Genomic DNA, 72,089 nt, shown 5'->3' with positions numbered 1-72,089 from the left:
GGAGGAATAGGAATAGGAATAGGAATAGGACGATGGGTGCAGTAGGAATAGGGGTATTAAAGAAGGGAAGTGGCACAGTGTCACTGGACAGAAACATGGATCTACAGAGTGGTGTCACTTGGGTACGTACTATTCTTCTTGGATCTTGTGCCCTATTCCTCTTCACTTCACTTCTCCCTTCTTTTCATGCTACTTTTGGTCCCTCCTTACCCACGTGGATTTTTTACTCACCAATTTCTCCTCCTAAATATTCCTCCCTCACCCTCTAATTATTCTTATGCTAACTCTATTTCACACCCACTTTCTAAACATTATCTTCAAAAAGAAGAAATAGATTTAATGCATGACATTTTTTTTAACAGTATAATTTGATTACTTATTGCAACACCAACAAATCATATGTATTACGTAATTGCTTTGATAAGTTGTAATTGTATCCGTATGGTATTGAGGCTTAGCGATGTTGGTCTACGTCGATACACAATGATTATTGTGTCCTTAGCTTTCCTATTCTTCAAGTTTCTCTTCCTCTTCGCGTGCTTCGGTCGGTCGGCGGGTACCTGCAATTACGCTCCGACGTTCAAGTCAGCGATGGTGCTCAATGAGAATTCTCTAATATCATGAAAAAACGTACCTTTTTCCCCTTTCAGACGTTCCTTTAGTAGGTTGACTTGGGCCTTAGTTGTGTGGACCAAGTAACCGATCGCTAGAGACATGCTTAGTGGTCTCTAGGTGGTGCCTGATGACTCCCTTATATTAAGGGAGTGCTCTATGAAATGTCTTTGACTCATTCAATGGAAGTTACAACGGTTTATTTTTCACGTGTAACTATGTTTATTTATTTATTTAAGTTATTTAATGCGCACATCACGGTCGACCGTAACCATTATTCAATGCAATGTGCAATTAAACAGATAATTTTAACTAAAAAGAAAAATTTAAATAAACAATGTCGTTGTACACTTTACATGCACGTTTAAGATACAAATTATATATTATATTTAACATGGAAAAATAATATTGTTTCTCTAACAAAACCTTAAACTACAGTGTGTTTATCTAAGATTCTAACAAATTGTTTAAGTAAATATTATATATAACACATGGTGTAAAACCCTATAGTGTATACAATGTATTCAATCAATCTAGTGTAAATATGGAATCTTATGATTTAGTGTGAAACATGAACTTCCTCTCTCAATATATTGTCCATTTTAACTTATATTTAGTGTTTATAGATTTATTCTAACCTGGATTCAAAAAAAGCTGTTATAAAAGGGAAGTTAAGATTATAAATAGTTTATAATAATGTTTTTTCCTTACTTTACAAAGATTTGAGAAGTTCTTTTAAGATGAAACCGTCTCGTTGAAACAAAACGAATGCATTATTAAGCTTACTAAAGCAACGAATTTAACGTTGGAACAGAGGATTCATAGTTTTGATAATATTTATTTATCATTAAATGTAGTTAATGGAGTTTTACGTTAAGATAAATTTTATTACCAGTATTGAACTTGTAGATAACTTGTCAAACCTCAAAATTGTAGTCTACGTCATCCCATTAACTAATAAGTTAATGCTCATATTATTCCTTAATTTTAATTTTAATAAATTCAAAAGCTAATTAAAAATATATCATTTAATATTTGTTTCTAAATGAAATCTGTTCACATGCATGTCGTTATGTTTTTTTTTTTCTTTTTTCAGTAGATTCGATGCCAGAAAAATAACAATTAAAAATTAATCTTTTTTCAGACCTAAATCATAGGAATGTGTTCATATTTTTCAAAAATGTATTTCTACGTATACACACCATTAAGAATCAAACAACATTAATCAACATGGTTAGCAATTCAAATGTGGGTCAAATGAGTTTTTCTATGTTGGTATTAAAAATGCCGGCTTCTTTCTAACTTTTTTGTTTCCACAAATTTATATTATAAACAGTTGAAAATAAAATTTATTGTATTTAAGTTTTAGATAAAAACATTTCAAATATGAAATTAGAAGTAAAATGATACTTTTCTTTTCTTAAATTTCGGTAAAAACTGAAAAAAAATAGAAATAACTTTTTTCAAGCCAATGGGCCAATTTGTTCTGTTCCGTTACCAATAAGAATAAAAGCCTAACTCTTGTAATGAGTTTGTATGGTTCCTCTTCCTCTACCTCCATATCATTTTTGTATTACCTTATAGAATAGTTTCTGAATTATGTAATCTGAACACGTATTTTAAAAAAGATTTTCAGATTATATAATCTGGAAGCTAAAACGACTTTCAGTAATATGAAACTAATCATGTATCTGAAAAAGACTTTCGGATTATGTAATCTAGAAGTTAATTACAAATTTTAAAAAAAACTTTCGAATTACATAATCCATAATATTACAGAAGAGTATTTTTGAAAATACAAAAATTTATAGAGCTAAGAGAAGAACATATAGAGTTCCAGGAATATACAGTCTTGTGCGGAAGTGGCTGCCCAGCTTATTGCTCTCTCCAGCCCCGTATTATTCTAAAAACTCAGGGTTTACTCTTCATGCACCCCGTAATTTCTAAATGAAGTACCATAACATTAAAATGACCACTTTACCCTTTATAAAAATGACTTCCAAATGGAATGTTATGAAATCCTCGTGAACAAGTTTTCTAGAATTTTTGGAAAATGATTTCTGGAACAGAATTTTCAAAATAGGATATTCATAACCAGATTTTCCGAACAAACTTTTCAAAATGTACGAAATACCTTTTAAATTAAACTTTCTTTTAAAACAAAATTATTGGATCAAACTTTGGTAAAAAACTAACTTTCTACAATATGTTTTTTGGAATGAGTTTTTGAGAATAAAATTTCTAGAATATAAATAATAACTTTTGAAGGAATTTTCTGGAATGAGTTTTTTTTTGGAAACGAGCTGTGTATTCTTTTTCATGATCTGAAATAGTGCACAGGTACAACTGTAATGACAGTGATGAGAAGAATAGCGACAGTAGTGACATGGTGGATATTTTTATTTTTTTTGTTGTATAAGGCGTAGTTAGTAATAATGGGTGCGTACAGCAAGTAACCTTTCTTCAATGAAATTATTTTTTCTTCAATTGTAAACTCTTAGTGGAGGCATTTAACCACAGACTGTTTCTTCCTGCACCTCCATACCTTCTTCTCTCACTTCCATAAATTTTCGAATTTCCAAAAATATCCCTCTATAATATTCTGGATTATGTAATCCGAAAGTTATTTTTCAAATTTATAATTAACTTTTGGATTATATAATCTAGAAGCCTTTTTTTCAGATGCATAATTACTTTTTGGATTACATAATCTAGAAGTCTTGTTTAGCTTATGGATTATGTAATCCAGAAGTCTTTTTTCAAATGAGTTTTCGGATTACATAATCCGAAAACTAATCTATGAAGGTGACACAAAAGGATAAAAATGTATTTTCATATTGTGTATGGAGGTGGCAGAAGAAGATATGGAAGTACAAGAAGAAAAAGTCTTAACCACATCACCCATAGTAGCATTTTACAACTTGGCTATTTCTTCATCCATTCTATCAAACTTCTTTCTACACCCCATAAATTTTTAGAAAGACTGTTTTACTCATTTTTAAATGATTTTTGGATTATTTTTTCCGAAAATTTTCCAAAATGAGAATAAATTAGATAGAATATTTGATCATTTCACTTATTTGATGGACACAGAACACTCTTATAACTTATACTTGGGGCATATATTTTATATAAATTACTTCGACAATATCTTCCTACACCACATCAATTTTAACATCCACCGTATCATGTTTTTAAATGCATTCGTGACAAAAAGTTCCAGAACACAAAAGTAAAAATTTATTTCGGATAAAAATTCTGAAATTTAAAAATATATTTTTAAAATATAAATCTGAATATTTCCGATAAAAAGTTCTGTAAGTAATTTTTATTTACATTCTTCTTTTCTTCAAGGTTATTTTCGTCATTTTGTAGGGGTATTTTTGTCATTTCAATAGAAAATTGGGTGTATGTTGAAATTGATATGGTACAAAAAGAAATTGTCAATTACTTTTCGTTTTTCTTTCTGGGTTGAACGAAAGGACAAAGCCCAAAACTAAATAACACTGTAAACCTCTTCAGAGGTAAATACAAGATGCATCAGTCGTTAAAGCATTATATAACAACAACAAAAAGCCTAGTCAAAACTAAAAGATCCATTTTGTTTTGGAATTTTAAGTTTACATTTTTTTTTTAATTTTTTTTTATTTTCTATATTTATCTTATCATTATTTTTTAAAAATTACTCCATTTTTTTATTTTTTTTTCTCCAAAGTAAATCTTCTATCTATATATATTTATCTTTCGATAATTTTAAAATTTACGATATCAAATATTTGAATATTTTATATGCCAGCATTATTCCATAAAATTTACAACTCCATTTATGATAGAGTAAATCTTGTTTTGCCAAGTTTTTCCTCAAGGCCTTAGACGAGAAAAAAAAAATATTTTCTCTTAAACTGATTTATAAAATTCCTTTTATATAACTTTTCTGAATTTATATCTTTAACTTATTCAAAAAATGATATTTCTTTTCTTTTGTTTTTCATTTCTAAAAAGTACTATGATTTTTTTTTGTCTAAATAAATTATAAAACGCTTTAAAAAAAAAGACTTTACAAAGAAAGCAAAATCTTGTAGTTATGTAAAGTTTACTTCATTCTCTACAATTTTTTAACCATATATATTTATACCAAATATTCATCATATAAAGTCACGCTAACACTATTTGAAACTTTGAATGTATATAAAGTAAGTATATTTTCTTTTAACATAATTTATTGCATACCTAAAATGATATAGACGGGAATAAAACCCTGAATTTACCTTACCCTCTGTGTATACATAAACTATTCTCTACAATATAATTTTATAGCTAATATTTTTATTTTTCACTTGTCATATACCAAAAAAAATCTATAGTATTAAAAATGTATTAGTTATTTTTACCTGATATAGCATATGTTAAATCAATATTTCCCCCAACTGGATACCATTTTAGATGCTATTATGTAAGATAAAAGCTATTTAACTTTAACTTTTTACGTAAAATTTAACATAATTAAGATATATAAGTGGGTTTTGACAGTCTCAAACTGCTTGTTTCAGAAAAAAAGATGTAGAATTAGTATATACTGTTTTTATATTACACATGTCTCTTGCACACTCAAAAACTACAGTTAAACACAATATATATATATATATATATATATATATATATATATATATATATATATATATATATATATATATATATAATTATCGTAGGAGAGGGAGGAAACAGTCTTATGAGCAAGAGTAAATTAAACAAACAGTTTGTTTTGTCCTTTCTTCTTCTATGTATATCACTTAACAAAGCATACTCTAAATAAATTTTGGTGATGAACTTCGTAAATTTTCTTCACAGTTAGTAAATTTATAGATAAACAGTTTTTCTTTTCCCACTACATTCTAAAAAACCTATAGTTTAATGCACCTTTTTTTCTCTCTTCCCTTTGTATAAAATAAAATGTAGTGGTTAGGGGAAATCAATGTCGATAAAAACATTTATCTTCTACTGTAAAAGAAAAAGAGTGAAATATAGAAATGCAAGAAGCAAAATAATTTGTACAGCTAATAGGAAAGTTCTACATTCTACGAGATCGAGAGAAATTACAAGAGAGAATAAAAGAAAATGGCCAAATCCTAACACAAACAAACTTACTTAACTCAGCATCCCAATGAAGAGAAAAACAAAAAAGAACATACCTTGACAGCAAGGAAAGAAAAAGCAAAAACAAACAAAGAAGAAAGGAGAAAAAAAGAGAAGCTCCATTCCTCTACAAATGTTCAATACTCACCAACCCCATAAGGAACATAATTTGAGCCTCCTTCATTTATAAGTTCCTGGATTACACCAAAAAACAAAGAGACAATTATCAGACATGCAACTGGCTAGTGATCACATCAAAGAAAAACCAAAATAAACACAACAAACAAAGAAAGTCCCGCAGGTGAAGATTGATTTTATATATCATATGACAGTACTGAGCTCGTTAAAAGCTAAATCTCTACCGAGAAAAACCAAAGTAAATAAATAAATAAACACATAAAATTGAAAAAAGAGAGATAAATTTATGACCAGAGAAATTGGAGACGATTCATTGGCCAATGCAGACCTTGGTTCTGAAGAAGCTTCAGTACTCTTGTGAGGCTTCTTGGAGCCAATGTGAGTCTTTCTGAGACCCAACAGGCCCTTCCACCTTGTCGAGGAGGCCTTGGGTGGCTTGAGAGAAAAACCCTGATCACATTCATCGTCATTTGTGAGGAGCTCTTCCTTGAGAGTGGTGGTGGTAGCCCTTTGCTGCATCATCTGGTTGTTGCAATTGTCCTTGTAAGACAACAACCTGCCCTTGAAGAAAAGCTCATCAGCACTCATCATGGAGTAATTTGTGACTGAAAATTCGAAGTCTGAGGATACTGCAGGCGCGTCTGATCTTGAGGCTCTTTGTTCTTGTTGCTTCATGGCCTGCTGCACATCCACAAAATCATTTGAGAAAGAGATTCTAGGGCTCATTGGAGCAATCTGATGATTATGATGATGATGATGATTATCATCACGCTTGTGCTCCGAGTTGTTGTACATGTCTAAGCATGCCATCAGATTTCACAACACCACATATAAAATAAAAAGAAAACAAAATGGATGCATGCGAGAAGTAGAAACAATAAACTCCACTTGGGACCCCCTCTTTCACACTGTTGCAACCCCACTTACAGCAGATGTTTGTATTTATATGTGTCACAGAAGGGATCTTCCTTTGGATTTTTCTTCCCATCTTTGCTAATAAATACTATTATTTACATGCATGGCATGCCTTGACATGATGCTTTGTCATGACATGTCAATTTGGCTTTCAATGACGGTCAATCTTCAAGATTTGTACTGTCTCCAGTTTACACTGCTCTTCTTGGACACATGTGAATTGTGAATGCGTGGAACTGCCAACAAATTAAGTATTTTAACTGTTCATTTATTTTCCTTCTCGCCCTTTACCCCATGACCATTGGCCTGTTGTAACTGATGCAAAAGCTCTCCTTTTTAGGCCAATCCCTTGTGTTTCATGTTGCAATATATAAACAAAGTTTTGGGAAGATTCGAAGAACTTGCACTTTTAACCATGTCATCTCATCATCCAATGCATAGCAATAACAAAACATATATTATTATGCATTATCTTTTCTTTTTCTTTTTCTTTTGTAACAACACGAATAACAACCAATGCATAACCAAAGGTTTGGCATGTTTGTTGTTCTCTTCACGAGGTGATGTCATGGAGAAGGAGAGTTGATATATAGCAGTTAGCAAGCATTATAATTTGAGGTACAGAAAGCAACAGCAATGACATTTAAATTAAAGGAATGGGGTATTGAGATAAAGGAGAGTTAAATGGTTGGAATATTTTTGAATCGATGAAAGTTTGAAGGCTCCCACCACCACCACCACCAAAGTGGCACAGTGGCAGAGTTACAGCTTACAGTTACAGAGAGGACCGGCATGCACATGCACATATGCTGTATGCATGCACATTTCATCTCTCATAATTGACCCAACTTTGACTCTAAAATCAAACAAAGCCAGGGAATGAGCTGGCGACACTAACGGATCAAAGTCACCACGTGACTCTGGATTGTCTTTCAATTAGATAATCATATTCAACTTTATTAGGACACACATTTATTAATTCAAATTCAAACTACTAAATCCTCAATATAGCCAACACATATATGGGTGAGGAGGAAGATATATACAACATTTTAGTGGCATCACTTACTAGATCCAAATCTTGAAATAAATTATAAAAATATTTGTTTACTTTTGTTGTGAGTTGAACTGATTCAATTTATTTAATTCGTTCGGGTTTAAAAGGATAGCCAAGCTGTGCCAAGTCATGTTTTTTTCTTCTTTTTTGGTTTTAAGTTGTTTTCATTTTTTGCAGATGTTTGGTTTGGAAACATGTTCAAGACTCAAGTTTTAACTAAATTTTTATTTCAACCACTACAAATGATAGCTTCTGCACAGACATATATCGAGTATCACTAAAGTGTAATGAATCAGACACTACAATATATATCAGATTCAACCTTTTTTAACAGCATTAATCCTTAATGAGTCAACCGTAATAAGTGAAGTTTGAATCACTTTAAAACCTCTATTCAGAGCCAAAGCCCACAAGGGGATGTTTTTATTAAGTTCAAGGTCATATTCAAGTCTTGTATCTATCACTATCTTTCTCTAGCTAGTACACGAGTTGCTTGCATTTGGCTATGTTGAGGCATGTAAATTTCCTTCCCTTCTTCCAAGTTGGACAACTATGGTGTTCACCAATCAGCAATCACCAATTCATATAACTGTTTGAATATTTATCGTGTAAATATTCCTGGTATGCACCAAATGGCTTTGCATCCTAATTGCAACTTCTGTTATGCCAATCATAGGGTGGAAACAAACACAGCTAAAGTCCATGAATCAACAAATGTAATCAATCATACAAATTGTTACTAATAACAACATATCATTATTTGATTTGCAAATGGCAGAGAGAGAGAGAGAAAGAAAAGGGTGAGAGGGGCATAATCTTGAACTCTTGGACTATTGTTCAGAAGTGGAATTACTAGTCTTCAGGACCAAGAAAGCCTGGTAACATGCAGGGAAAGGACACAGACCACTAAAAGTTTATTAACAAAATAAAAAAATTGAAAAACTAAGCTGCAGCAAAGGACAAGGTTGTCACTCACGTGGTTCAGCTCTTTTCAAGTGATTCTGCTAATGGGGTTATGACATGTGGCTGATTCCCACAAATGAAAGCCTTCGAACATGGACCAGTCAAACACATTCGGCAAATTCTTGGAGCTTAAAAGCCTCTTCAATTTGGCCTCATCCCAGTTTTGGTCTTCCATTTCCTTCTAAAACTACTTCCATCTTTTTTCCTCTGATACTAAACCTAACTTAATTCACATTAAAAACTTCTTCTATATTTAATGCCTATGCTCCTTTCCCAATGCCAGATCTCAACAACGAGCTAATTACTAGCCATAGATGATTCTTTTGTGTATAATTTCTTCATAAAAACTTTTATTAAAATAATTGAATAAACTTTTTATATAATTTATACATAAACTAGCTTTATATTGTTTGGGTACAAGGTGAATTCAACCATAGAAAGTGGGAACAAAATGCATGAACATATATTCAACATACTATTTTGATTGAATAACAGGAAGATTATTTCATGTAATAAGTAAAAAAACCTTGTTGGTTGGTAATATAAAAAGCTGGGAAATGGAACCTCATTGTAAAATTGATGCAAAATTGGAGTGAAGATTGTAATATAGTAGTACTACTGTTTGATCATTGAAAATGGTTACTGTTGAGCATGGTTGGAGGTAATAGTAATAAAACAAATGTGTGAAGAGTAATGATTCTTCTGAGAGTTGTTCTGGAGACAGATATGGACCTACATTTGAAAAACAACTTCCAAAAGTGCTTATGCTGTTAAGAGGCTTTCTTTCAGCCAGTGCTTGCACTGTGATATAAGTTAAAACAGGCCAAGTCACGCTTGCTAAAGCTATTCATTAATTATCCTCACATTTTGGGGCTACCATATTAATTTATATTTTTTGCTAAGTTGGCAATAATATGTCCAATATATATAAAATTAACATTTTTCAAATTTGGAAAATTTTGTTGGAGATCCCACGTCGACTAGAGATTAGAGCCTTTCATTGTATATAAATGGGTGCAAACCTCAATCCTATGAACCGGTTTTATGGGGTTGAGTTAGGCTTAAAGTCCACTTCGTAATAAATTTCACATAGATATTGTTAACTTGCCTCTATTTTTATTTTATTTCTTAGTGTTAGATAATGTGTGACTGTCTATTTTTTTTAGTTTTCAATTTGATAATATCATCATTGATTTGTACATCACGTTTTTCTACATTGATATATGTTTAAAAAATAAAATGAGAATCTAGCAAACTCGCCAATTATGAGTTTGGCACTTTAAAAAAAATACGTTATTTTATTATTCTATTCACTCCATATATTAGAAATATTTTTATAGGATAGGCCAGAAAATAAAATGAAAAAATTTATACGATGTATCAAGCCATTAATTATAGTATATCATACCCTTTCTTATTATATTTTTAGAAATTAAAATGTGAGAATAGACAATGACTTTTAAATTTATCATGGATAACTTAATCCTCCAACTCTCTTCATTTTACTATATTTTATAATATGTCTAAGGTTATAAATATATACTCTTTATCTCTAATAATACTTAATTACTCACTTAGAAGTATTGATTGAGGATTGCCTCGAAGAATATTTATTGCATGTGTTGTTTTGTTAAAAGGATAATCAATCGTGGACAATTTTCTCACTAATTTAAAATAGAAACTAATTTATATACTAATAATTTCTTAGTCTTTAAAATAGTATTTAATTTAATATAATGATTAATTATTTTATTTTTTTAAAATTAATTTTTATTTATTAATTTTTTTATAGTTTATAAGGTAAATTGATTAAAACTATCTTCAGTCCCATTGAATTGTACAAAAGATCTTCCTACCCATCTATCAATAATTTTCCACACTTTGATGAACTCCATACAACATAAGAAAATATGGGTAGCATTCTCCAAATCCGCTCCACATAAGATACAAAACCCATTCCCAACCTGTATATCCTTGTGTAAAATATTTTCACATGTAGATATTTCCTCCAAAATAAGTCGTTATGTGAAACATTAGCCTGTGGGTAAAACTTTTTCTTTTCCAGAAAACCACAAAATTGAAACAAATATTAAGATTATTTTGTGGGCAGAGTTTGAATAAGTAGATTTTACAGTATAAGTTTTTTATGATACATTCTTCCATACCCAATGATCTTCCATATGGATGTTATAATAAAGACCTTATTTTAGTCTCTCGGAAATTCATCTAACATATCACTCTCCCATTGGTCCATAGTACCCTCTTTCAAATCAGAAATAGAGAATACTCTTAGGTATTTAGCTATGAGGGAATTTTCACCAAGGCAACTATCCCTCCAGAATTGAATATTATTCCCCTTTCCAATACTCCACCCCTATTATTATGAAACCACTTATCATTGCCACTCCCACAAGCCTTTCTAATATCCCTCCACCACCAAGAATCTAAGCTTGACTCATTTGGTCTCTCTATCCATATTTTGATACTAAAATATCTTTCCATAGTCCTTGTTTCCCTCCAAGCCTCTACCTAATAATGTCCTATTATACTCCTAAGATCTTTAATACCTAGTCCTCTTATTGTTTTAGGTAAGCAAAGACTCTCCCACTTTATCCAAGCAATTTTTCTTGAGTCATGCCTTCACCTTATAAGAATTTCCTTCGTATCATCCTAATTTCTTTTTCAACACCCATAGTCAAATAGAAAATGGATAAGTAATATAATGGGATAGTAGACATAATCAGTTTTATGAGAGTAATGTTTACAACAAAAAAAAACATATGCTTTCCTTTTTGCATTTCATGCATATTTGGGTTTGATTATGTCTGACCTTAACTTCATCATACAGCTCCTTTTCCTCTACCTCCCTAACCATCCCACAAGGCCTTCAATTACTATAATGAAAAGTAAGAGGACAATAGAATCACCCTGTCAAGACACTTCTTCCTAATTTTTATAATTATTTCCTTCCAAAAGCGTTTTCTCCTATGATTATCCCACATTGTCACACCCAAATATTTGAAAGGTACATTCATAATATTACAGTTCAAAATTTTAGAGAACCCATTAATCATTTTATCCTCCATTCCTATCCTTGTTATGCTACTTTTGAAAAAATTACCTAAAGTTCATAAGCTACCTCAAAATCCCTCAATGCACTTTTGTTTGCCAATATGTTTTATATTTCCTCCTTGCACATGAAAATGTTAACATGCTTATTTGGGTTTGATTATGTCCCACCTTAACTCCATCATACATTCCTTTCTCCTTGCCTCCCTAACCATCCCCACAAGCCCTTTAGTTACTATAATGAAAAGAAAAGGGGCAAGAGGGTCACTCAGTCTAAGATCCTTTGTAAGGTAAAATTGATCGGTAAGTGATCATTAACTAAAATAGATATAGAAGAGGATACTAGGCACCTATCAATCCATATTTTGCCCCAAAACCTATATTCTGTAGCATATCAAAACGAACTTCTCTCTTAACCGAGTCATAGACTTTTGAATGTATTTTGAGCAAGTAATAATTATTTTTCATGACATGATTCATTTCATTATTATCTTTTTTGTAGAATGTAGAAAGAAAGAAATTCACATTTTACTTATTCATAATGTAGATTCCTTAAAAAAATGAATAGGCTGAAACGCAAAACGTTACATGATTTGGTTTACATGAAGTATAACCAACAACTTGCTTAAAGATATAATGTTATGGATGAAATAAACCTTATTGTACCGAATGACATTGATGAGTACAATGAGTGGTTAGTAGGACAAATAGATAATTATCATGATAATGAAAAGTGAGAAATAAGTTGGTTTTTAATGATGATCTCACTCTTTTATTTATATATATATATATATATATATATATATTATATTTCTTTTTACCACGATATTTTTATGATTTCATTTATAACTTCATAAAAGATTTTAGGATCCCAATATCTTTCGTTATGATATTATCTTGATTTGTAGTACAATGTTGGATGCTTAGTTGGTAGGGTGCTAAAAAACTTGTTTGTGTTTTGTATAAGGATTGTGACACGTGTGAAGTGTCTCATTTTATTTTATTTATTCTTTGCTGATAAAAAAAATGATATGATATGAATATAGTTAATTTCGTTGATAAAGAAGTTGTCCCTGATTTCTTCAATTGATGCAAACACCCAATGTATGGCCCACCCAGCAATGGTAAGAGAAAAAAACACTTCAAATGAAGGATCATCAAAATGCAGAATCTGTGTGCAGTTGTTTCCTTTGAATTTCCGATACATTGATAGAATAAAACGCCGCAACAGGCGATTTTCTCTCAGTTCAAAACTCACACGGGTTGCTGTAAGCAGATAACTTTGTTTAATTGAGTTAATGTTCTTTCAAGCTCAGTATTGTTTATAAATTTGGGCCTTGGAAGTGGTTGCTTTTCAGAAATTTCTTGGTGGCATCACCGAGAGTTGTAGTACGTACGCAATTCCAACACCATTTTGTTTTGGTTGATTAATGCCTCAAAAACTGTAAACAAAACAAAACTCCATGAGAAGGCAAAGGCAAATGTGCAGCATCTCAGGAATATCTAGGTCACACGAACGTCTATCCAATTAAATTAATTACCTATGAATACGAGTTATGCTCTCCCCATAAAATGCCTGCAACCCCAGTAATAAATCAATAAAGATGCCACTGCCATTAATGTGTTGATACGAACTCAATTTTCTATACTGCTGCTTGATTAAGGTAGGAGAATATATAATCACATACTGCATCAAATGTCCTAAAGTTTTTTTATAACCATTGGTACCAGTTATTTGTTAACTTTTAGAACCTTTAGAAAATTTGTCCTACGTAGTCACGTCAAATCTTAATTTCGGGCTTCTGAAAAAACTCCACTATAAATATGTGATGAAGAACCTTAAAATTATTTCTCCTAGCAGAAAGAACAGGAGACTCGTTAGATTAATTAAGAACTGTTTGTAGATTAAACGATTCAGTGCTTTAGGATTTTTTTTCTTCTAATTGCAACGGAAGTTAAAGAGCTGCTTCAATTTGTCTGTCATGTGCCCTTGATAATTATCTGTGTCATAACTTATATCTCAAGGTCTCTTCTCTGATTTCATTTTTCTTCACATCATCATTGCAGTTTTTCCAAGCATCATGTATAAGAGATTATCTAGACTGAGAAAACAACTCGGCAAGGAATGAAAGACAAAGTAACATTAAAATTTACCTTATATATATATATATATATATATAGATATAGATATATCAGAACTATTACACCTGTTACTAACTAAGCATGATAGTAGGTTAATCACATACATTGGACCAACAAACTACGTACTATAACCATTCTAGCACTCAAGAAAAGAAAAAGAAACTAAATATTTAGAGACACGAACGACATAAACAGTGAACAAGATAATCGATGGTCCTTGGTTGTCCCAAAGTCTAAAGACTTAGCCCAGTTTCTTCCCACTCATCATCATCCTCGTAAACTCGTTCAAGTCAATAAAACCATCTCCATTACCATCGACCCCTTTGACCATTTTTTTGCATGCACTAAGGCTGCAACTCTCTCCTAGCCTCTTGAGAACTTGGGACAACTCCTGAGCACTAATCTTCCCATCACCGTTCAAATCAAACACTTGAAAAGCATTCCTGATATCCGCTTCTTTAATCCTACCCTCTCCGTTGAGCATCTCCACGAACTCTCTGAAGTCAATGAAGCCATCTCCATCAGAGTCCATCACCCTAAAAGCCTTGACTGCTTCAGCTTCCCCAATGCCCCTATCTAAAGCCCTTGCAGCAGCCTTGTACTCTTCAAGTGAGATCTTGCCATCTTTGTTGGTGTCAAATTTCTGGAACACCCATTTCATTTCCTCTTCTTTTGGTTGGAAACTTTGTCCTTCATTATTCGATGTTTGTCTTGATATGAAGCTGTTCTTCTGGGCTAAATGCTTGCGTGAAGAGGAGGGCTTCCATGAGAAGCTATAGTTGAACTTGAGGAAACTCAAATTCGACATGTATATGGTTTGTTTTAGGGTACAAAAGGTACACAAATATTAGGCTTAAGTATGATTATGAATGCTACCACATCATGGTTTGTTTATATAGATATATAACGTTCCGCCTTTGGATTCCCTCGAAGCTCAAGATATTTTTTCTGAGAAAAAGTAGTGGAATCTGAATAAAGACTCATTCCAATGCACAGAGTTTAAACTCTAGTTGATATATATGCTTTATGCTACATTCTTTACGATTGTGAGTTTCCCCTCACACACTAGCTTGGTGAAGTTAGAATATTTTTTTGTGGACGGTATTGGTCAATTCACGTAATTGTTAGGTTGAAATGCAATCTATGTTGGACGATTCCTTTCTATCTTTTTCGTAAAACCGTGTATTCACCACATGCCCCCTCACAGAACTCAACGAATCCTATTCTTTGGACAGTTATTAATACGTGATGATGTATATATGCATGTACACGAACCTTTCTTTCTTTTGGACTTGATGATATGAGAGATAATCATTCCTGTTCTGTATATTTTAATGCATATTCAGTGTTTTATTTCACTTTACTGTTTTTTATTTCATTCATATCAAGTAACACTAGATGATGACACTCGTCTGAAGTTCGCTAATATATTCTCCTTACCACTTTTGCAGTTGAAAACTTTCTTCAGTATATAAACTCACCTAATTTTCATTGAGCCAGCAAGTTGTATAGATATGCAAGCATCAAAGAAAAAGCATGACAAAGACAACAAGTGGCCGAGAGTTTTAAACTGATCCCTCACAATTCTTAATAACAATGTCTACTTCCCATTATTCATGAATACAGGAGCGTTTACAGTAATTTATTGTAACTTATTTCAACTTAATATGACATAGAACTTGCCATAAACCTTGCAAGGATCTTATGATATTTCTATAAGTTGTTGTCAGTTATTTCAATAATATTTCTACGATCATTTATGAAAATAGTTTAGGAACTTATGACTTAAACATTTTACGTAAGTGTTTTGGAAAGAGATTACTTAAAGAGAGAGAATCTAATGCCACTCAAAATAAGTTGTTGTTGCTATTGTCTCTTCAAATATATAACCAACTTATACGTGTGATTATATGATAAATATTACTATTTAGCAAGCACTTAATTAAGTCATTTAATCAAACATGTCTTACGACAAGTACCAACACGTGCTGCTTGGGCTGAAGCAAGCCCATCAAGTGGCCATATTTCAAAAAAGGCAATTGTTTCCTGCACCCAACACTTTTGCACCCAACACAATTTCAAAAATTCCGAAAATACCTTTTATTCCAGAAATGAAAATCCAGAATTGAAAATAATGCATTCCATAAAAGTAGATATGGAAGGGATTATTGTGTTCTGGATATAAAAGTCCGGAACCAAAAAATCAAAATCTCATTATGAATAAAAAAATTCAGAATTGAAAATAATACATTTTGAAAAAATTTATCTGGAAGAGATTATTGTATTCCGGAAAAGGGGTCCAGAATGTAATTTTATATGTACCCTATTTTTTAAGAGTATTTTTGTCTTTTCCCGTGCAATTACAGTTATATGGTGCAGGAAGCAATTACCTTAAAAAAAAAAGTCAATTACTATCTGCATCCAATGATTTTGCACCTGCATCTAATCAATTTTGAAAATTTCAAAATTGTCCTTCATTCTAGGATTGAAAATTCGAAACTAAAAATACATTTCAAAAAAATAATTCTGTTATTTCAGAAAAGGAATTGCAGAAAAAAAAATATGAAAAAGTATTCTAGAAAACTAAATCTGGAAAAATGTATTGCAGAAATTCAAATCTATAAAATCTTCAAAAGTATTTTAGAAATACAAATCTAAAAATGTATTTTAGAAATCCAAATTAAGAATACATTTTATCCTGTAACTTCACTCCTATTTAAAAACTAAAAAGAATATTTTTATCAGTATTGGATGCAGGTACAAAAACATGCGAAGGAGGTTCAAACAAAAACATTAGGTGTATGAAGCAATTTCCTTCGATAAAAAAAAAAAAACTCATCAAACAGCAATAGGTAATCATACATAAAGGGAGACAAAGTTTAGGCATTTTCTTCCTGCATCATATATTTTTTTATATGCACCCAACCAAAAATTTTAAATTCAACTTTGTCCCTGTAATATATTTACTTACGGATATCAATATCCGGACTAGATCAATTTTTATCTGCACCCATCATTTATTTTTAAATCTCAAATTGTTCTTGTCGTCTTTTCCAAATTTTCACACCTGGAATGAAAAAAAAAGCTTTTAGATTTTAGCATCCGAAAAACAATATTGTTCTGCGGATTGTCATATTAGAATGTGTTGCGGATATAAATATCCAAAAAAAAAAAGCGTAAAACTGATATTTTCTTTGCAGTATTGGATGTAGGTCATAATTGGTCTGTGGAGGGAGAATTAGCGAAGAAAAAGAGAGAAAGGGATGCTCATAGGCTCTTGCTACCTACACCCAGTGTTTTTGAACTTGCATCCAATGTCTTATGTAAAATGACAAAAATTTCCTCTTTAGTTTTAAATAGGAGTGAGGGTCTGTCAAAATGTATTCTGGATTATATTTCGAAATGCATTTTCTGATTTTGGTTTCTAAAACACTTTTCCAGATTAAGCTTAGTGGAATAGTTTTCCAAAATAGATTTTTAGAATTTTATTTTCCGAAATCTTTTCTCAGAGTATGTTTCTAGATTATTTTTTTAGAATTTAATTTTTGGAATGTATTATTTATATTCTGGGTTTGCTTCTCTACATTGATATTTTGATTTTTTTTTATAGAATTTCATTTCCAAAATGTAAAAAATTTATTAAGATTTACTTTTTCTGAAATGTATTTTTTATTAGTTCCAGATTTTCAAATCCAGAACAAAAACAGTTCTAAAATTTCAGAAATTCTTTAAGTGTAGGCTCAATAAGGGCAATTTCTTCTTGCACCCCTACATTTTTCTTCCTGCACCCAGACAATGTTATGCAAAGATCAAACTATCCCTATTATTTTTTAAAAACCCTAAAATACACTTGAACTGTATTTATTTTTTTGCACTGGATTATGCAAAATTTTCTTCCAGAACACCCCCTCATCCGGAAAATAAAATGATTCAGTTCCAGATTGATTAATCCGTAGCACACTCCAGATTTCAATTTTTGGTAACCACGGTGTCCTTTTTCAAATAAAAGGTCAAAGCCAGTTTTGGGATTTAGAAAATTGTGAGGGTGCAGGAAGAAAAACGTAGAGCTGCAGGAAGAAGAAGCCCAAAATCTTTGGGTCCATAAAGCGATTCTCATGTTCATTTGATCCTAGGAAGCATAATCCATAAAGCCCAAGCCTACTAAAATCCAATATCCCTATATTTTTTAGAACCTATTTTAAATCTTCCATACACATAAATCATTATTTTAATTAGGCGTAAATGTAATTTAAATTTAATTACCACTAATAAAATAATATCACTTATATTAACATCCAAATTATCGGTCCTTATATTAAATCTAATAGAACAAAACTTAGCATCTTTTTTCCTTACATAATTCACTTACTCTTTTTTTTACCATGAGACGAGAGAAAATTTGCACGTTATATTGGAATTTTTAAATTTGAACTTGTTTCTATAATATTCTTTTTAATGAGAGTTGTTTATATATGAGTTTATTATTAATAAAACTACCATTTTAATAGACTTGAATTTTAAAGAATTTAATCTTATGATCCTATAAAACTTTGCTTTTATGAGTAAAAATATTGTATAAGTAACTTTTATTTAAAAATACGATGATAAAATGAAAATAAATAAAAGATAGAGTTAGAAATGAAGATGGGTAGAGAATTCTTTACGTCCCAGAACCAAATTGATTCGATTAATTCATTATTTCAATTTTGTTCCTTCTGTGTGTGCTATTGGCAAAAATTCAAATTTCTTAGTCGGAATCTCATATTGGAGCTTTATAGATGGAAAATAAATATTAATAAAAGAAATAATGTCACTAAAGATAATGATTAAGTTAAACTTTCAGTTGAAAATATTTTTTTATCAATAAAAAGTCTATGGACACACACCAAACTAACACTTTTATGTTAATAAGAGCATCAAGCTTTATGTTTGCAATTGTTGATACACAATTAGGTTAAAAACAAGAAAATAAAAAACTAAATTCATTAATTCTTAAAAAAAAATTATTATTTTCATTTATTGTTCTTACATATAATTAAAATATGTTATTCTTCTATATTCTCAAACTATAAACCTTAATCACGTTACCCAAAATAGAACTTTTTAAAATCGTATGCTGATACACAATTAGGTTAAAAACAAGAAAATAGAAACACAAAAGTTCATCTTAAACTTTCTTGTTCTATTTTCATTTATTGTTCTTACATATAATTGAAAAGATTTTGTTTTATACTCTCAAACCTTAACTCTAAACTCGTTATCCAAAGCAGAACTTTTAAAGTCGTTAGCTGTCGCAGAGAAAAGAAAGGTGCAAACAAAGTATGTCAGGAAAAATATGTGTGCATGGTGTAGAGTTTGACCTTAATTCTTGGTGGAGTCAACAAAGTTGAAAACAGATCACACAAGATGCATCATTCTCGGGACAATAAGGGACCTGTAATCTAAAAGTTTTGCATTTATTCATGATTTAAAGCAAAAGAAAAGTGACCCCTTTTTAAGGCAAAAGTGAAACCGGCAAACACTTTGAACAAAAGTGAAACCGGAAAATACTTTGAACAGAGATGTTTTGACCGTTCCCCATGCAATCTCCAATTTACGATATTATTACACTTTACCACGTTACAGTATTAGGACCCTAAACACTCTTCTATGTTAAACTAAAGAAAAACAAATTCCAATTCTAAAGAAGGAGAATGAGTACAATAGTATGAATTTGGACCAATTCTGGAATATTATGTTATTACCTTCTGCATAGGTGGTTGGATCAATTAAAATTAATTTGCATTGCAGAGGTATTAAGCTAGAAAATATTTTGTGTGTGTTGTGACATAAAGATATGGAAATTGTCAATCATTTACCCTAAACTCTATTTACGAGTTTGAGATTATCTATGTTTGGAAATAGGATGTGAAGTTGTATGTGGATAAGGATAATTAGTGAGATTTGGAGACACAAAAACAACATAAATTTTAAGGATACTTTTCTTGATCTGGTTGAAATTTTCAACGTGGCACAACTAAAAGTTTGGTCATGGATAACATGTAAAACTAATATGATCAGTTTTCTTATGCTCAATGGTGCATTGACCCATTAACTTGTTTAAAATTATAGGCACAGGGTCCCAAATTTATAAAAGCTATTTATCTTTATACATTACAACTTTCACTTGATCTTTGTGCCTTTACTAGACAAGTTGTTGTTTGATTGCATGAGAGATGTATGAATAGTAGGACAATACATATTGTATGTAGCCAGGAAGAGGACAACACTTAAATGTGGCAGCTGCTATGGTGGAGCTCATGTTATGTAGCGGACAAAAAATCTAAAGTTTATCTGAGTTGAGCTGAAAACAAGAATGCATTCATACATATAAGATAAAAACAATAAGCCATAAGTTATTCACTCTTAATGAAATTACATTTATATTGTACACTTTTTTGTGAATAATTAGTGTTAATTATTGTGCAACATGTGTTTAACTTGTTTGGACCGGTTAACCAATTATTAGGAATAAAACATGTTTTGTAACTAGGTTCCACTTTTTTAGGCGTATCTTGTGTAGGATGTTTTACTTGTTGATGTTTTTTGGTATCAAATGAAGTTTTGTATAAGGGTAGTGACGTCCTTAAAATATCTTCATTCTTTTATTTTATTTTTTATCAATAAAAAATAGTTGACAATCCAAATTAAACTATTAATTATTAATATACTAATATGAACTTAAAGCCATATGTCTAACTAATGTAATATTTATTTTTATTTATTTATTTTAAAACTATTTAAATTATATTTTTTACATTAACTTCCATGTTCTTACATATTTTGTATACAACAAATCAAATTAAACATTCAAAATACAAGTTAGAATGGTATAAGTGGGTCAAACATAGTTGAATTAAAAAAGAATAATATTACAAAATAAACAGATTAAATATCTTTATTTTCAAACAAAAAGTTAAAATCATGAGTAAATAAAGTAAATTATCTTTTTCATCTTTTGATTAATTTTTATTATATGTTTCAATGGAGAATTTTTAGAGGATAATTCATTTTGATAGAGAATTTAAAAATATTTTTTGGTAAAATATGTTATATGAATAAGAAATTTTTTAAAGAATTTAAATTATAAAAATTTACCAAGTATTTTGATCCCTTAAAATCATAAAATTTCAATTTTTTCATAAATTATGAAATTGAACATTTTCATTATTTTTTTTTACACTTATTTCTATCTTCTTTTTTTCATTTTCTCTCATCGGTTGAGTTTTGATAAAGATATGCCTCGTTAGTTAAGTTATACAAAATATGTTGTCATTTCTCTTTAATTTTTTTTTTTATGTAAGACTATTATTTTTCGAAAGATGATTCTTGTTTTTTTTTTTTTGTTAAAGTTAAGAATATTTTTATTGATGTTAAAAAAACTTTTTTTAAGACTAACATCAACTTAAAATTGTAAGAACATTCATTTTTTAAATTTTAAAATAGATGTGCAAAATAATTAACAAGTGATAGTAAATTTAATTTTTAATCTAATAAAAGAAATATTTATGGAGTTTATGACGATGTAGATAACAATATAATAGTGAATTTTGGTTATTTGGGTTAAGTTTATATACAACATTAAAACAAAAGTGATAGGATAAGCTTAAAAGGATAAGGGTTCCATTAGGAGATTCTTTATCCTTCTTACTTTCAAAAATCAAAAACATATTTTTCGATATTCTCTCTTCTTCCTTTCTTCTTCAAAAAATCTAAGTTTTCATTTTTAACTATCTTGTGTCACCAATAGTTTAAGCGAGTGAGAAGTCTTCTTTTTGCCTAGAGTAAGTTTCTTCCTTCTTCTTCTTTTCATTTCATTCTAATTTTGCTTTGAGGTTTTTCATGTAATTGATTTAGGGTTTTATTGGGATTGAGAGAAATTGATGTTTTGATTTGTAGTTCTTTTGAGATGCTTGACTTGATTTTTTAGTTGATCGAGAAATTCTCATGATATTTTGATGCTCTATTTTCTTTTATTTGTTGATTGAGTAACTATCATGACATTTTTATGCTCTATTTTCTTCTATTTGTTGATTGAGAAACTCTCATGACATTTTGATGTTCTATTTTCTTTATTTTTAGTTTTTTTTTTAAATACAAGGAATATTAAGGAAATAGAAACTAGTTATTTTAAAGTTGAAGTTTGTTTTATAAAAATTCGTCAAGAACTAAATTAGTGGGTAAGGAATTACTTTTCATAACTAAATGACTACTTGACATCTAAATTAAGAATAATTTGTTGATATCCTAAGTGTTAAACTCAATATAATCTTTCAAAAAGTATCTAATGTTTAAATATTTAATTTATAATTTATCTTTTATAGACAACAAATATGTTTTTTTATTATTATTATTTATACTTTTTAGTATTTTTGACATGTAATAAATTATATATATATATATAATGGTTATTTAAAATAATCAAATCATCCTTCTAATTTATATAATACTATAATAGTATTAAGATGAAGTTGATATGCAAAAGGTGAAACAAGACTAGGAAAACAGTTTTAATATTTAACTGTTCGAGATGTATACATGTATTTTGTGTTTAAATAATTTTGAAAACTTATAATTCAATATATATATATATATATATATATTATGGTTATTTAAAATAATCAAATCATTCTTCTAATTTATATACTACTACAATAGTATTAAGATGAAGTTGATATGCAAAAGGTGAAACTAGGAAAACATTTTTAATTTTTAACTGTTCGAGATGTATACATGTATTTTGTATTTAAATAATTTTGAAAACTGATAATTCAAAATATATATATATATAATATTTAGTTGTATAATTAAAATTTATCTTTTCATTTTTAATTTTATTAATATTTTTTTATTTTAACATGTGATTATTTAGTTCTTTAATTTTTTAACTAACCCAATATTTAAATTAAGATTTTAATATTTGAGATAGTGATTTTCACTCACTTTTAGAAACTATTTTATATTTTTTTAGTAGTCTATTTTATTTTATTTTATATATATATATATATATCATTCAAGTTATTATAAAATATTAAATATTTCTTCATAAATATTTTTTAAATATATACACTATTACACATTTTTATTTTTTTTAGACAACATTACACTATGCCACACAAATTTAAATCTTGTCTAAATATAGAAAAGACATTCATTAAGAACTACTAGAAACCACATCTATAAAATAATTATTAATTTATATCATATTTTTTTAAATATTATCTTTAGAATATGTGAACTAAACAAGAAAATTATTATTATTTATACTTTTAGTATTTTTGACATGTAATAAATTATATATATATATATATATATATATATTATGGTTATTTAAAATAATCAAATCATCCTTCTAATTTATATAATAATACTATAATAGTATTAAGATGAAGTTGATATGCAAAAGGTGAAACAAGACTAGGAAAACAGTTTTAATATTTAACTGTTCGAGATGTATACATATATTTTTGTATTTAAATAATTTTGAAAACTTATAATTCGAAATATATATATATATATATATATATTATGGTTATTTAAAATAATCAAATCATTCTTCTAATTTATATACTACTACAATAGTATTAAGATGAAGTTGATATGCAAAATGTGAAACAAGACTAGGAAAACAATTTTAATTTTTAACTGTTCGAGATGTATACATGTATTTTGTATTTAAATAATTTTGAAAACTTATAATTAAATATATATATATATATATAATATTTAGTTGTATAATTAAAATTTATCTTTTAATTTTTAATTTTATTAATATTTTTTTTTTATTTTAACATGTGATTATTTAGTTCTTTAATCTTTTAACTAACCCAATATTCAAATTAAGATTTTAATATTTCAAATAGTGATTTTCACTCACTTTTAGAAACTATTTTATATTTTTTTAGTACTCTATTTTATTTTATATATATATATATATCATTCAAGTTATTATAAAATATTAAATATTTCTTCATAAATATTTTTTAAATATATACGCTATTACACAATTCTTTTTTTTATTTTTTTTTATTTTAGACAACATTACACTATGCCACACGAATTTAAGTCTTGTCTAAATATAGAAAAGACATTCATTAAGAACTACTAGAAACCACATCTATAAAATGATTACTAATTTATATCATATTTTTAAAAATATTATCTTTAGAATATGTGAACTAGACAATAAAATTATTATTATTTATACTTTTAGTATTTTTGACATGTAATAAATTATATATATATATATATATTATGGTTATTTAAAATAATCAAATCATCCTTCTAATTTATATACTACTATAATAGTATTAAGATGAAGTTGATATGCAAAAGGTGAAACAAGACTAGGAAAGCATTTTTAATATTTAACTGTTCGAGATGTATACATATATTTTTGTATTTAAATAATTTTGAAAACTTATAATTCGAAATATATATATATATATATATATTATGGTTATTTTAAATAATTAATTCATCCTTCTAATTAATATGCAAAAGGTGAAAAAAGACTAGGAAAGCATTTTTAATTTTTAACTGTTCGAGATGTATATATGTATTTTGTATTTAAATAATTTTAAAAACTTATAATTCAAAATATATATATATATATATATATATATATTATGGTTATTTAAAATAATCAAATTATTTTTCTAATTTATATACTACTATAATAGTATTAAGATGAAGTTCATATGCAAAAGGTGAAACAAGACTAGGAAAACATTTTTAATTTTTAAATGCTCGATATGTATACATGTATTTTGTATTTAAATAATTTTGAAAACTTATATTCAAAATATATATATATAATATTTAGTTGTATAATTAAAATTTAATTTTTAATTTTTAATTTTATTAATATCTTTTTTATTTTAACATGTGATTATTAAGTTCTTTAATTTTTTAACTAACCCAATATTCAAATTAAGATTTTAATATTTGAGACAGTGATCTTCACTCACTTTTACAAACTATTTTATATTTTTGAGTGCTCTATTTTATATATATATATATATATATATATCATTCAAGTTATTATAAAATATTAAATATTTTTTCATAAATATTTTTTAAATATATACACTATTACACAATTTTTATTTTTTATTTTTATTTTTTATTTTTATTTTAGACAACATTACACTATGTCACACAAATTTAAGCCTTGTCTAAATATAGAAAAAAACATTCATTAAGAACTATTAGAAATCACGTTTATAAAATGATTACTAATTTATATCATATTTTTTAAAATATTATTTTTAGAATATGTGGACTAAACAATAAAATTATAATCTAATAAAAGTGGTAATGGGCACATAATAGAGATCTAAAAGTGAAAAAGACCATAATTATAAATCACATTTTTTGAATCTTGGATATTTTAGTTAGAGTGTTGTTGCAATCACTTTAAACAAATAATAAATCATATTAAAAAATTATGATTTAAAATAATAAAAATGTGATATTTAATTGTGTATTTTAAATCCTATTTAATTAAAATCGTAATTGACAAAGATTATTCAAAACAAAGTTATTTTAGTCCATATTTTTTAAACAGTGAATATTATAAATTTAAAAAAAATTATGCTTTGCAAATTCAAATTCAAATCAAATCTTGATTATAAAATTGAAATCCAAAACATTATTATTATTGTTAATATTATTATTATTAAAAGAATTCATATTATTATTAATACTATAAATATTCTTATTATTATTAATATATTTAATAAAAAAAATAACATTAATAATAATATTAATGTTATTTAAATTTTTATTTATTTATTTTTGTTTATAAAATTAATAATAGTATTGTACTACAAGATAATCATTAAATAGAAATTAATTTCAGATATCAAAATAATTGGTTACTATTTGATTAAATTAAAGATTATTTTATAAACTAAAAAAACTATTGATATCTAAACTAGTTTCTATTATTAATAAAAATTTATAAAATGGTTTCTAAATTGGTATCTAACTATTAGCTACTTACAACTTTATATTTTAAATCTTTATTAGTCTTTTAGAGACCAATTTAAAATCTAAAATATTAGTCATTAAAACTTAAATAGCTAATTTAAATATAAATTTAGAAATAATTTTATAAATTTTTATTAATAATATAAACCACTTTAGATATGAATAATTTTTTTTTGTAAAAACCAATTGAAGGAAATAACATAAGAAAAAAGGTTGTATAAACGAATTGAATGTAATTGCTTAAAATTGCAAAACTTCTGAACTGATTAATACATTTTGATTTACTTATATAATATATACTGAAGCTATAAAATAAGAATACTAACAATCTTGTAAACTAACCACTAATGCAATAATAATGATAAACAATTTAAGTGTAATAAAATCTGAATTAATAACCAACATTTAAGGCTAATAAAATCTCAATTAATAATCCACATTTTTAAGTTTCTAAATTAGTATCTAATTTAGTTAATACAGTGACTAATTATTTTTTTTTACAGTAGTGGAAAGTTTATATAAATATTTTACTTATTTTATATTTTAAAATAGTCAAAATCGTATTTTGTGAAACTGTTTTTTTTTTATGTTTAGAGAATAATTATATATATGTTACCTAGTTTAAAATTGTTAAAAGTAAGTAAACCATTGGTGTAAATATATATTTAAAAATATGTGTGAAGAGATATATTTCTGTGATATAATATTTGATAGCAATGTGAATGATATATATTATTCGTATGATATAATTTTTTTAGGTGATGTTACAATCTTTCTCTAAATTAAAATATATTTATTTTATTCTTGAAGTAATGTTATGTTAAATTATTTGTTTGTTTCAAAGTGATTAAAAATTATATTAATGTTATTTTTTAAATAGACATCTTTTTAATTTTGTAAAATAAAATAAAATAAAACACTAAAAAACTACAAAAATACATTATCTCAACTATTAAAATCTTAATATGAATATCGGATTAGTTAGAAAATTAAATAATAAAATAATCACATCTTAAAATAAATAAATAAATATATTTTAATTATACAATTAGATTTTATGTTATTTTAGTATATATATATATATATATATATATATATATATATATATATATATATATATATATACTCTCAACCTACATTAATGTCTACTTTTACAAAGGTAAGAATAATTTTAGTGGAGAAACAATACAAATTAGAGTTACAATAGTCTTGATGTCACAAACTTTATCAAGTTGGAGATATTTTGAATCTCTCAACTTTGTCATAATAGTTGCAACCATGAAATTCCAATACTCAAAATTAACACAATCTTTAAATAGATCAAGAGAATCTCTCAGTCCACACTCAAATCAACAACTACAAAGGTACAATTGTTTAAGAGAAGAAAAGTTAAAAGTTGTGGTATGAGTAGATATGTAACTACGTTTGAGAATAGTGAGAGAACGACACACATAAAATAAATTTTCAAAAGATTACTCATGACACACTAAGCAAGATAACTTTAGGAAATTTTTCAAAAGTTAAATGATTCATCATTTGAAATTTTTTTATTTTTTTAGGATTTCATAGATAACTTTATGTCTGGTACAAATTTGTTCACCAATGTTTTCAAACTTAGTTTAGAGTGTTATAATGACCTTAATGATGGATAATTGGTAGACTTCATCATTTATCTTGTTATTGATACACAATTCATATTCAAAATCATTCAGGTTCTTATAATCCTTGTGAGTGTGTCGTGACAAATTTTTCTAAACTTTATGTGAGTCATTATCTCATTGTTTTCAACTCCTCAACTTACCATGTCTTGGATATATCAGATTTCAAAGTGAATGAGATAATTAATGATGACCGTGTAATCAAGCTTGTGACACCAAAATTTGAATACTATAACTCTGATTTGTATTATTTTTCCACTGTGATTAATCTTACCATTATGAAAGAAATAGAAATTGATGTCATTGAGAATTTTATATATATATATATATATGAATGAATTGAGAATTTTATATATATATATATGAATGAATTGAAAGTGTTACATTAATCAATTAGTTAAGTAACAAGTAACTTAATTTAATTGTATGATCAAAATATTTTTTATTTTATTTTATTAATACCTTTTTTATTTTAACATGTGATTATTTAGTTGCTTGATCTTCTAACTAATCAACATTCAAATTAAGATTTAATAGTTGAGATAGTGATATTGACTTACTTTAACACACTCTATTTTGTATTTTTTTTTTTTAGTGTTCTATTTTATTTATTTAGTCACTTTGAAAAACAAATAATTTAATGTAACATTAATTTTTTTTTTGTAAATAATTGAATGTAACATTAATTTTTTTTAAATAATTGAATATATTTTAAATTAATATTTAAATTTAGAGAAAAATTATAACTTCATCTAAAAGATTATATATATATATATATATCATTTTCGTTATTATCAAATATTATATCACATAAATATATTTCTTCATAGATATTTTTAAATGTATATACACTATTATACATTTTTTTTATTTTTGACAATATTAAACTAGATCACATGTATATAATTATTGTCTAAATATAAAAAAATATAATAATTTTATAAATGTGATTTTGACTATTTTAAAATAAAGTATGAGTAAAGATATTATATAAACTTTCTTTAATAATAAATTATTTATATGAACTTTTTATTTTAATAATAAAATATTTATATAAAATTTTAATTTTAATAATAAAATATTTATATAAACTTTTAATTTTAATATTAAAATATTTAGGTTTTATTTAATTCTACTACATTTATTTTAACATTTTTTTCCTTACAAATATTACTAATTTTAAAAAACTAAAAGATTAAATATATTTGTTTTTAAATGAAAAAAAGACTAAAATCAATGAACAAAAATATATATTTTAAAGTAATTATTTTAATATTATACATATTTAAATCAACCTTTATCATTAAAATTAATTTGATCACATATATTAATTAAATTAACATTTCAAAATTAATTTTATAAAAATCAAAATCTAATACAATTTTGTACAAACAACATAAGTCTAATTACTCATGTATCATATACATGTAAGATTGGGTAATTAGATCTCTACTTTTAATAAAATTAGTTTTAAACTGGTAAATGTGACTAATATATATGTGTGCCAATTTACTTTAATTGTAAAACTTGTATTATAACATGCATTAGTAAAAAAATTATGTTAACATTAATTTTTTATATATATTTTTAATCTGAAATTTTACTTTTCTCACAATAGAATTGCACGGACACCAAATGTTTCATTTATAAAAAGAATTATCATAACATTTTTTTCAAGAAAAACTTGTATCAAAAGAAATATTGTATATTTTTTCAATCCATGATTTTGAATTTTAATGTTTTTAATTTATAGAAATATAAAATAATAAAACTGAAAAATATATAATTAATTGAAGAATACTTTTTATTATTTATTCTTTCAATTTATTCATATATTTCAATCAATAATTAGTAACAAAAATAGGAATATATATGAATTTTGTTAATTTGTTTTTGTATGTAACTGATAAATAGGTCAAGCCTGATTCAACCCATATTTTAAAATAGATGAAAAACTTGTATGATCTAATTTTGTATCACACTAATATATTATTGAGTTATTTTGATCCTATTTTTTGAAAAATAAAATTAAGAAGATAATTCTAAATTTAAAAAAGTAAATAAAATATTTTAAAAAAATTAAGTTGCATCAAATTAATTTTAATTTTTAAATATAGTTATTTAAACATAAATTTTAACATGTATATACATTTTAATAAAATAATATTTATTTTTTAGTTTTATTAAAATTGTAATTATTATTTTTTCTAAATTTTTTTGAGTCATGAATTATGTCAAATCTAGTTTGCTTCAAATTATTAGATTACACATAAGAGATACTGTTGAAAGTATGAAGGAAGAAGAAAATGAAGTATGAACAGAGATAAAAGATTGAATGAATTAATTGAATTTGAACTTTGTATCTTAACATAAAGAAAAAAATATTTTTTAAGAGAAAGAGGAGTTTAAAAGGAAAAAAAAAAATTGAAAACTTCTTACCTAAAGATGTATTGTTGTTTAGATAAAAATCAGATTAACTTTATAATCTACTTTCATTTTCATTAAAAAGGTGACTTAGACTTTTATATTAAGGATAAGTTAAGTTAAATGGTGTGAACACACTAAAAAAAATAATGATGAGTACTCAATAGTAAGAGATAAAGATCTATTATTGATAATAATTTTAGATTGTATGAGACCAAGGATAATCACATAAAGAAGATGCAGAAGATGTTATTAATTTAAATTAATTCAATCTTTTAAAAAGTGTGAGTATCTTGTTTAAAAGAATTTAGCACACAGTTAATCTCACAATATGTAAGGAAATCAATATTAAATTAAAGTTTATATAAGAATATTGACCTAAAGAATTTTTTTTAAAATTAATTTCATTAATAATTACATCTTTATTTTTTAAAAAGTTTACTTGTTAAATATTTTTATAACTTCTTATTCACATAATAACAATATAAAAAAATTGTGGGGAAAAAATAAAAAAATTTATAATAAAAAATATAAATATATAAAAATTTAGAAGAAATAAAATTGAGATAAAATTAAAAATAATATTTGTTAGCAAAGTGTGAGGAGAAAAAGTGACATGTAATCCTATAAAAATAGGTATTTTGAGAAGGATGAGAGTGAAGAAAATTCGGAGAAATGACGAGAGAAAAGTAACAACTAATGATAGATTCAGAGTTACCTGATGAAATCTTACTCAGCATACTTAAAATCTTTATTTTTTAAAAAGTTTACGTGATAAATATTTTTATAACTTCTTATTCACATAATAACAATGTAAGAAAATTGTGGGAAAAAAATATTTAATAAAAATATCTAAAAAAAGTTAGAATAATTAAAATTGAGATAAAATTAAAAATAATATTTGTTAGCAAAGTGTGAGGAGAAAAAGTGACATGTAATCCTATAAAAATAAGTATTTTGAGAAGGAAGAGAGTGAAGAAAAGTCGAAGAAATAAAGAGAAAAAACGTCTAAGGAGAGAAACTGGTTTGAACTCGACGGCAAAAAAGAATAGTAGTGGGTAACAACTAAGAATAGATTAAGTCAGTTACATGATGAAATCTTAGCCAGCTTGAAATCTTTATTTTTTAAAAATTTTACTTGTTAAATATTTTTATAACTTCTTATTCACATAATAACAATGTAAGAATATTGTGGACAAAAAATATATATAATAAAAAAATTTAAATAATTTTTTTTTAGAAGAAACAAAGTTAAGATAAAATTAAAAATAATATTGTTAGCAAAGTGTGAGAAGAAAAAGTGACATTAATCCTTTATAAATAGGTATTTTGAGAAGGAAGAGAGTGAAGAAAATTCGAAGAAATGAAGAGAGAAAACGTCTCACTCCAATGAGGGAAACTGCTGTGAACTCGACTACAAAAAAGAATAGTAGTGGAGTGAATATATTGAGTGAGTTACTTGATGAAATCTTACTCATCATATTTGAAATCTTTATTTTTTAAAAATTTTACTTGTTAAATATTTATATAACTTCTTATTCACATAATAACAATGTAAGAAAATTGTGGGGAAAAAATAAAAAAATAAAAAATTGAAGAAACAAATTGAGATAAAATTAAAAATAATATTGGTTAGCAAAGTGTGAGGAGAAAAAGGGACATGTAATTATATAAAAACAGGTATTTTGAGAAAGAGGAGAGTTAAGAAAAATCGAAGAAATGAAGCGAGAAAACGTAGTGGAGTAACAACTGAAGATATATTGAATCAGTGATGCTTACTCAGCATACTTAAAATCTTTATTTTTTTAAAAGTTTACTTGTTAAATATTTTTATAAGTTCTTATTCACATAATAACAATGTAAGAAAATTGTGTGAAAAAAAAAATATATAATAAAAAAATCTAAATAAAAGATATTAGAAAAACAAAATTAAAAATAATATTTGTTAGTAAGGTGTGAGGAGAAAAAAGTGACTTGTAATCCTATAAAAATATGTATTTTGAGAAGAAAGAGAGTGAAGAAAATTCACATAAATGAATAGAGAAAACTTTTCACTCCTAAGGAGAGAAACTGTGAACACGGCGGCAAAAAAGAATAGTAGTGGAGTAACAACTTAGGATAGAGCTCGTATTTTTTCACTAAAGTTAGCTTTTATAAGAGTTACTCGTTCGGTTGGGTCGTTTGTTGTTCTAAGCTTCTGTTGTTCTTTTTGCATCTTGTTGTGGTTGCAAAAAGATTTTATTGAGTTTGGTTTTGAGTATGTTTGGGTTTGTACAGGTTAGATTTGATTTTGTACGGGTTAGTTCTGATTTTGTACGGATTAGTTTTTGAAATTGTACAAGTTGTACGGGTTTTTCAGTGGTAGATCTGTTTCTCTCTATTTGTTGGTTTGGGAGACCAGAGAAATTGTCTCATTTTCTTAGGTATGTATAAGGTTGAACCACCCCTTAAGTGGTTCTTGTTATTTAATAAGTGACCTGTAATCCTTTAAAAATAGGTATTTTGAGAAGGAAGAAAGTGAAGAAAATTCGAAGAAATGAAGAGAGAAAACGTCTCAGTCCGAAACTGCTGTGAACTCGACAAAAAAAAATAGTAGTAGAGTAACAACTGAGGATAGATTGAGTGAATTACCTGATGAAATCTTAATCAGCATATTTGAAATCTTTATTTTTTTAAAATTTTACTTATTATATATTTATATAACTTCTTATTCACATAATAACAATGTAAGAAAATTGTAGGAAAAAAATAATAATTAAAAAAAATTTGAAGAGACAAAATTGAGATAAAATTAAAAATAATATTTGTTAGCAAAGTGTGAGGAGAAAAAATGACCTGTAATCCTATAAAGATATGTATTTTGAGAAGAAACACAGTGAAGAAAATTTGCAAAAATGAGGAGAGAAAACGTCTCACTCCCAAGGAGAGAAACTGCTGTGAACACGGCGGCAAAAAAGAATAGTAGTGGAGTAACAACTGATGATAGATTGAGTCATTTACCTCATGAAATCTTACTCAGCATACTTGAAATCTTTATTTTTTTTAAAATTTACTTGTTAAATATTTTTATAACTTCTTATTCACATAATAACAATGTAAGATAATTGTGTGAAAAAATAAAATAAAAAATTCAAAATAAAATAAATTAGAAAAACAAAATTAAAAATAATATATGTTAGCCAAGTGTGAGGAGAAAAAGTGACCTGTTATCCTTTAAAAATAGGTATTTTGAGAAGGAAGAGAGTCAAGAAAATTCGCAGAAATGAAATGAGAAAACGTCTCACTCCCAAGGAGAGAAACTGCGGTGAACTCGGCAACAAAAAAAGAATAGTAATGGAGTAACAACTGAGATTGAGTCATTTACCTGATGAAATCTTACTCAGCATACTTGAAATATTTATTTTTTAAAAAGTTTACTTGATAAATATTTTTATAACATCTTATTAACCCAATAACAATGTAAGAAAATTGTGGGGGGAAAATAAGAAAATATATAATAAAAGAATCTTAAAAAAATTAGAAAAAACCAAAATTGAGATAAAATTAAAAATAATATTTGTTAGCAGTGTGAAGAGAAAAAGTGACGGGTAATCCTATAAAAATAGGTATTTTGAGAAAGAGGAGAGTGAAGAAAATTCGAAGAAATGAAGAAAGAAAATGAAATCTTCCTCAACATGCTTGATATCTTTGTTTTTTAAAAGGTTTATCCTTAAATATTTTTATAACTTCTTATACACATAATTAAAAATGTGATAAAATTGTGAGGAAAAATAAAAATATATATAATAAAAAATCTAAATAAAAAAATATTAGAAGAAACAAAATTAAAAATAATATTTGTTAGCAAAGTGTGAGGAGAAAAAGTGACATGTAATCCTCTAAAAAAAATAGGTATTTTGAGAAGGAAGAGGGTGAGGAAAATTCGAACAAATGAAGAGAGAAAACGTCTCACACCCAAGAACAGAAACTGCTGTGAACTTAACGGCAAAAAAGAAAATAGTAGTGGAGTAACAACTGAGAATAGATTGAGTCATTTAACTAATGAAATCTTACTCAGCATACTTGAAATCTTTATTTTTTAAAAAGTTTACTTGTTAAATATTTATATAACTTCTTATTCACACAATACCAATGTAAGAAAATTGTGATGAAAAAATAAAAAAATATATAATAAAAAAAATTGAAGAAACAAAATTGAGATAAAATTAAAAATAATATTTGTTAACAAAGTGTGAGAAGAAAAAGTGACCTGTAATCCTATAAAAACAGGTATTTTGAGAAGGAGGAGAGTGAAGAAAATTCGAAGAAATGAAGCGAGAAAACGTCTCACTCTCGAGCAGAGAAACTGTTGTGAACTCGACCACAAAAAAGAATAGTAGTGAAGTAACAAACTGAGGATAAATTGTGTGAGTTACCTGATGAAATCTTACTCATCATATTTGAAATCTTTATTTTTTAAAAATTTTACTTGTTAAATATTTATATAACTTCTTATTCACATAATAACAATATAAGAAAATTGTGGAAAAAAAATAAAAAAATAAAAAAATTGAAGAAACAAATTGAGATAAAATTAAAAATAATATTGGTTAGTAAAGTGTGAGGAGAAAAAGGGACATGTAATTATATAAAAACAGGTATTTTGAGAAGGAGGAGAGTTAAGAAAAATCGAAGAAATGAAGCGAGAAAACGTCTCACTCCAAAGGAGAGAAACGGCTGTGAACTCGGCAGCAAAAAAGAATATTAGTGGCGTAACAACTGAGGATAAATTGAGTGAGTTACTGACGAAATCTTACTTAGCATATTTGAAATCTTTATTTTTTAAATATTTTACTTCTTAAATATTTATATAACTTCTTATTCACACACTAACAATGTAAGAAAATTGTGGGAAAAAAATATAAAAATATATAATAATTTTTTTTTGAAGAAACAAAATTGATATAAAATTAAAAATAATATTTGTTAGTAAGGTGTGAGAAGAAAAAGTGACATGTTATCCTATAAAAACATGTATTTTGAGAAGGAGGAGAGTGAAGAAAATTAGAAGAAAATGAAACGAGAAAACGTCTCACTCCCAATGAGAAAAACTGCTGTGAACTCGGCCACAAAAAAGAATAGTAGTGGCGTAACAACTGAGGATAAATTGAGTGAGTTACCTGATGAAATCTTACTTAGCATATTTGAAATCTTTATTTTTTAAATATTTTACTTCTTAAATATTTATATAACTTCTTATTCACACACTAACAATGTAAGAAAATTGTGGGAAAAAAATATAAAAATATATAATAATTTTTTTTTGAAGAAACAAAATTGATATAAAATTAAAAATAATATTTGTTAGCAAGGTGTGAGAAGAAAAAGTGACATGTTATCCTATAAAAACATGTATTTTGAGAAGGAGGAGAGTGAAGAAAATTCAAAGAAAATGAAACGAGTAAACGTCTCACTCCCAATGAGAGAAACTGCTGTGAACTCGGCCACAAAAAAGAATAGTAGTGGAGTAACAACTGAGGATAAATTGAGTGAGTTACTGATGAAATCTTACTTAGCATATTTGAAATCTTTATTTTTTAAATATTTTACTTGTTAAATATTTATATAACTTCTTATTCACATAATAACAATGTAAGAAAAATTGTGGGGAAATAATAAATAAATATATAAAATATAAATAAAAAATTGAAGAAACAAAATTGAGATAAAATTAAAAATAATATTTGTTTGCAAAGTGTGAGGAAAAAAAGTGACATATAAACCTATAAAAACGGATATTTTGATAAGGACAAGAGTGAAGAAAATTCGAAGAAATGAAGCGAGAAAACGTCTCACTCCCAAGGAGAGAAACTGCTGTGAACTCGGCAGCAAAAACAAAAGTAATGGAGTAAGAAAATAGATTGAATCACTTACCTGATAAAATCTTACTCAGCATACTTGAAATCTTTATATTTTACAAATTTTACTTGTTAAATATTTTTATAACTTCTTATCCACATAATTACATGGTAAGAAAATTGTATGAAAAAATAAAAATATATAAAAATTGAAGAAACAAAATTGAGATAAAATTAAAAATAATATTTGTTAGCAAAGTGTGAGGAGAAAAATAAAGAAAATTCGAAGAAATGAAGCGAGAAACGTCTCACTCCCAAACTTGCAGTGAACTCGGCAGCAAAAACAAAAAAAAAATAGTGGAGTAACAACTGAGGATAGATTGAATCAGTTAACTGATAAAATCTTACTCAGCATACTTGAAATCTTTATTTTTTAAAAAGTTTACTTGTTAAATATTTTTATAACTTATTATTCACATAATTACATTGTAAGAAAATTGTATGAAAAAATTAAAATTTATACAATCAAAAAAATCTAAATAAAAAAATTTTAGAAGAAACAAAATTGAGGTAAAATTAAAAATAATATTTGTTAGCAAAGTATGAGGAGAAAAAGTTACCTGTAATCCTATAAAAATAGGTATTTTGAGAAGGAGGGAGTGAAGAAAATTCGAAGAAATAAAGAGAGAAAACGTCTAACACCCAAGGAGAGTAACTGTTGTGAACTCGGCGGCAAAAAAGAATAGTAGTGGAATAACAACTGAGGGTAGATTAAGTCAGTTACCTGATGAAATCTTACTAAGCATACTTGAAATCTTTATTCTTTAAAAAGTTTACTTGTTAAATATTTGTATAACTTCTTGTTCACATAATAACAATGTAAGAAATTTGTATGAAAAAATAAAAATATATATAATAAAAAAATCTAAATAAAAGAAATTAGAAAAACAAAATTAGAAATAATATTTGTTAACAAAGTGTGAGGAGAAAAAGTGTGTAATCCTATAAAAATGGGTATTTTTGAGAAGGAAGAGAGTAAAGAAAATTCGCATAAATGAAGAGAGAAAATGTCTCAATCCCAAATAGAGAAACTATTGTTTACCGGCAAAAAAGAATAGTAAAGTAACAAGGATATATTGAGTCATTTACCTGATGAAATCTTACTCAACATATTTGAAATCTTTATTTTTTGAAAAGTTTACTTGTTAAATATTTTTATAACTTCTTATTCACATAATAACAATATAAGTAAATTGTGGGGAAAAAGTAAAAAATATATAATAAAAAAATCTAAATAAAAAAAATTAGAAGAAACAAAATTGAGATAAAATTAAAAATAATATTTGTTAGCAAAGTGTGAGGAGAAAAAGTGACATGTAATCCTATAAAAATAGGTATTTTGAGAAGGAGAGTGAAGAAAATTCTAAGAAATGAAGAGAGAAAACGTCTCACTCCCAAGGAGAGAAACTGCTGTGAACTCGACGGCAAAAAAGAATAGTAGATGAGTAACAACTGAGGATAGATTGAGTCAGTTACCTTGAAATCTTACTCAGGATAATTTCTATTCTAGATGTAAGGTATGTGGTTCATATCAGCTTCTTGAGCAAACGAATGAGGCATATTTGGGTATCCTTACCGTGCTCAGTCAATTTTGCCTATGAATATTGGTATTCATAAGTGTTATGTTTGTCTAAGGATATTGTCATCCAGAATTGTACTTTTTTACTACGAATATCTTTATCCGGAAGGCACCATCATACTTTCAGATATACATATCCAGAAGTCAATGATCCTCAGTTTTTATTTTTTTGGTATTGTGATAATTTTGATACTTTTAATGGATTAAAATCCTTTGAACTAAATCAATTTAAAGAATATAAAAAATATAAGTAAAGAGCTTGTGGTGTAATGGATTGTTGTGGTGGTGTAGTGGGTTGCTCTGATGTGACAATGGATTGTTGTGGTAATAAACTATGAGTTTTGGATATCCATATTTAGAAGTGATTTCTGAATTTGAATTTTCATATCTACAAATTAATTATGAGTTTTAGATTTTTATATCTGAAATGAATTGATTAAATTTACGGATATCCAAAACACAAAGATTTCTCATTAAAGATACAAAAGGACTTTTCACATATGCATGTAAAAAATGGAATGGTGCATGGGAAATCAGGCAAAAGTTTATGCTGCCGCCAGAGTTGGCCTGCTATTACCTACCCCCATGGACACCACACCATTGATCGAGTGGTGCTTATTTATTGAAATCTTGCATGATAGGAACATATTGGTAGTTTCAGTTATTAAAGTAATAATTTGTGGTGAAACAATTACAAACAAGTACAAATACAGTTTAGATGAAGGAAAAATAAAAGAAAATATTTATTTTTTCCAAATAAATGTTTAAAACTTTATTTGGACAAAAAAAAAGAAAAAAAAAGCTTATTTAATTAAATTTTGTTTTACGTTTTGTTGAAAAGGAAATAAACAAGTAAAAAAGTCTCAACATTCATTGCTTCTAAAAGAACTATATCCCAAATCTCTTGAAATGGATTTAACAAATCATCAAAATCTCATTTTTCTAAAATATAAAATCATCGAAACAACCATATCAATTATTTGTATTAACACATTTAATAAAGTATTTATAAATGAGAATAAATTCTAAAGAAATTGCTATCGTATATTTTAAGAAGATAAATCACTTAAAAATTAAAATATAACAATTGTAAATATTTAAAATATAGGTACCAAATTTTAAATTATGGACAGATAATTACTAATGTCATTTTACAATTCCCAGTTAAATCAATAACTAGTTTTATCAAACATTTTCAGTTCGTAAGTACAGTCTAATTGATTGTCTTTTAACATTGTTTTATAAACTGTTTTCTAAAACAATTTCACACTACTCAGCACAATCTTTCATCCAATATCTATTAAATTTCGAAAGTTGTTTCCAAAAGAAATGTTTTAGAAAAGGAAAAACAGAAACAGTCCAGAGATATGTTCTCACCCTCTTCTATTTCCATCAAATATTCTGTTCCCTTTCCTCCAAAATCTAATAAAGTCCGAAAATTGCTTCCAAGAGAAATGTGTTAAAAATTTAAAAACAGGAGCAGTCAAGAGATGTCTTCTCAACCTCTTTTATCTTCTTCAAATATTCTGTTCAACATGGAAGCCTAATTGAAAATGGCACAATCCCTACCCTGCAAGAGCAAAGAAAATTAGCTCACAACAGGGTGATCTCAACGAAAACTGCATACAGTATTAGTACACTGGTTAAATCTGCGTAAGTGCTTCCGTTGCTTCAGTGTTTTCCCAAGCAATGGTCAGGACAAATACAAGGCCCTAGATTTCAGGCACTTTTATGCTATTAAAGGCCTGTTATTTTCTGCAAAACTAACCACGTAAGAAGTGGTACTGTCAGATTTCAGGACACTTCAACTAGTAAATTTTGCCTTGACATAGTCTACATGTCAATGTCTGTGTTCCACTGTCTACATTGCGATACATGCCACAAATACTGCATGTCGAGCATTATCAATGCTTAGTTTATACAATTATAAGTTTCCTTGTACATGTCGAGCATTTTACCACGTGTTTGGCATTCCACCTCATTCTTAAATTTCTCCCGAAGATATAACTACAAAAGTTATTTCCATTGATCTTTCCCAGAGAGGGAGAGAAAATTGACCCTCAACTGCTTCCTCCCCTCAAATACCTTTAACAATGTTGAACTATACATTACAATTATACCTCCAAGAAAAGAGAAGACTAAGAAGTTTGTCATTTCTACCAAATTTCTGTGTTCTAATTTTAAACAACCAATAAAAGATGTCATCTAGCATAAAAATCTACACATCCAAAATACTAATAAAAGACAGTATTTTTTTGGAGCACTGACAAGTGACTACTCCCAGAATATTCAAAGAAATGAGCGAGCTTCATGTCTTGAACCATTCATGAGTGCAAGCGATCAAATTTTGCTTTCTTCAGGAAAGAGCAAGACTAAAGATCTTCATAAAATGTCAAGAATCTGCAAAGTTTTAAAATATGTAATTATAAGACCATTTGAAGAACCGAAAAAGACGTTTATACAATAGTACTAAACTAACTGGACTGGAGGACAGATATGAATGAGAAAAAACATAAAAGAGTGCTTCATCCAATAATGTATTAGACCGAATTCCTTGCTCTGAAAAAATCTAATATATATGAAGACACTTCAACCAATTCAGAGTGAGATGAATGTGATGTGATCCTCCCATAGTCAAACTCGAGCAAAAAGAGTTAAAAGGCAAACTTACTCGCATAGGCATCTCTTGCATGACAATATTGCTGCTCTCTTCAATACTTTTTAGAGTCACCACTTCCCCACCAACCACCATATTAATAACAATTCCATCTGCACATTACTCAGGAATGTTAGCAACAATGCAAAACTACAAACTATCACATACTTTAAAAAAAAAAAGTTAAACACAGTTTCTTAACTACTGTTTGTGATGTTTTCAATCAAAATTTAAAGGATTATGCAATCTTTCCAGATAAAACTTCAATTTTGATTAGGAAAAAACACAAATAGGATCTAAGGAACTGTGTCTATGTTTTGTCCAACTTAAAAAAACTATAGAAGTAGGCAATAAAGAAAGGACCGGCTGTTAAACAAGTTGTCAATCGCCTAGTGTATGTCTCCTGCAGGAAACACAAAAATAATGTGGAAAATAAGAAGAGCGAAGATAAATATCAGCTGCAGAAATTGAAATTTGTAGAAGAAAAAAAAAAAGCGAAGAGAAAAACCTTCTTTGCCGGTAACTCGTAGTTAATGAGAAGATGAGCATTCAAGGGAAGTTCTCCAGAAGAAAGGAGAGGGAGACAGGCGTCGGTTACAATGATCATATGAGACCTCTCGTCTTTCCCAATCTCGTCCTCGTTCGGCGCGCCACCGTGATTCGTCTGATTCCACTGAGCTGTTACCTGTCGAAACTTTTCCAAGAGGAAAGCGCGTTCATCTTCAGCGAGATCACTGTACTGACACGCGGAAAAGGGAAACGGAGGAAACAAGAGCGAATTAGGAAAAACAATAGTGTAGCGCGTGGGAATTACGAGGAAGAGAATGAATTGGGGATGGGAAAATAGAAGAGAGACCAGAGCAGAGGAGGAAACGAAGGGGAGAGCGGAGAGAGAGGAGCAGAGAGAGTCGAGGTCGTCGCGCGTGCTGCAACAGACGACGATGGGCAAGGATGGACGTCGAGCCACCAGATCCACGAGTTCGATTACCGTTTGCTGCGATATGTCGATCGTTTTCGATAATCAAAAAATCAGAACGAAAAGGTTATTGAAGTGAAAATGCGTGAGCGAGAGTACCATTTTGAAGTGGAGCCTGTCAACAGCGAGGTAAAAGTGGCGCGGGTGGCTGAAAATGAAGGAGATGGGAGAGTGTGTATGAATATAAAATGGAAGTTAAAGAGGAAAAGAGAAAGAGGAATGAAAAGAAGAGTACCCGGACGGTCCGGTCTGAAACGGCGGAGACGAAGCACAAACGCTGTCCATGGTAGAGGAGAGGAAATGCTTCTTCACCCGGCACTCCCTTTCTTTTATTTCTCGAATTGTAAAAATGTCTTCAGAATTTTCTTTCATTTTATTTTACGTTTCTTTTATTTAAATTATGTTTTTGCACATAAAATAAATATGTTAGTTCTAACAATTAATTGTACTAAAATAATATATATATATATATATATATATATATTAAATATTGAATTGAGATGGTGAATTTTTAAAATGTGAAAATCAAACTTTAAAATACTGCTTCCCATCCTCAGGTGATAAAGAAAGATATGAGAAAAAGATATAAGTAATTTGATAAAATTAAGTGAAATAAAAAAATATATATTATTTTTAATTTAATTTTGTCATATTTTTTATAAAATAATTTATCCTTCCATGTCTACAACTTGATTGAAATTGTTCTTTCCACCATTTTCATCCCAAAGTTTATTCTTGCACTAAGTTTTACTAGACAGGGAGCTTTGGGGTCATCTTATTCACAACAATCATCGTCTAATGCTTGTCTCTTCTCGGATGAATAACTTGACATTCTCTAAGTATCCTCCTCTTACTAGCTTCTTTGTTGCTGATGTTAGAATCAAATATATCTTATTATATTTTATTATAATCAAATATAATTAAATATTATAAATATTATATTATTTTGATATTTAATTATAGTTTATTTTAATATGGTTATTGTTCTTGTCAAGATGGTCGAAATTTGATGTGGTTTTGAGTGTTTTTTGTTCAAATTTTAGTGAATCAGTTTCAAAGAAATGAGGGGATTCCACCTAAAAAAATACTAACACTGAAGTTAGTAAGAGCATCAAATTTAGTGTATACCGTGAGTATATTACCAAAATATGAGTTGAGATTGTTTCTTGTGAATGGTCATCTATATATAAGTTTTCATGAGTTTAGATCTTTCATATTGGTTTCTCCAGATTTTAATGTGTCAGATTATAGTATTTTCTCATAAAAGCACTGAATATCATTCTCTCATAAAAGCACTGAATAGTATTTTGTAATATATAATCAATCAAGAATATTCTACAAGTAAATCAGAACATTCAAAAAAGTCAGAATATTATGCGTTAACAAGATTGGTTCCCATAATATATTTATCTAAATTAATTAATATTATTTCATCATGATATTTCATATTGTCAATAATATTTCATATTAAAATATATGCATTTATGAATATTAATTGTTAAATTACATATAAAATAATCCATAATTTGTACATTTATATATTTTTATTTCGACTTCAAGTCCATCAAGATAACATCATCAAGATTAATCATTACATTCAAAATATTATCCATTTTAAAATTCGGAATTCAATAACATTTCTTAAAAACACTTAAAAAATTAAAAGATGAAAATATATTTAAATTTCTTTTGATTTTGATTCCAAAATTATGTAAAACCAGTAGACTTAAAAAAAATATTATTTTCAAAATTTAATCAAAACATAATCTTTACTATCAACCTAGCTACAGAATGCGGCCATTTAGCCATTACATTAAGAAGCCATACATGGTACAAGGATTATTGAAACCTGCTTTCCAATCATACAAGGATTGACCTACGTATATACATTATTAAATTAAAAATAATAACACAACCTTGACACGAATTTGGTCTTTTTACCCAACATAATTATCGCTCAGCCTTTTACTTTTTCACTATTCTATTAATTGACTAAAAGGAAAAATCAAATTGCTCTTTGTTCGTTTGTTGGTCAGTTGCAAACCTTATTGCTCGTCATGATGAGATTTAGAGGTTCAAAGTCAACAACGGGCTTGGATTCCTTGAGACGAGGCCCACCGAAGCCCATTTGCTCTTCGCGGACTCTCTTGTGGTGGTTGTTTCTTTTGTCTGCTAGCGTATCCTCTTTCAACCAAACACCAAACAGTTTCAAACATTCTTCACCTCCTTCTTCACCTACCGCCTTCTCAGATCCACAACTTCCTTGCCGCATGATGCGATCTATCTGATCAGGACCCACCATCAGACGGTTCTTCAGGAAAGCCACGAGCACATCGCACTGCTTCCTCGCACGTGCCAGCTCGCAACTCAGCGTTTCGTTATCCTTCTTCAGTTTCTGATTCTCGCTCGATAACTCGTGAGAAACTGTTGTGTTTGTTTCCACCAATCCCGTGTTCTTCGAACCGGAGGAAGAGGACGAGGTAGAAGTGGACCCAGCCTCGTCTCCACCGCCGGAGTTTAAAGGAGAGCTACCATCGCCGCCGGATTTTCCAGCCTCCGGAGGAAGCGCCGGCAATTGCGGCACGGTCTTGCGGCGTTTGATGTCGCAGAGAAGCTCCTTCTTCCCTCGTTTGAAATGCTCGTTTGCGAATTCCCATTTATCTGGCACAATCTTTCGGAATCCCTGCAAACTCGAAATCGCCAATTTGATTTTTATCATTTACTGATCATATTTGCAATCATCTATAATTAACAGTAATCATATTTGTTTACATTTCAAGCTCATCAAATTTGCTTTTTGTATCATATATCATAAAAAATACATTGTATTTAGATATCAATTTAAAACTTAAGATTTCCCAAATGTTTCCGAATATATATATAGCAATTAGTAAGAACCACTAATTATGGAAGAAATCCGAAATATTAATTTAAATACCTGAATAATTAGTATTAAAATATAAATACTTAAAAAAATATTTCTATCAAATTTTAATTTAATCTGAATAACATGTATAAAACACAAGTAATTGATCATCTCACAGGTTGAGATGGAAGTAAATGTAAGGAGAGAAAGAAACATACGTAGGTGTTGAGCTGGCGAACAAAACTGGAGAAGTTATTGTGCTTGAAAGATTTAGGAAGCAAATCCTTGGCAAAATCCGCATGCTTCCACACCACAAACGTGTTCCCACTGTCACTCCACGATATCACCTCGTTCGTCCCGGGATCCTCCACCAACTCATACGTCTTCGTCAAAAACGGAGCCGGCACAGATCGTTGCGACATGATTCCACCCTCACAGATCTCTTCTTATTACAATTATTCTAAATAAAAAAAGAGAGAAAAAAAAATATAGTACAGGGAACTCAGGAGGAAGAACTGAAAAGGAGGAGAGCTGTCAAGAACTCCCAATCCCAGCAATAAAAGCCAGAGAGAAAGAAGCGAGAATGAATTAAACTTTTGGAAGGTTTTCTGGAATGATCAGAATCCATGAGTCAAAATATCGAAATCAATTACCATAATTTCACGACACAAAAGGATAAGGTACAGTGAATATTATTGTTATTCTCCTCCTCGAGGATTCTAGGGCGAGAGAGACTCTTATATAATACGGAACCAAATATAATCCAACCCCAAGTGACGTGTGGGTTCTAGAATTTTTGAGAAGCTTATACATATAAAAAAATGGCAACGTTTATTTTGGACCAAACCAAAACTGAATCCACACGTACGCAGTAACAGGGCACTTTGCTTTAGAATACAGTGGACTGGATAAGGAGGCGAGAGAAGAGAAGCATTCCTCACCATTTTCACAAGGGTCGTCTTTGGCTTTCTCTCATGAAAATTGCGTTTTCATTTCCCACATTTTTCTAAAGTGGACTTTCTAATACGCTTCCTTCTGAAAAAACTTTTCCATTTTACTTATTTTTATTATAACATAATTTATAAGCCAGTGCGTTTTAATTGTTTTAGGACGGACGCGTTTGAAGGGGTGGCAGGGCGGGGTGGCAGTCCCGCATAGGCCGTATATACTTAATCCACAAAATGCGAGTTGGGTTGGTCTGTTACACATAAAATTTGTGAGTTGATTTTTCTAATCTGTTTAGTATAAAAGTTAGTCTATAGACCTGCGAGCTAGCCTGCATAAAAAATATTTATTAAAATAATAATTTTTAAATAATTTTTGATTTTTTTATTTAGATGCATTGAGTAAATGATTTCATAATATTATTTCATGAAACATGCATAGTAAGATCTTATTAAAAATTTTGGAATGTAAAATATGAGGCTACATGAAGAAAAAATATGGGAAGTAGAAAAAAAAGATTATACATTTTAAAGTTATACGGGTTATGCAAACCAACCCGTCTCGCACTTGACCCGCACGGACTGCGGGTTATGCAGGACAAACCTAAGCGGAACAGTGGGTTAAAATAAACAACTCACTTCACTTTTTTTCTCACGGGACCGCGAACAGCCCATCCCACTTTGTAACCCCTACGCATGTGCTTGTAACTATTTCTCAAAAGTTATAAAATAAAAATTAATTTACATTATAATGTTAATTTTAATTTGTTGGAAGGGGAAAGAGTAAGTGGGTAAGAGAGCTTTTTCTCTGGTCTCACCTAACTCTACATTTCTCCATTTGCTTCCATTCATCGTTTTTGATATTTTAATTATTATTATTGTTGTTATGATTAACTATGTACGTGTTTTGTCATCTTTCATCAATTGGTCTCCCCATTCAGTTTCTCCATTTTTTTTTTTGTGTTAGACCTTTTCTGCCTGTTATGACCGCCCAACAAATATATTATAAAGAAATATTGCCAATGGAAGAAAAAGAAGACCAATGCAATGCATACATGACTTTTATTTGTCTGTTACTTTATTTGGACTTTTATGTTCTTTCCTCACAAATTCCTCCAATGTAATTTTCACACTGAATTAACACCATGTTTTAAACAATGTACTTCATGCTACACTTTCGTTTGTTTTCACTGAAATTAACTACACTTGGATTCTTGTCTCTTCAAGCAATTCCACTTAAGAACAATTAATACTTGAATGCGTAAGTTAACTATATATCTCATTTATCAGTCTTATTCAAACCACTTATCTTTCAAATTAATAAAGAAATATCTTAGGATTTAATTAGTATAGGTTAATGAGGCATTTGACTCTGACAAAACACCTTTCGTAGATGATAAGCTCCTTTTAAACTGTGTGGATAAATGATTTACACTAGTGCAAAAAAAAAAAGGATACGCTTTATTTAGTGCGGCTTTTGCGCTACCCGCTTTCGTAAAAAACGCGGTGGTATTTTTGAAATTATTTTGATTTACGAATGCGGTTTTACCTTTAACCGCACTCGTAAATCATTTTTTACCTTAAATTTTGAAGCGCGCCACACACAATTTCAAACTTTATTTCTCGTCTTTGCCTTCGTTTCGCGTTCGCACTCTGAGTTCTTCTGCTGCATCTGCATTCCATTTGTGCAATGTAAGTTTTTGAACTCTCTTTCTTCCTCTTCATCTTCACAAATATATGCATAAATGTTTTTCGTTTTTCTTATATATGTTTTTTTCCTTGCATTGGTGGTCTCGGAGCACTCTTTTCTTTCATTGTATTCGTGGTTTCTTGTGGATTTTTTGGTTTGCTCCGTTGCTGCTTCCCTGTCCGCCATCGCTTCTGCTGTCGCCACCGTTGTTCGCTCCCGTGACTCTTCATCAACGTTGACTTCACACAAGATTAACGATGTTTTAAAATTTTTAATTTTTTTAATGATTTGGCATATACAAGTGCGGTTAAAGCAAATAACCGCACTTGTAAATGGTATTTATAAATGCGGCTATATAGCCGCATTTATATTTCTTGATTTACAATTGCGTGTTGATCAAATGCGGTTGTAAAACCGCATTTATAAATTCAAAATAGCCGCATTTGTTTTATGTTTCTGCACTAGTGTTATCAGGAAACTCTACTGATAACTGTAGAAAAGAAATACTACTATTCTTTTCTAAACAAATTTTTTCCACTTATTTTTTTTTTCCTTAAAGTTATGAAAATATCCTATTATAAATGTATAACGCTATTAAGTTAGGATGTGTTTCATAACTTATATTAATTGAGTAATCTTTACATTTCATAAGTTCCGATGAAGTAATAGATAACCATCCCTTTTATATAACTATTTCAAAATATAAAAATGTATTATATAAAAAAATATATTTCTGATTCCATTACACACTACAAAAATATATTTTTAATGAGGTTATATTTTTTACGGTTTTGATTCTCGTTAAGTGCATGTTAAGTGCATTATCCGTAGTTTGTTTCTTTCTTGATAGATTCAGTGTCGCTAACTAATTATCACGGTTTCTACGAACCCCTAGAAAATAATCACTTTCCGACGATTTTGAAACCTCGTTATTTCTGACAGTTTTGAACCTCCGTTATTCCCAGCAGTTTTAAACCCCCGTTAATTTTTACAGTTTGAAAACTCCCGTTATTCCTAACGGTTTGAAAACTCCTGTTATTTCCGACGGTTTGACAACCTCATTATTTCTGACAGCTTACAAACCCCCATTATTTCTGACAATTTACAAACCTCCATTATATTCGACATGTTTTTAAATCTCATTACTTTCACAATTTTTAAATTACTTCTAGTAGTTTCATTATCCCACTAATTTAATTTGTTATTTTTTATAATTTTATTTGTTATTTTTTTAATTGGTTGTATTTTTTAATGTATGTAAGTACTTACTTTTATTCATCTTATTAATTTTATTTGTAATAATATTTTAATATCCCCTTTCATTTAATTTATCAATTGACAATTTGATTTAATAATATAATACACATATTTTTATCAATATATATACATATTTATATATATATATATATATTTATTACATAAAGTAGTTAGTTCATGTATAAAATTCTTTACACCTATTAAATTACTGTATAATTTATAAAATTTGTAAATGAGTATTGAATTTGTCTTACTTCTTTATCCACTCATAACAATTTAGCAAGAAAATATAATATAGAATTGTTATTTTGTCACCACTTTTATCATACAAACACTACAAAAAATTTCAGCACAAATCCATATGTAAGAGATCAAATCTGTATGTAAAACATAATAGCAAAAGAATCAGTAAAAGAAGAAGGTAAAAACTCGAATATCAGAAGTTCTTCCTTTTGGTCTTCTTAAAAAATAGAATATGTTTGTAAATAATTTGGACTTAAAATAGCAAATATAAGCTAGAATAAGGTGTCTTTAGTATAATATGGGGTGTAGGTAGCATTTTAGTTTGTTACTAGCCTTTTGGAAAATATTTTGACCTAATTTCTAGAATGACAAACTTAGGATGCGGGTTTGATTTAGTCAAATCATAAGGCTGTCCATTTTTCCCTTTTCCCATTCTATCATTTTAGCTTGTACTTCAAGACTCCTTCACCTATAAATATATAGGTGACCTACCTAATATATTTTACAAGTTGAAATTAATAAATAAAAAAATTACTATGCACAAATTGTGTGAATTGTTATGAGATTTGAATTCCTCTTAGCATTTAGTTTTTATTTTTGAAATAATTCCTTTAAAAAAAATATGTATAAAGAGACTCATCCATAGCATGATTTTGTAATTTATAACAAAGAAATGATTATATAGCACAGAACAAAAAAGCACTATACTCATTAATTGTTTCACACATTTTTCTTCATTATACTCCGTCTGTCACCAAGTTCTTACATCAGGATGCTACTATAATGTTGACTATGATTTGACATTAAGTACATGATGAATTAATATTTAAATTAAATTTTATATATTTTTTATAATATTTAATCCATTATTTTTATATTTAATATCATAAGTTTAGTTGTTTATAAAAAAATAGAATTGAAATGAACCTTGATTCTTCCTTTTACTAACTAAATAAATTATTAACTATTTATGTAAATAAATTATTAAGTCATTTGAGTGGTCTGAGTAAGAATGTTTATATATTATACATCAAAAGTCAAATTTAAGGAGAATATTTTTTTTAAAATAAAAGATGAAAAATGAGTGAGTAAATGAGGTACAACAAGATAACTTAGAATATTCTTATTATAAATTAAATAAAATATCGCAATGGTAAATTGAGATTGAAAATTATTCAAATAAATGATGTAAACCAAAAAATTATGAGAATAAAATACTAGAAATATACACCTTAGGTCATGGGAAAAAGTGCAGAAAAGTTAACTATATAAGTCCGTATTGATAAGTCATGGCGGACTAATAATAGGATAATATGAGTTACTTAGCATAACCTACAATAAAAAAAAATCTAATATATTTTAATGTTATTTAGTAAAAACAGCCTTAAAATATAATGATAATTAATTGTTATAGCTTTTCAGTAATTTGGATAATGATATTCTTTTTATATTTTGTTCATAAAAAAAATATTTTTTACATATATTTATTTAATATAGAGGTTGGTTTTATGTTTATTTAATTTATTTATATTTTATTATCAATGACAGATTAATGAAAATTAAAATAAAATTATTATTATAATATTTATGTATAATTTTTTTAAAAGATTTTGTTTGTACAAATTTAGCATTGAAGGGAGATAAAATTAACCTATAATTCTTATGCAAGACAAGTCAAACTATTTTTTTTTACAACTAGAATATTAGATAAGTTACAACGGACACAAATATTAGTGAAAAAAATCTATTTAAGATATAAATACACTCGTTTTTATTGGTTAAATATTTTTAATTAAAATGTGATGGTATTTTTAAAATTAAAACAAGTATAAAACTTCAGTCTAAACCAACTCAGTTGTCATTTCTATAAAATAAAAAAAAAATAAGTTTGTATATTAAAAATATCATAAGTTTGTATTAAGAATATCATATTTGAAAGTTCTATTTTCCACACATAATTATTTTGTCAAACTTTGTAAACATATTATAGTCTCTTAGGAATAACATGAGAAAGAGACAAAAGGTAAAATGTTGCTTTGGAAATTTTGGATTAATATAATTATGTTATTAATGTAAACTGTACTACCTAATGTACTCATCAATAATTTCAATGTTTTCGATTAAACTAGAATTAGTTACAAGCGTCAAAACCTAGTACAGGAATAAATGGAGAAAAATAGGTATCACTATGTTGTCATATAACTTATATATAGGTAGAGTTATAGATAATGGCTTTTTGGGAAAGAAAAATATATTGCAATATCAATGTTTAGTTCCCTTCAAGTCTTCTTCTTCCCTACTAGAACTCGCGTGGATCTCAATTTGTTTTCATGTTGCGTGCAAGAGACTCATCTAAAGTTTTCCAGGCACACTAACTTCTTCCTAATGACCACGGACTGTCTTTAGGTTGGTTATAATCAGGACTATACAGTGAGATATCGTTATTCTCAAGGTTAATTTACACTCATTGTTAAATGTATTTTCTTTTATATCACACTATTTCTTATATCCATCATTATCTTTTAGTTTTTTGTTTATCTCTCTATATTACTATCACCCAAATTCAGTATTAGTCTTCTTCCTAACCTTCAATTTTTCATGGATGGCACAGTTCTCTTGACATAAGTGTTCAACACTTAACAACCACTGTAATTTCCGTTATGTTAGCAGTGGATTGAGTTGACAGCTGCCTCCGCATAAAAAAGTCAACAGTGGAAACTTTCCATTCCATTCTACTGCCATTCTGTGTCTGGAAAATGGGTGGAAGATAAGTGATGACAGAGGATAGGAGATAGGTAGCTAAAAAGTACAATGAGTGAGATACACAAAGTAGTCATTGCCAGCAGCGCAATATTCGATGATACGAACAAACAAACACAGGAGAATGTTGAAATTTGAAGCTTCTCTGTCTTACCTTTCACGAAAGACATAAGTTGAGTCGTACTGGTACCCAGCCCATTTTAGAAAGCAAGCTGTTTCCCTCGTTCAAGGAATTCTTTGTCAAAGTTACAAGAATGTTATATTCTTCACTTCTTCGTCCTCCACCCTTCCCTTGCTTTGCTTTTCAACAGAGTACCAAGCAAACCCAAGAGGAAAGAGAAACTACAGATACCAAAAAGGAGTATAGCAGCACATAAAGTACAGATTCAAATGCACTAGTGGAACCAACACCTTTTCACACACCCAGCACAAACACAAAAACTAAAACAAAACTACATCTACGATCGTCTACCACATGACATGAATAATACTATAACAGATTCGACAAGTACATTACAAAACAAGGCTTCTGCCGACACCCCCACATGTATTACTAACTAACTACTTTGCTTCCCTCACAATCGGGTGGTTAACTAGGGACCGCCATCGCTTCTTCGGTTTGGTAGTTCGGTGGAAAATCATTGTCACTTATATCAATCACACAGCTTCTATTGTAATGGTTTAGGTTTGACAACCCTGCTTAGGTTCCGAATCCACAATTATCATCACATCACATAACCCATTCAGCTAGAACTCTGGACTTTGACGCACAGCACAACCAACAACCTGAGCCCATTGCCTCAGCCTCGTCTTCACCGTCTGAGGGTTATCACCTTCATAATTAATTCATATCAAACAAAGCAATAATTCAACAAAAATATCATCACATCTCAATCCACTTCAATCACAATCAGCACAGATTAAAAATAGAAAGACCGAGATTTAAATTTTCTTAGCTATTTTTAATCTGCTCAAAGAATTAGAGACTTTTACTTCGATAACTAAGTTAATCCATGCAAACTTTAATTCCGACAAGTGAGAGATCATTATCAAAAGCAGATAAGAGATCAGCTAAAGTGCCAAGTACCGGTGGTGAAGATGGCGGAGTGGGGACTGCCGTGGGGGGAAGGAGTGTCGTCGCAATCGGAGGCGGCGGCGGAGGAGGACGGCGTGGGTTTGGAGACGAGGGATTCGTTGTAGTTTTTGTTGACGGCGTAGTAGAGGCCGAGAGCGGGTAAGGTATCGGAGAGGCGGCGATCGAGCTCGACCTCCGGGGAGGAATCGAATCCGAAGCCCAATTCGATGCAGGCTTTGAGTTCGTCGACGTCCTCGTCTGTGACGCTCTTGGTGCGGCGGTTCTTCCAGTTTCCCTTGCGGCGGAGCCAGGCCTCGTCGCGGTAGACGTCCGGCGACCACGATCGCTGCTTGAAGAGCGGCGGCGCTGACTGCAGGAGCGGCGGGCGCTGGAGCAGGAAGGGTAGTGACGGCGCATGGGCGTCCGGTTCCGACATGGGCGTGGAAAACATGCACAGCCCCTTGGAGTTGGGGTTGTGCGGAGGTCGAGGGACCTCGCACGATGGGTTAGAGAACGCTATGGCGTTGTTAGGTTTCTCTCTTTCGGCGCTTTTGAATACCAAGGGACACCACAGGCTTTATTCTTAGCTGCTCCATCCAACCCACACCTCTGTCCTCCTCTGATTGGTCCACGTCATCACACCTCTTTTCCTTTTATATTTTTTTTATTTTATGCCTTCTTTCCCTCTTTCCTTGCTTGGCGTACAAATATTTTCAATCTACCCATTTATTTATTTATTTATTATTTATTTTATTTGCCCAACCAATACATTGACAGAAAATAATAAAATACTATTCGCGTTTAGTCTTGTTATTATTACCTTCCCGGTAGGGAGTATAATAATAATAATGCCTTGTTGACTAAGAAAATAATAATAAGCTCCAGATATTCAGATTAATTGATTGATACGTCGAGATTAACTTAGGTGTAATACTCTATTATCTTTTAAACTATATTAAGAGCTTCAATTTTACGATATACGCGTCTTGCTATTTGCATTATTGATGGAATCCTTTACCTTAAAAGCAATCTCTGGCTCTGACGTGTTGGGATCCAGAAAATTTCCTTGTTAATCTTGCATGTTTTCATTATTATAATAATAAGTAACAGAAATTATATTTTATGCTTCGAATCTTGTACTGAAGAAGTGCTTCTTGAATGTGTCGTCCACTAGTAAGATTACATTAATTAAACTATATACACAATTTACTCCTGTAAACATTCAATTTGGCTCATTTTTTTTTGTCTTTATTATCAATCTTAGTTTGTAATCGAGAAAATTAAGATATTTTTACTCTTTTAGTGCTTAATTTTGTTAAAATTTTCTACGAAAAGTTAATTTTATAAAAAAACTACTTATTTTCAAATTAATTGAGTCACTTAATCCACCAATCCATTCAAAAAAAATAATTTTTAAAAAGGTGGGTCGTAAATAGGTTTTGGTGAGTTCATCCCAATATACAAGGCTGACTGTTTTATCAACTCTATTTTAATTATTTATATACAAAATAATTAGTATAATTGTTAAGAAGTACATGAATACTAAAAATTAAAAAATAATACAAAGAATTTTTTTTTAACAAATTAAATAATAAAAATGTTTAAATGAACTTTCTTATGTATATATTTAAGAAAAATAATTAATTTTTTTATAACTAGAAATTAATTTACGTAAAATATTTTATAAGTCTTTAAATTTCTTAACGTCAAATTTTTAAATTTATATATAAAACAAATTTAATTCATAAAAAAATAATTATTTTTCATTAAAATATTTTTTTTATATTGCTCAAATTGCTCATGTGAAGTATTTTTAAAATTAAAGTATTTAAAATTTAATTTTAGTTTATAGCAAATATTATAATTTGAAAAATACTTTATATGACAAATATAAGAGTATCTATAGTCTTAGAAAAAATCACATAAAAACATATAAAACATTGTTATATGTATATTGTTTTGATTATTTTATTTTATTTTGTATGAAAAGAGGATAATTTTTTTCGTTTATTATCGAAATCAGATTGATTGTGAAAAAAAAAATGAGGTTGTGGAAGTTATGTCAACGTGATACAACTTTAATGTGGAGAAGTCGTGTCTACTTGACATGATTTTTGTCATATCAAGTGAAATCATGTTAAGATAACACGACTTTAATACTAAAGAGAAAGTCATGCTAACGTGACACGAATTTGATTAGTCAATTTTTTTTTAAAGTAAACTCGTATTTAGGTGGCATAACTTATATGAAATTGGTTTTGAACTAAAGTTGTGGCAGCCTTGCACGACTTTAGTTCAAACCTAATTTAAGTGAAGTCATGTCAACCTTGCAGACTTCTTTTGAAGCAATTTTTTTTATGTTTTAAATTTAAAATATTAATATATTAGTTCAAATTTAAAAATATATAAAATATTATAATATTAATATATAAAATATTTACATATTAATATATAAAATATTTACATATTAATTAAAATATTTACATTAATGTTTTGATTTGGTTGTTTAATAAATAATTTTTTTTAGCAATTTTTATGTAGAGAAATGTTGGTTAATTTGTATTGTTTCATTTGGGCATAAAAAAAATTGATATAAAAAATTGTAACTGTAAAATATTATGCATTTGGAAATAAATAAGAGTAAACATTAATGTTTTACAAGTCATAAGTCATAATAAGAGATTCATTAGAATAGACAAATTAGTACAATTTATTACAAAATACAAAATAACATGGGAAATTTGCAATAGAAGAAGTACATTATTTATGTGAAGATATGTCACATCTTAACTTAAATTCAATCACACCCCACTATCAATTGACAATGTTTACCACTAATCTCATTTTTTAAATTGTCACATGGTATGAGATGAAGCAAGCAGAATTTCGGCAAACAGTCTCTTAGATTCATTAAATACCATTGGAAAAATGGATTCATGCCTATGAAGGGGCAAAAGGACAGACACATGACAACAAGTTTTGTTGAAAGCATGAACTCTATTATGAAAGGGTTCGATCCTTATCGATTAATGTTATGGTTAAAATCACATTTGAAAGAATAAATGCTTGGTTTGTTCAACGAGGGACCAACATACTTGCGAGTCAAGCATTGAATCCCAACAGATATAGTCACTTTGCAAAGAAAAAATGAGGCACAAAACGCTATGTGTCTTGTGCAAAGCTATGATACTAAGAAATTTCAATGTTTGACGTCCAAGAGATAGCCTCCCCAACTTCGACGCTATCCTTTGTTATACACAGTTCAAGCTCTACACCTACCTTGTCAACACATAATTGTTATTTGTTTATTTTTTCATTTACAACTGACGACATTTGTGGCCATAATGTCCAATCTTCACAATATTTTCAAGGCTTACAATGTCCAATTTGAAATGAGGATTATTGGTTTACCTACACGGGACCAAATGTATTACTTGGTCCCATGTTGCGTTGTCATGAATAAGAATGACCAAACACTCAATGTATTCATAACGAAATGAATGATCTCATTCCTAATAAGCTTAACAAATGTTTATATTATAAGAGGAAATGTTACAATAGAAGCAATTGCCTTTACAAACAAGCTTCGTAATAAAATGTGCACTCTCAACTTTCATTATTAATTTCGTCATTTTTTTACTTATATATTTATGCCTTCGTTTATTTTATTACCAACAACAAATATTCCTTTATAAAACTAACAGCCTAATTTGTATGTTTACCCTAATCATTCTTCATAACAATTTTTTAAAACACACTTTTATTATCAGTATAATTTCATTAAAAATATCTTTGCATGCAATTATAAAAGTTATATTTTCCACACATAAAATTATATAAAATAATATTATATATAATAATAATAATAATATTTACATAAAATATATATAAATATTATTAAAACAAATATACAAACATAAATTTTTTATTTATCAAATAACCAAATCAAAATATAACATTACTTACTATTCATCCATAAATACACAATTTTAATTAATTTAAACTATACCAAAATAACTAATTATATATTACTAATGACATAAATTAATATTCTATATATTAATTTTAATTTAATTAATTTAAATTATTCTGAAATAATTAATTAAACATTCTTATTTGCATAACTTAATATTATATATATTAAATATTTCTGATTTAATACACGTATAAAGTAAAAATAATATTTACAAATAAGTTTGTGTGACTTCAATTCAAAAGTGATTACATAGAAATAATGTTAATGTGTAGTTATTTTGAACCGAGTCACACAATTTTACTTAATTAATAAAAAAATCATAATTAAAATTATATCAAGATAGTACAACTTAAACATTAAAACTAAAATTACGTCATTTAATGCAAATTTTCATTAACATTAACATGATTTTAGCACAAGTTTTTCACATTAAAATTGGGTCTTGTGGTTATGAGTGGGTGGTCCACGAAACAAACCACCTGAATATAGTATACACAAACATAAACTTCATTCGCTCATGCAAGAAGGTATATACGCAATATTCCCAGACTTATTATTGGAGTAACAATATAAAAATTAGCAAATTGCGAAAGACTGAGTCACAATAATCGAATACGATAAAATGCATACAGAAAAACACTAATTTTAGTTAGCTGACTTTAGTTACTGACCGTGGTAGTCTGAGAGACACATCGCAAAATCATGAAAGCCACATGAAAGAAATAATATATTATTAGGACCTACATAGCCCATTCTTAGTATCCCTATTGCTGATTAATTTAGCATATACGTACGGATATCCCCAAATGTTGCCATGTCATAAGAAAGTGATAGATTTTGTGTATAATTTGATAATCATTTTCATCTTATTTTAAAATTATTATTTTATTTCAATCATTTTTAAATATTTCTAACCTTAAAAAATACCCAATCACATTCAGTCATAACCCTTACTTATACTAATATTAATTAATGGAAAAAATTATCTAAAATTTTATAAAGATTTTTCATATAAGAAACTCTTAACCATACTACACTAGTATAATTTAATCATCAAGACAAATTATCGATTCTAATATCATTGAAGCGTCTTTAAAAAAAATGAAATAATTGATAAAATAAAATAAATATTAAACAAGTGTTATAGGTCAAAATATTTATGAAAGGAATTTATATGTTTGGAAATTTAATGCATCGGCATAAAATAGAAATTAAACGTGTGATGTATCTATTAATACTACTCACAATCAATAATAGAATTGCTTAAAAATGTATTAGACGTGAAAAATAAGTATTAAATACACATTGTAAACTTTTTGTAACACCCAATGCCATGACTGGTAAAAAAATCATATTTAAATTTAAACTGATCATTTAAAGTTTTAAAAATTATATTTCATCATATTAAGTTTAAATTTAAAATTTAGTATTTTATTTTTCAAATTATTTTATAATATTTAATATTTTACTTTCATTTATTCAAGTTAGTTTTACTATTTTACCGTGTCAATATTACTTCTGTGTAATTCCTATTTATGCAAATCCTTTATATTTGTTTATTAAATTTTCTATAAATTTACATGCAATGTCTATAGTTATTGTTTGTTGAATGTAGGAACGATCAAACAATGTGAGCTTCACTATTTCCTAAGTGTTTTAAAGTGAAATTTTATCCACATTTCTCACTCGGTACATAATGAGTATAATTTTTTTATCTCATTTTTATTCTTATTCAGGTAATAGGTATATTTCTATCAACTAATAATTGGATGAAAGTAAAATAATTATGATAAAACAGTAAAACACAATCAAATTGAATGAAATTGAGTATTTCATTTTCTGAGATGTAATACATTGTTTGACGAAATCAAAACAAGAAAAAAATATAATTAAAGTTGTGATGATAAGAAATATAACTTTGAAATTTGAGTAAACTGTTAAATATCAAATTAAGGGTCAAAGAGATCAAAGAAAATATAATTTCATGTTACCCTATAAACTAAGAGTTTACACAATTAAACTTAAACTTGAAAGTGAAACATTTGTATGTGAAAACATTAAACAATAAATTAAAAAAATTAGGAATGAATGTAAGTATGTGCAATAAACTAATTGATTTAATGATATTAGGTTGCGTTTCCAAAATGCAATACATTAGAAGGAAAAATTCACACACAAAAATGTGTAAGCTTTGAATGAATTTTTAATTAGTCGAACTACTGATTGAGATATGATAAAAATAGTCATGTGGTGAAGGAGAAATAAAGTTAAACTAAGGAACAAACAAAACAATACATATAACATTTTTTTAAGTTACCTAATAAAATATGAATATTTTAGTAATTTAAAATGGAATGAGTATGAAGTATGGAAATAAGGGTATAAAGATATAATCATATAGAGACAAATATATGTATATTCATCTCCTTCTTTATGTCTAATTTAAAATATCATATATTATTCATATTCATGTATATGTCTGGTCAATATAATAATCTTTTTTTATCAAAACCAGACAAATTCAAACAAAACTATCCAGATAAATTTATTTATCAACAATAAATAAATAAATATATTTGAGACATTTAAGGGATGACTCAATCCTTATACGAAAAGAGTTAACTACTAGATATAACATCTTACACAAGATAGTCAAATAAAGTTATTTTAATCAATCTTTTATCATCCTCATATAATATTTAATAATTTACTTTCATTTATACAAGTTAGTTTTACTATTTACCATTTCAATATTACTTATGTGTAGTTCCTATTTATGCAAATCCTTTATATTTGTTTACTAAATTTTCTATAAATTTACATACACTGTTTATAATTTTTGTTTGTTAAATTTAGGAATGACATTGGATGAAACAATGCTAAGTGTTTTAAATTGTATCACCTGTTTCATTATCTGAAAACCACTAAATCACTAAGATGTTACTAATATAAAACTAAAAAAAGAATATAATAATGAAAAAATAAAAATGAGAAACTCTAATAACAAACCCTAAGAAAATATATATTTTTAATTTTTTTTCCCTCTGCCGCAATAATGCCGTATTCAGAACGCATTCATCATTCCCGTCGACAACCACATCGGGATAACTTTGTACTTGTGCAAAAATCTGAATGTTGTGTATTCAAGTAACATTTTGGGATATTCTGTTTTTCTATCTTCTTCCTCTTCCGCCTCCACTTACTTCACGAAAATGAAAAGTAGAGTAAAAGAAATAAAAATGAGGAACATTAACAATTAAATAATCAAAATTGATGAGAACAAAATAAATGATAATGACATTGATTCAATAAGAAATACTCTTAGATTGACGACAATAAAAACAAATAAAAATTGTAGTTTACATTTATTTTTTTATTTTTCTTTTTTTTTCGTTTGAGTCTCTTTTTCTCACATTTCTCTCAAGGTTTGCTTTTGCACTATACCTTTTTGTCTGGGAGTTAAAGTAATTGTCCATCAAACCACGTTTCAATTCAAAGTTTTACTTAACTAATTATTTTCAAATAAATGAGTGTACTTCAAACAGCTTTTTTCAAATTTAATTATTAACTCTTTTTTTAGTTTTAAATGTAAGTTATAAAATAATAAAATGAAATAATTATTAACTTTTTTATTAGTTTTAAAATAAAATAATAAAATGAAATATTGATACAAATATAAAATAGGAACAAATTTGTCTACAACAAAAATCAATTATAATGAGAAATCCCCTTCATATATATATGTAAATTTAATATTAACTATTTATTTTAGTTTTAAATTCAAATAATTATAAAATGATGAAATAACCAAAAATAAAATAATAAAATGAAATATTGGTATAAGAATAAAATAGAAACAAATTTGAGTATAACCAAAATTAAAAAAAAGTTATAATGGGAAATTCTTTATATATATATGTATAGATTATTATTATTATTATTATTCCTATTATTATTAATATTACTAGCGGAAACACATGTGTGTCCGCATTTTTTTTTATCATTAACATTTCCAAAGTCATAATATTACTACAACAATAAAGAAAAAAAAGATTTAATATTTTATATTTATTAATAATTTTCATTTTAATAGAACAAATAAATAAGAGGAAATGAAAGAATGATCAATTTGATAAAGATAAATAAAAAGTGACCTGTCAAGAAGAGAGTGTAAGCACCACCTCCAAGCAATGATTCTAAAGGTCTGGTTGCAAAATGCGGGCTAAACAAAGGTTACCATTGCAAATTCTAGTTACGAAGACTCAATCTTCCAAAATAGTCGTTTTTTCATAATGCAGCGAATATCTTCCTTGTTTCGCGTGAGAAAGATCATGTCAGAAATCATAGACTCAAAATTCTATTGGCGAATTTGGAGAAGCTTCGATGCCACATATGTGATGAGAAAAATAGGTGATTCGTGAAGAATGATGTAATTGGAGTGAAGAAGAATAAGTTGATTTGCTGATCGTTCACATCTCCATCTAGACTGTCCACGCGAGACATTCGAAGATGATTGTTTGCCAAATGCTGTTGACGGAGGTCACAATCACAAATTGAGTCATTTGTGAAGAAACTGTTGCTGCCATTCATTCATATTTTTTTGCAAAGAAAAAATAAGAAACCAAATGATAAACAAAAGTAACAACTATAATTTTTAAGAGAAATAAAAACATGAAAAATAAATATTAATATAAGACTAAAATTGATAAACACTAAAAGAGTAGTTATAAATAAGAATCCCATATATATACATAGATTATTAAGCAAAAGTCTCCAATTTCAAATTAAAGATAAATCATACTTTTTTAAACCTATGATTTAATATATTAAATCAAAGTTTATTAGTTATTATTATAGACATAAAAGCATTCAATTGAAACTAAATATTGTTTTAGTTTAACTTTGAATATCTATTATTTTCTCCAAAATTATCATCACTATAATTATATTGTTCTTCTTAAATAAAGTAATGCTATAAGAAGAAATATTAAATAAAGTTAAATGCCATATTTAATTTTTACATTTTACTTCATTGAAGATTATAATAAAATATAGTTCATATAACTAAATGATCACACATAAAAAACATTTATCTCATAAGTTTATAAAAGTTAGAAAACAGTAATGATTAATTAATATTGCGAAGGTAATTAAATGGAGCAAATGACAACAAAGGGGTCCAGGTTCATTAAGCTATGGTAATTTCATCGATTGGGCCATTCGTAGGTGAGGGAGTAAGTCCGGGTCCAGGATGAAAACCGCGCAAACTGTGTGAATACGAGGTGCAAGGCCACTGTGTGGATTTCAGGAATCAAAATTAGGGTTCCAAACAGCATTGGAGAGGAGGAAGAAGAAGAAGAAGGATGTGGCACGAGGCAAGAAGGTCGGAGAAGAAGGTCCACGACATGATGGACGCAGCTCGGAAGAGAGCACAACGACGCGCCGTCTACCTCGCCAAGAGACGCGGCGATCCGCAGCAATCTATTCAACTCGTAGGCTTCCGTTCCCGAACCTACCGAGACGACGCTCTCTACCAAGCCACACAGGATCAACAGGGCCTGTTTGTTTCTTTCACTCTTCTCTTTCAGTTTCTTGATTTTTATTCGATAACCGTTTCCAAAGCTTCTAACCGATTCAATTGTATTTTGTGATTAATTAATTTGCATAAGGTTGATGTGGTGATTTCTTTGTATCCCAGGATACCTTGGAATGGGAAACAGGATGTATTGATTGACAGGTGCGAGCCCTTCTCTTATGTGTATTTTCTTGATTAATTACTTAATTATGCTTGCTTCATTGCATTTGAGTTTTATTAGTAGTGCTTCTTTTGATGTGAATCTATGAGTGCATTTGCAGATTTGATGGCCGTGCTCTTCTTGATTTCATTCGCGATTCTAGTCATAGACGCGCTCCGGAAAAATCTGAAGAAGAAGAAGAGTTAGAAGAGTTTGTTAATTTTGAGCGTTATCGGGATTTAGTAAAGCATCGCCGTAGAGGATGTCGGTACTTTTTTGTTTCTCGACAATGTGTTTGATTCTCTTGTAATGATGACCTTTACTGTTTTTTGTTACTATTGCTGTTTTTTCTCTGTCTTTTAATTTATTTCAATGATGTTCATTCATGATAAAGGAATAAGATACAAAAGGTTTCGAGGCTGGTCCGATTTCTAGGTTTTGATTTTGAAGTTGAATTTACAAACTATGATTTCAATGTTAACAGTTACTGACGAGGAGGCTTTGCAACATGTAAATCAAGAGATGGAAGCCAAGGCTGCTGCCCCGTTTACATCAGACAGGTTGAATTGGTCGATGTTCCTTTCATGCCTATTTAACTATTTTTAGTCATTTGGTATATATGCGACACACTAATTTTTAAGTTCCCAATCCTTAATATTATATGTAAGAAATATATGCTGACAATATATTATAGGGGCATCGTTCCTTGAGTTATTTGTTGTAGCTCTTTTACTGTGGATTTGCCTTCTGTCTCTATCCTTGTAGTTCGTTTTTGGATTATTAGTTTTGTTATATTATTTGTGGCATAATTTTTGTTCCATTCTAAAACTGAATCTTAGCAATTAGTAACAACTCTTATCTTTATATGATGTTGAGTTGGTATACTTCATAGCAGACGATCTTATTTTGTTTATGTATGTACACCTGTAGATCTAATTTGCCACAGCCTTCTGCAAGTAAAGGATCTTACTCACAGGTTGGGTTTTCTTATGATGGGAATGGAAAAGAAGAAACCCATATTTCAGATGATGATGATAATGATAATGATAACGAGGAAGATGAAGATGATGAGGATGATGAGGATTTTAATAGTGATGATAGCAATGATGAAGGAATGGAAATAATTGCTAAAGAATATGGGGTTAAAAGGTATGGCTGGCTTGTCTATATGGATAAGAAAGCAAAGGAGGAAGAAAAAAGGCAAAAAGAGTTGATCAAAGGTGACCCTGCAATTGTAAGTACAAATTTTCATAGTAAGATGTTTTAGTTCTTTGTATTTCTAGATGACCTTGTAGATGTTTTCCGATGATATATTATAAATTTTGTAGAGGAAGCTAAGTCGTAAAGAAAGAAGGAAGGCTTCTCAGATTGAAAGGGAGAGAGAGAGAGAAGCCACACGGATATCGGGAACTCGTGTGCTGCATCATGACCCCTACCGGTAGAAAAATTGATATTTTCATCCTTCAGATTGAGCGAAGAATATATGAAATTGTGCTCCTACTGACAAATGGGATTGCTGATTATTCTCCTATCCCACTCATAATGTTGAATTCAATATATACATGCAGGGAACCAAGGCAAAGTCCAACATATGAAGCCTATTCTCGATCTAGAAGGTATAGCACTGTTTCTCCATTTCTCTCTGAATGATGTTTGTACATCTATCCATTTCCCATATTACTCATACTTCTTGGGAAGGAACTTCTATTGAGTTTTTTTTGTCAATTTCTGTGTGCAGGTCAAGGTCCAGATCACGGTCCTACTCTCCATCACACTCAAGGCGATATTCACGTAGTAGTCATGCTGATGATATTCACCGAAGCAAGCCAAGGACACCTAAAATAGAATACATAACTGAATTTGGGAGCTCTGGAGCAGCAGATGAACCCAGACTTGAAGGATTTTCTCCACCACGATCTCCTACATCTCAAGTTGATATGTTAAACCGGTCGGAGCACTGGACCTTTAATTCTTGCCAAGATAGATTGGACAGTCTTTTCTCTGCGCAGCATATCTCCCATATTGTTGTCTGAGGCAATTTTTTGTGGTTTAGAATAGATCAGGACTAGATTTGTTGGGGTAACTTCCAAGAGGAGAAGGGAGGAGGCTTCCTATTTGAATCTCATTGTTCCCTGAAATGAATTTTGCATAACTAACATGTGAGCTGCATGGACATCTTGCAAGTATTTTATCTGATACCTCTACTGTGTTGCAGGCCATCATCTGGTTGCATACTTGAGGCATTGCATGTTGATCCTGCTTCTGGTGTATCAATTGATAAGGATAAGGGCACTAAAGTTGCGAAGCCATCAGTAAGGTATGGCATGATGTAAAACTGTACATGCAAATGGACATTTATATTATATATAGCTTTTGCAATACCATCTGCTTTACTGAGCATGAAATTTGGTATCAAGTTTGTTCCATATTTGTTCGTGTAGTTAGGTACACTGTCAGCTGGTCAGAGACAAAAGAAAAATATTTATTTATATTATTAATTTCATTCAGCTTATTTTATTTTATTTTAAATAGGGATATTTCACTTTTGTTGAAATGTAAATCGTCTGAATATTTATTTATTTTTTAATTGTGCTCTCTTTTCCCCATCCACAGTGCTTCTTCAGCATTGGCAAAATTAAAGGCTGGTGGTTCTGGAGGGCCCTTAAAACAACAAGGGGAGAAGAAAGAAACTCCTCAGGAAAGACTTAAAAGAATCATGAACAGACAACTAAACAAACAAAGTATGTCTGCTTGCATAATTTATTTTATTTACAGATCAAAGAAGTCTTCTGTATGCATTCTAGTAATTGTTTTCAGGAGCAAGTATAGCAGTATTTATGTGAAATTTGTATCAGTTTTTAATGTTTATAATTGTTTGCCTGTGCAGTTAAGAAGGATACTGCTGCTGAACTAGCCAAGAAAAGGGAACAGGAACGGCAGAGGCAAGAAAAACTTGCAGAAACAAGTCGATTGAGTCGGTATAGACGCCACAGCCGCAGCCGCAGCAGGAGTTTCAGCCGTTCCCCTCCAAGGTATTTCAAGCTCACTTGGCACATGTTAGATGCTTTTGTGCCGTTAATGGACTCTCAAGATAAAAAAAAGCTTAACATTTGATTTAATGGAATGGTTCAGCTTGCAAGAATTTGGTCTAGTTACATGAGTAACAACAGTTTTCACCTCTCCATTATATTTATAGTGGTACCTTCCTGCTCCCCCATCCCTCCAAGTAGATGTAATTCTTGTCATTTTCAGCTGTCAAGTTATCATTTAGGTATTTCAAATCCTGCTACAAACAGGTGTTGTCTGTCGCCAGTTCTAATCTAAACAAATAGTATATTTGTGCAAAGTTGATGTCATGTCTTGACATTTTTAAGAACAATAGTGCTGTAACTACTCATCAGAATGACTTTTTTTTCAATCCAAATTACAAAATCCAATCCATAATGATCCAAATCCATATCAGTTTTAATCCATTTAAATGGATTTATCTCAAATCAATATTTTTGGATTTTAAATCCAATCCATTTAATTGGATATGGATTAGATATAGATTGGATACATTTTTGGATTATCCAAATTGCATTTTGGGTTGGATTTTGACTTGGCTCGATCCAGGTTGAGCTAAGATAATCCAGGCCTAAGTTGAGCAAAGTTGGCCCAAGTTCATGTCAAGCTGAGTCGTCTGGGCCCAAGTCAAATCGAGTCTGTTCGGCCAAAGTCGAGTTGAGTCAACCCTGGGCCAAGTCGAGCTGAGTGGTCAAAATTGAGTCGACCTGAGTGGGTCGGATTCGATATCGAGCCAAGTTGGCCCAGACCAATGTCTACTCGAGTCGGTCCATGCTCATGTCGAGCTGAGTCTTTCGGTTTCGATATGGAGTCGAGCGGGCTCGGGCCGATATCTAGACGACTAGGCCAAGGCTGATGTTGAGCTGAGCGAGCCCAGGCCGTTGTTGAGCTGTCCAAGCCCGGGACAATGTTGAGCCGAGCGGGCCAACGCCGATATTGAGCCGAGCAGGCTCGGGCTGATGTTGAGCTGAGCGGACCCAGACTGATGTAGAGCCGAGTGGGCCCGAGTTGATGTCGATCCGAGCAGGCCCAGGCTGATGTCGAGTCGTATGGGTCGGGACTGGTGTTGAGTTGTACGGGCCCGGGTCGATGTGGAGTCGTACGGGCCGGGACCTATTTCGAGTCTTACGGGACTGGGTCGATGTCGAGTCTACAGGCCTGATGTCTAGTCGTCTGGGCCTTGGACGATGTCGAGTCGAGAGGGCCCAGGCTAATGTCGAGTCGAAGTTGAGTCGTATAGGTCGGGATCGATGTCGAGTCGTATGGGCCGGGTTGATGTCAAGTCCTACGGGCCCAGGCCTGCTGTCTGGGCTCGAGCTGTCCATTCCCAGGACATTGTTGAGTCGAGCATGCCAACGTCGATATTGAGTCGAGCTGGCCCGGGTCGATGTCGAGCTGAGCGGGCTGATGTCGAGTGGAGTGGTCTCGAGCCGAACGGATCAAAACTGATGTCGAGCCGAGCAAGCCCGGGTCAATCTCGATCCGAGCAGGCCCAGGCTGATGTCGAGTCGTACAAACCCGGGCCGATGTCGAGTCGTATGGGTCCGGGTTGATGTCAAGTCGTACGGGTCGGGATCGATGTCGAGTTGTACGGGCCCGGGCTTGATATTTAGTCGTCTGGACCCGGGTCAATGTCAAGTCGTACGGGTCGGGGCCGATCGATGTCGAGTCCTACGAGCTCGAGCCTTATATCTAGTCGTCTGAGCCCGGGTCGATGTGGATTCGTAAGCGTCGGGATCAATGTTGAGTCGTATGGGCCGTGACTGATGTTGAGTCATACATGCTTGGGTCCATGTTGAGTCGTACGGGCCCGAGTTGATGTTGAGTCGTACGGGCTTGAGCCTGATGTCTAGTTGAGATGGCCTAAGCCGATGTCAAGTCGAGAGGGCTCGTGCTAATGTCGAGTCGTACAGGCCCAGGTCGATGTTGAGTTGTACAGGCCGGGACCGATGTTGAGTCGTACGGGTCTGGGTTGATGTTGAGTCGTACAGGCCCAGGTAGATGTTGAGTAGTACGGGCCCATGTTGAGCTGAGAGTGCCCGTGCCACTGTCGAGTCGTGCGGGTCGGGACCGATGTCGAGTTGTACAGGCTTCGGTCGATGTCGAGTCGTACGAGCTCGGGCCTTATGTCTAGCCGTCTGGGCCTGGGCTGATATCGAGTTGAGAGGGCCTGGGTCGATGTCGATTCGTTCGGGCTTGGGCTAATGTTGAGTCGTCCAGGCTCGAGTTGATGTCTAGTCGTTCGAGCCCGAGTCGATGTCGAATCGTCCGGGCTCAGGCTGATTATTGGTCGTTTGGGCCCGGGCCTATGTCGAGCCGAGATGGCCTGAGGTGATGTCGATTCTTCCGGGCCTAGGCCGATGTCGAGTCGTCTAGGCCCGAGTTGATGTCTAGTTGTTCGAGCCCGATCCGATGTCGAGTCGTCCAGGCTCGGGTTGATTATTGGTCGTTTGGGCCCAGGCCTATGACGAGTCGTTCGGTCTCAGGATGTTGAGTGATCCGAGCTTAGGTCGATGTTGAGCCGAGTTGGTCCGCGTCCAAGTTGAGTCGGATTAGGCCTAATTCGAGCCAAGTTAGACTGTGTTCATATCAAAATGAATTTAATGTATTTGACAAAGTGGATTTAATCTAGATTTAATCCACTTTAAATGGATTTAAGAAAAATCCAAATAAATTTGACCTAATTAAAATGAATATGGATTTTAAATCCAATCTATTTATTTGTATTTAGATTGGATGATCACTCTTACTTTAGCCTGGTGTTGCTTATGTTCTGTAATACATCTTAGGACGTTGAATACTCGAGGGATTTGTAATATGTTTGTAGATTAGGTATTATGTGAAGATACTGATGGACTTGAGATTATTAATTAGTGGAATGAGTACCCATCATTAGAATTTTCTTATCAGCAAATGAAGTTATGTTGCGTTTTCCCATTGGTTAGCTAATACTGAGATTTTATGAACAATTGCAGAAGGTACAGGCGCAGTAGAAGTCCAAGTAGAAGCAGAAGTTCCAGAAGACATTATTCTAGCTCCCGGTCCCGGTCCCCTTCTCGCACCCGTTCCCGCTCACGTTCTCGGTCTCCTTATTCTCGATCTCCCAGGTAAGTGTTTTTTTCTCATTTGCCTGTCCCTTGAAATTTATGCTAGATATTCAGTCATGAAAGACTGACTCAGAAGATGATATTCCAGGACAAGAAACAGATCAAGGCACTGATGCAATGCTGTATGCGTGTAGAAAGGCTGACGAAGTTTATGTTCATTTGTTTATAGTATGGATACTATTAATATATGGCGTAAAACTCTCTTGGTTGATTTGTGTTGAAGCAGCGGTATGCGACCTTTGTGAACATGTCATTTCAGTATTTGCTAATGTATATTGAATAATTTGTCATCTTGTATCTCGCATCAGGTGCATATTTATTGAATCAAATTTTACTTACAACGCACCTTGCTTGAAAGCAAAAATAATGATTTTTAACTCTAGTATAACAATTTATAAACCCTTTTAAACCTAAAATAGATATTTTCCTACCTGCTATTGTAAATGTGCCGTTTATTATTTAACTTCGTCGGTGTACCTGCCACTGGGAAAGACGGTGCGTCATGTCAGATAGAAAAAATTCTTAATTAAAAATCATGAATTCAGGAAATTCTGCTTCTAAACTATGGTTAATTTTTGTTTGGTTAGTAAAAAATATGATTGAGAATATTTATTTAGGTTTTCTGAAAATCAGACTAGCGTATTATTTTTATTAAAATATTGAATTTATTATTATAGTAAATTGTTTAATAAAATTATTGTTTTTTAATTAAAAGTTTTTATTTCAACTTATGGAACTTTGATACTGTTAATTTGGTACATATTCATGAAAATCAGACATGGAAGATTTTACTTTTGTATCTTCAAAGTTTAGGAATATATATATATATATTATTATCCTAAGATTGAGGACAAGTTTACAAATATTTATTGAAACCTACGGGTAATTTGGGTATTGCTTCCTGCACTTACTATTTCTTCTTGCACTTCCACACAAAATTTGTATAAAATTTATATTTTTGATGCACAATTCAGAATAAGAATTTTAAAATATTTGTATTATAAAAATTGTTTTCTGAAAAAAATCACATTTTAATTTACAAATTTGATCTATATCCAGATTTTAAATTATGAAATTAAAAAAGTTAAATAAAAAATGTGAAAGAATAATTTTGAATATTTTGTGGACTATAGAATATTTAAATTATGAAATAAAAAAATATTAAATAAAAAATAAGAAAAAGTAATTTAAATATTTTTTGAAGTATAGAGGTAGAAAATATACAAGGATGTGCAAAAATAATTTTTCACAGCTGGGAAATTGTTAACAACTTAGCCCAGTACCACCAATATTGGGCTTACTTTGTGATCCAAAACCTCTCAAACTAATTTTTACTTTCCCAAGCAATATCTATGTTTTTTTTTAAATGGTATATTTTGATTTCATACTTTTTGAGATGAGTAAAATTTCTTTTAGAATTGGATAAATTGTACATAGGAAGTACCCAAAATTTTGAAAAAATGGTCAACCATACTCACAATAATTTTTTAAAAAAAAAATTGTATATGACAAATACAAGTTTTGGCTAAATTATGCAAATAATATTTATGAAAAAAATCGTATTCAGTGTATATGATTTTGATTAACAATTAAAAATAATTATGCTGAGATTGTATATGTAAAAAACAATTTCAGTAAAATGTTGTTTAGCTGAACTCTTGTTTATCATATTCAACTTCAGTTTAGTGATTTCTTTTTGGAAAGAAAATTCATTATTTTTTTTATAAATAATGTAATAATTTAAGAAATATTTAGATGTTTTATTTTGATTAAAAATAATGTTGGTAAAATTTTTAAATCTGAAAAGCTAAAAATAAATTGAAAACCTTAGTTGAAAATCTAAAACTGAGAAAGTTAAGCAGTAAATCCCATCATAACTTTTAACTTTAAAGTGTAAATCCGTAAACATGAATATATGTGACAAAGGTTTTATGGAAAGAGTTTTAAGATTTTTCACATGTTCATGATTACGAGTTCTCTGTATAAGGGTTGAAACATATTTGAACTGTGCATAAGGGTTAAGACACTCTTAAAATGTTTCGTTTATTTTATTTTATTTATTTTTTTTGAAAAAAATATTTACGAGTTTATGATTATTAACTATAATTTCAAGTTTAATGTTTAACGTTTTCGATATTAGGTTTTTGGTTAAGGTATTCCATTTATAGTTTTACCACCATTATTAATTTTTATACATTCTTTTGAATCAAATCAAAATAATATAACTAAATCTTTCTTAAATTATTTCATCATTTAAAAAAAAATTAACAAGTTTTCTTTCCAAAATATAATTAAATCATTAGACTAGTTGAGTACAATTTAATATAACTGAAGTTGTTCGAGTTCAATTAGACAACATTTAAAAAAAAAAAAAATCATTTTTCATATGTACAATTTGACCATAATTATTTATATTTGTTAATTAAAATTATATACACCAAATACGATTTTTTCACTATCTCTTCCTAAGGAATTGCCCAGCTAACATATTCTGAATTTTACCGCATATTTAATTCAACTTAAAAATAATAGTTAGAAGTTCTTATCAGTTTTATTAAGCATTTGTTTTCTTAATTGAAACTATATACTAAACATTATATTAGTCAGTTGAGTGTCTGGAGTCTTGCACGTCATCTTTTCTAATATTTTAGTTTATACCATCTCTGTCGAACTCTTTCACAGAATATTTGTACAATGAAACCATGGATTATTTACTATAAACCTTTGGTTGGATCAAGAAAATGTTTATCACCAAATTAAGTAGGATTTGGTTTTGTCTTCCCCTCCTCGTGTTGTTGGATGATATAATAAGTTGATGGTTGGATAAAATTGACAATGACAATTGTACAGTATCTGATGAAAACCAAGTGGCTACTTTATGTCAGTGTCCACTGTCGAAGATAAGCCGAGACTTCTTATTTCTCCATTGAACCGTGGATGTTCATTGTTTTTTTTTTTATCAGCAAATAACAATGAAATTAAATAAGACCACTTCAGGGGTGGTCCAACCCTTATACAACAAAACAGATTTTCTCAAAGAGCCTTTCCATCTACATATCAACCAAAAGACCTCCTACTCTCTTTCCCATCTCAATCAATAATAAAAGAAACCCAAGAAACAACCTTTTACATAAAAACTAAACAGAATACATACATACCAAGGGTTCAAGACACCAATCAGAGAATGAGAAATTAGCTGACGGTATCTTTGATGAGATCCATGACCAAACCTTAATCTGTGTTAGAGAGAAAATTTCAGTGTGATCAACCACTCCACCTTTAAATAAACAATTATTCCTGTGCCTCCATATCTCACTAACCAACGCAATCCACAGGTTTCCCATAATAAGATTAACTGAAATAGGTGCATCCAGAATCTTAAAATGTTCAAAATGAGACCCAGGATCCATACAATCCACTGATCTTATTCCTAACCAGTTATAACAGAGATTCCAAATTAGCCAAGCAACTCTGCATTCGCAAAACAAATGATTTGTTGTCTCCTCTGACCTCCTACACAAGCAACACAAATTACTCTCGATCTCAATTCCTCTTCTCTCTATATTAACCCTACAAGCAACCTTGTTTTCAATCACTCTCCAAGCTGTGACTTGAGCTGAGGGAAGCGCCTTAATTTTCCAGAAAAATTTATACCTTCTTAAGTCTTCCTCACTACCTTCTCCCCTTAAAAACCCATAAGCGGACTTAACTGAAAACTCAGTTGAATCGCTATCCTTCCAAACCCAACTATCCACTGTTTCTGTCTCTAGTGTCTTATTAGAGATCAACTCTAAAAGTTGACTTTCTTGCTCCTCTTCCCAAGCGAACAGACCCCTTCTCCACCTTAAGTTCCACTTCCACGTCCCGTTTTCCCACAATACACAATCACATAAAACTGCCTCCTTATTAACAGATAAAGAATATAGCCTTGGAAAAGTGCTCTTCAATTCTTCTGAGACAATCCAATTGTCTGACCAAAACATAATCTCTCTCCCGTTTCCGACCTCCAAATTCAAACGATCTTCAAACTTCCCTCCCCAATCCTCAGACCTCCAGACCTTCCTTAAATCTCTCCACCACAAAGAGACCTTACTTTTATTATCTCGCTGCTCCTTCAA

General features: G+C 29.5%; 6 protein-coding genes across 8 annotated transcripts; 1 reads left to right on the top strand and 5 right to left on the bottom strand.

Annotated features, from left to right (window-relative positions):
- Positions 1-5,657: 5,657 nt before the first annotated feature.
- LOC137810117 (uncharacterized) lies at positions 5,658-6,807 on the bottom strand. Of its 2 annotated transcripts, none has more exons than XM_068611250.2 (2): positions 6,212-6,807; positions 5,658-5,939 (listed from the first exon to the last, which is right to left on the bottom strand). In XM_068611250.2, exons 1-2 carry the CDS (start codon positions 6,691-6,693, stop codon positions 5,930-5,932), a joined length of 492 nt encoding a protein of 163 aa, XP_068467351.2. In that variant the 5' UTR covers positions 6,694-6,807; the 3' UTR covers positions 5,658-5,929. The 2 variants fall into 2 exon arrangements, with proteins under 2 accessions (XP_068467351.2, XP_068467350.2); XM_068611249.2 differs by having other exon boundaries at positions 6,175-6,806.
- A 7,218-nt stretch (positions 6,808-14,025) lies between these two features.
- On the bottom strand, positions 14,026-14,941 carry LOC137810116 (calmodulin-like protein 30). The gene has a single exon (XM_068611248.2). The coding sequence runs from the start codon at positions 14,835-14,837 to the stop codon at positions 14,271-14,273; it is 567 nt and encodes a 188-aa protein (XP_068467349.2). The 5' UTR covers positions 14,838-14,941; the 3' UTR covers positions 14,026-14,270.
- Positions 14,942-39,581: 24,640 nt separating this feature from the next.
- Positions 39,582-41,622, bottom strand: LOC137810115 (initiation factor 4A-like protein). Its single transcript, XM_068611246.2, has 7 exons — positions 41,488-41,622; positions 41,352-41,400; positions 41,133-41,270; positions 40,785-41,015; positions 40,640-40,679; positions 40,292-40,389; positions 39,582-40,020 (listed from the first exon to the last, which is right to left on the bottom strand). The coding sequence occupies exons 1-7, from the start codon at positions 41,535-41,537 to the stop codon at positions 40,003-40,005; spliced, it is 624 nt and encodes a 207-aa protein (XP_068467347.1). The 5' UTR covers positions 41,538-41,622; the 3' UTR covers positions 39,582-40,002.
- A 1,356-nt stretch (positions 41,623-42,978) lies between these two features.
- LOC137810123 (heat shock factor protein HSF24) lies at positions 42,979-45,169 on the bottom strand. Its single transcript, XM_068611258.2, has 2 exons — positions 44,337-45,169; positions 42,979-43,935 (listed from the first exon to the last, which is right to left on the bottom strand). The coding sequence occupies exons 1-2, from the start codon at positions 44,538-44,540 to the stop codon at positions 43,285-43,287; spliced, it is 855 nt and encodes a 284-aa protein (XP_068467359.2). The 5' UTR covers positions 44,541-45,169; the 3' UTR covers positions 42,979-43,284.
- Positions 45,170-50,949: 5,780 nt separating this feature from the next.
- LOC137810122 (uncharacterized) lies at positions 50,950-52,643 on the bottom strand. The gene is made up of 2 exons (XM_068611257.2): positions 52,100-52,643; positions 50,950-51,845 (listed from the first exon to the last, which is right to left on the bottom strand). Exons 1-2 carry the CDS (start codon positions 52,536-52,538, stop codon positions 51,760-51,762), a joined length of 525 nt encoding a protein of 174 aa, XP_068467358.1. The 5' UTR covers positions 52,539-52,643; the 3' UTR covers positions 50,950-51,759.
- An 8,594-nt stretch (positions 52,644-61,237) lies between these two features.
- On the top strand, positions 61,238-68,312 carry LOC137810114 (CLK4-associating serine/arginine-rich protein). Of its 2 annotated transcripts, none has more exons than XM_068611245.2 (13): positions 61,238-61,623; positions 61,762-61,800; positions 61,920-62,062; positions 62,283-62,358; positions 62,729-63,032; positions 63,127-63,236; positions 63,367-63,414; positions 63,537-63,746; positions 64,014-64,115; positions 64,412-64,539; positions 64,686-64,830; positions 67,840-67,971; positions 68,060-68,312. In XM_068611245.2, the coding sequence occupies exons 1-13, from the start codon at positions 61,427-61,429 to the stop codon at positions 68,082-68,084; spliced, it is 1,659 nt and encodes a 552-aa protein (XP_068467346.2). In that variant the 5' UTR covers positions 61,238-61,426; the 3' UTR covers positions 68,085-68,312. The 2 variants fall into 2 exon arrangements, with proteins under 2 accessions (XP_068467346.2, XP_090154186.1); XM_090298060.1 differs by having other exon boundaries at positions 61,245-61,623; positions 61,920-62,066.
- The last annotated feature ends 3,777 nt before the right edge of the window (positions 68,313-72,089 follow it).

Source organism: Phaseolus vulgaris, chromosome 2 (genome assembly GCF_051622355.1).
Source record: "Phaseolus vulgaris cultivar YP4 chromosome 2, ASM5162235v1, whole genome shotgun sequence".
Classification (NCBI taxonomy): domain Eukaryota; kingdom Viridiplantae; phylum Streptophyta; class Magnoliopsida; order Fabales; family Fabaceae; genus Phaseolus; species Phaseolus vulgaris.
Note: the sequence above shows the minus strand (reverse complement) of the source record. Positions and strands in the feature narration are given on the sequence as shown.

Excerpts from the sequence above, each read along its gene's own strand:
- LOC137810117 (XM_068611249.2), bottom strand. The coding sequence starts at position 6,693 with ATGGCATGCTTAGACATGTACAACAACTCGGAGCACAAGCGTGATGAT. Across the intron at positions 5,940-6,174 it reads AATCGTCTCCAATTTCTCTG|GAACTTATAAATGAAGGAGG; the intron begins GTCATAAATTTA and ends GGTGTAATCCAG.
- LOC137810116 (XM_068611248.2), bottom strand. The coding sequence starts at position 14,837 with ATGTCGAATTTGAGTTTCCTCAAGTTCAACTATAGCTTCTCATGGAAG.
- LOC137810115 (XM_068611246.2), bottom strand. The coding sequence starts at position 41,537 with ATGGACAGCGTTTGTGCTTCGTCTCCGCCGTTTCAGACCGGACCGTCC. Across the intron at positions 41,016-41,132 it reads TCGTTTCCTCCTCTGCTCTG|TACAGTGATCTCGCTGAAGA; the intron begins GTCTCTCTTCTA and ends TCCGCGTGTCAG. Across the intron at positions 40,390-40,639 it reads GACAACTTGTTTAACAGCCG|ATGGAATTGTTATTAATATG; the intron begins GTCCTTTCTTTA and ends AGTAATGTGCAG.
- LOC137810123 (XM_068611258.2), bottom strand. The coding sequence starts at position 44,540 with ATGTCGCAACGATCTGTGCCGGCTCCGTTTTTGACGAAGACGTATGAG. Across the intron at positions 43,936-44,336 it reads TTCGCCAGCTCAACACCTAC|GGATTCCGAAAGATTGTGCC; the intron begins GTATGTTTCTTT and ends TCGAGTTTGCAG.
- LOC137810122 (XM_068611257.2), bottom strand. The coding sequence starts at position 52,538 with ATGTTTTCCACGCCCATGTCGGAACCGGACGCCCATGCGCCGTCACTA. Across the intron at positions 51,846-52,099 it reads CTCCGCCATCTTCACCACCG|GTGATAACCCTCAGACGGTG; the intron begins GTACTTGGCACT and ends TTAATTATGAAG.
- LOC137810114 (XM_068611245.2), top strand. The coding sequence starts at position 61,427 with ATGTGGCACGAGGCAAGAAGGTCGGAGAAGAAGGTCCACGACATGATG. Across the intron at positions 61,801-61,919 it reads CAGGATGTATTGATTGACAG|ATTTGATGGCCGTGCTCTTC; the intron begins GTGCGAGCCCTT and ends GTGCATTTGCAG. Across the intron at positions 63,747-64,013 it reads CAAGTTGATATGTTAAACCG|GCCATCATCTGGTTGCATAC; the intron begins GTCGGAGCACTG and ends ACTGTGTTGCAG.